Source organism: Haliotis rubra, unplaced genomic scaffold (assembly GCF_003918875.1).
Source record: "Haliotis rubra isolate DU_JTF1 unplaced genomic scaffold, ASM391887v1 Scf16, whole genome shotgun sequence".
NCBI lineage: Eukaryota > Metazoa > Mollusca > Gastropoda > Lepetellida > Haliotidae > Haliotis > Haliotis rubra.
Window position 1 is genome coordinate 303,664 of NW_025765558.1, and position 72,089 is coordinate 375,752.

General features: G+C 41.5%; 2 protein-coding genes and 1 long non-coding RNA gene across 3 annotated transcripts in view; 2 read left to right on the plus strand and 1 right to left on the minus strand.

Annotated features, from left to right (window-relative positions):
* The first annotated feature begins 10,666 nt into the window (after positions 1-10,666).
* On the plus strand, positions 10,667-57,679 carry LOC124271347 (proteinase-activated receptor 1-like). The gene is made up of 2 exons (XM_046706441.1): positions 10,667-10,747; positions 55,796-57,679. The coding sequence occupies exon 2, from the start codon at positions 56,123-56,125 to the stop codon at positions 57,377-57,379; it is 1,257 nt and encodes a 418-aa protein (XP_046562397.1). The 5' UTR covers positions 10,667-10,747; positions 55,796-56,122; the 3' UTR covers positions 57,380-57,679.
* Positions 31,576-53,909, minus strand: LOC124271349. The gene is made up of 3 exons (XR_006897015.1): positions 53,881-53,909; positions 47,370-47,375; positions 31,576-31,646 (listed from the first exon to the last, which is right to left on the minus strand). It is a non-coding gene; the product is annotated as an uncharacterized LOC124271349 (long non-coding RNA).
* A 13,183-nt stretch (positions 57,680-70,862) lies between the features above and the next one.
* Positions 70,863-72,089, plus strand: part of LOC124271350 (glyoxylate reductase/hydroxypyruvate reductase-like) — a 17,263-nt gene continuing 16,036 nt past the window's right edge. Inside the window, exon 1 of the mRNA XM_046706442.1 lies at positions 70,863-71,318. Coding sequence (XP_046562398.1) covers positions 71,286-71,318 — 33 coding nt within the window. The 5' untranslated portion in view covers positions 70,863-71,285. The remainder of the gene's footprint in view (positions 71,319-72,089) is intronic.

Sequence of the window (72,089 nt, forward strand, 5' to 3'; positions counted from 1 at the left end):
CCTTAACAAGATCGGGGTTAGAACTGGTTTCAGCAACCGATGCTTGTCGTAAGAGGAGGCTAACGGATCGGGTGGTCAGGCTCGTCATGTTGACACATGTCATCACTTCATTGTTTGGTCCAGACTCGATTATTTACAGACCGCCGCCATTTAGCTGGAATATTGCTGAGTGCAGCGTTAAACAACAACCAAACAAAACTTCCATAACAAGCACATGTGATAAAATACCTAACACCGATTGGTGAAAGAAATTGAGCGTAAAGACATAATTTATGGCACAGGTAGCTACCCATCCAGTACAGAGTGTCTGATTGGCTGCAGTCCAATAACATTCATATACATCATAGCGACTGATGATGCCAGATATTGATGCCACGTGTCAACACATATCTGCTTCATGTCATACAGGGTATATGACCTGAGACTGTCATCCACGAGATTTACGCACCACACATAGACTGGTGGGCCGTCCGAAGACTTCCGAACTTAATAGGGGCCAGGGCTATTTCATCCCATCAGCTTACCACCACCTAATCCAAAACTAATAAATCCAATCTCGCTCTCTTTGGCTTCTCTAACTAATCCCCTCCCATAATTAGTTACCCCCACCCTCACTGGTATCCTATTCATCATGCTTCTATCTTGCCTCGTCCTGCTCATGTTTAAAATCTTGTCGCTCTCAGGTATAGTGACCACCTCCGTGGTGTAGTGGTTAGAGCGTCCGCCCGCGGGTTCGATCCCCGACCGCGTCTTATCAAAAGACGTTAAAATATGGTACTTGTTGGTCCCTGCCTGGCGCTCGGCATTAATGGGTACAACAAGGACTGGTCGGCTCAGAGTCAGTATAATGTGTCTGAGTGGGGTATTCATGCTTCACTGGGGCATGGTATCCCAGTGGGCTAGCACTATAAAACCAGCTTAAGTCTGGGCTAGTACAAGCAGCCGCACATGCACATACACACGCATGCACGTCGTAATATGAGCGAAATATTCTCAAGCACGACGTAAAACCCAATTTCACCTCACCTCACCTCAGGTATAGTTATAGCTTTCATTGTTAATCATAACGTTTATCATCCATTGTCTTTGTTAGCCCTCATGTACCACACACACACGCACGCACGCGCACGCACGCGCGCGCGCACACACACACACACATCCTGCTCATGTTTGAAAACGGTATAAGTATATACCGAAACGTCGCTATTGCACAATGTATAAGTTGGTTATCCATAACGACTTGTCATTCCTTTCGAAGTCCTGTTACACTTTCCAAAACAGTCTGAGTTCCACCTTCCCGTTATCTTAATAAGGTGAGCTTCAGCGTTTACCATGGCTAACGTTGTTGTCGACCCAATCCGGGATGAAAGTCGTTAAAACCGGCTGGTGGGAGGACGCGACCCAGCCATGACAGAACACAGTCCTAGATGTAGGTTGACACTAACGATCGACAAACAACGGAGCCCTTTTTGCGGCACTGCACAGCACTGTATCCTTAGAGAGAGTGAGTGAGTTAAAATTTAACGTCACATCGGCAATATTTCAGCCATATCGTGACGAGAACAATTATCCTTAGAGAGAACATTCGAAACAAGCAGAATGAGGTCACGTCATGGTATCTGAGTGCAATAGCAACCCCACGCCGGACGGGTCCAGTCTTGAAAAATTAAGGTACCGGGAGAGTGAGTGAGTTGAGTTTTACGCCGCACTCAACAGTATGATCATCAGTCTCGCAATTGGAATGAGATTACATGTGTCAACCAAGTCAGCGAGCCTGACCACCTGATCCCGTTAGTCGCCTCTAACGACAAGCATGGGTTACTGAAGTCAGTTCTAACCCGGATCTTCACGGGTCCTTAAGAAAATGGTACATTTCTTCTTGTGATGATCAAAACTAATATCGTTCATAGTTATGTCACATCGGGATCAAAGTTTTTGCTGATCATATGAATTGTCCACGTCGTAGAATCCCAAAATCGCTGTACGACACATATACTACCTTCCATCACAAAATTATTGTATGGACCAAATAGACCAATTCTGAGCTGCTTGACAATGATTAGTACCATGTGACAAGTAGCGTGAAGTCTCTTTCTCTGCTCGGGTGTTTGGGCACGATTGTAGCCTCTTAATATCAATAATAACCACAACGCCTCCCTTTCCCGTAGTGTCGGCAATGTCCGGCGGTCGTCGTCGTCCATTGTATCTACATTCACTGATCATAATTTGGTGACCATAGATTATAATTATTATCTATCGTTGTAATCGCTTACCTTTATTAGGTTTTATATTTGATATTATAATATGTTACCTCATATATGTTTGCTACTTTGTTCATGTCTTGAAACAAAGCGCCTTATGGTTGAAGTAATACCGATGCAACGTAAAATCTCCACTCACTTACTCTTGTATTGTTTCTGTATCTTTGATTTTCAAGCATTAGAGGGATTATCTACTTATTGATATCTCTCTTGTATTCATGGTCATTTTTTTCACCTCTAGTTGTGAGATAGCTTATGTTCATCGCTTTATTAAGATACTTACATCTTCCCTATAATTAGTTTGCCATTCGGGTTTCCCTATGTTACGAAAGACACTCTGGCTTCTTAACCAGGCTAATAGCTACAGAAGCCTATTAGGGCCACGCTACGCTATTATTCAAGTATTTTTATCTTGAAAATGCAACTTGCTATCTTGAAAACTCAACTCAGTATCTTGGAAATTCAACTTAACATCTTGAAAATGCAACATCCTGTCTTGAATATTCAATTTATTATCTTAAAAATTCAACTTACTATCCTAAAAATTCTAAGCCCTAATAGGCTTCCGTAAATAGCATTACCCCAGCTAACCACTACAGGCTGTCTCCTCCGAGGTCCGCGCGCGCGGATTAAAAGCCTTGACGCAGGTTTACCATCAATACAATTGGGCGATCCTAGAAATAGACGTTAAACTATAAAGAACAATATTTATTGTGCAGCTTTCTCCAAGGTACTGACTTACTCTGGCTGTACTGAACTAAACCTTTAGCTAGGGTTTTATCATCCTCTTTTCTAGTTGTCGATGGATAACCAAACCTCCGGTTATTCTCTAGTTTTGGTCAAGAACCTATTTGCTATTCGGAGTAAATTTACTCTTTCGGTCTAGTACACTTCATAAGGTTTATGAATATAAATATTCCACAGATCAAATACCATGTACTATTGGGAAGTTTAATATTTCCTCACCCAGTCCAAGTCTTTAGTCCATAAGACTAGTTTTTCTATGGAAAGAGAGACCGACTCAAGCTTCCGTTTCTCGATGCCCAGGTCAAGAAAGACAGGCTCCACACAGACGTCTACAGGAAACCAACACATAGGACCAATATCTTCACTTCACATCTCACCAATCCTTACAACTTAAGAGAGCAATAACCTACATTCTAGCCAGAAGAGCCAAGAACATCAGCTCCATATTCCAAGTCCCTGAAGCCTAGTTAGAAGCCTTACGTCACGTCCTCATTCAGTATCCAGTCAACCTTGTCAACAATGTCCTCAAGACCATCCTCAACCCAAGAGACAAGCCACGACGTCAGCAATCTGTGCACCATTCATCACCGTACATCGATACAACCAGCCAACACACCCGCACTACTATAGAAGAAAAGCATAGATAGACATAGATGTTGTGTCCAGAGAGAAAAATCAATTCAGAACATCGTACCGGTAAGCCAACTTCAGCCAACAATGAAGATCCTTCAGGCGTTTTCCAAAACATGTATCGTGAATGTGGTGACACGTACGGAGGTGAAACGTCTCGGACCCTTTCCATGAGAATCAATGAAATCAAATGAATCAATAAATCAGCCATTTCCGACAACACCCAAGCCTACCTTAAGCATACCGTCCTTTGGAACAAGTTCAACATCCTTGAAGCCAGTCGGTTTGTCAAACACCCTGCAAAGAGAATATATTACGTGCTCAAACATGTTATAGAGCCGGGGTTTGGGGGAATAGTCGTGTCTAATTTCTTCTGAAAGAGTATTGTGCGACCTTTGCTTTGGTTTGCGACCTTTCGTGAGTGAGTGAGTGTGGATTTACTCCGCTTTTAGCAATATTCTAGCATTATCACGGCGGGGGACAACAGAAATGAGCTTCACACATTGTACCCCAGGAATTTGGCGTGACGAGCGAACGCTTCAACCACTAGGCTACCCCGCCGCCCCGACCTTTCGTGGTTTGGTAGACTGTTTTATCTGAAGCTATGGCTATGCCTACGAGAGAAATGATCCTCAAAACGTATGATCTTTGCAGAACTATAGAGAAGCGTCTCCTGGGTCCAGCAGGCTAAAAATAGTTAATAGATGCAGCGAGAAGGAGTTACTTTCTTTAGTTTTATACATTCAAACACATGGAAACAGTTTCCAATAACGGCAGGTTTGAAACATTATTATGGTTACCACTACTACAATTTGGGATGGTCCTCTGTTGCTGTACACAATTGGATTAGGAGTGTTTACAAATGTAGGAGTTATTAACAACATTTTTCTTTCAGATAGACAATAAAGTTAATACACGTCTATGCTCATGGGAACTAATGTTTAACAAATATTTTTCACAATTAAGCAAAGACTTATGAGAATTATAAAATGCGAGAGAATCACTCTGAAGAGAATAGTGCCAGTTCTGATAAGCACATTCTTTAACACGTTGACTAAAGATATAAATGAAATGATCTGGATCCCCAACCTCTTGGCTTATCCAAACAAAACAGACAATATGGTGTGATACAACAAAAACGTCTCATGCATTGCATGATCGTAATCATGGATCCTCATGTAGGTTACAGTCGCCGGGTACAGACCTCTTTCATAGGCCTTTCATTGGCATCAATGGGAGGCCGTTTATCATGGTGAATCTTTCACTTGCGTTGCATTTAAAATTGCTATCCATTAGATAATTTTTGAAGATTTTATTCTGTTCTATTTTTCATTTGTACTTTCTGTCGAAACCTTTGATTTTTGCCATGTGGAGGAATACGTTTTCCTTCCTTGTCTTGTATTTCAGTATATATTTTCTCTAAATGGACTTTTGCTTTCTTGACATCAGATTCCCAGATGATGATGATGGTGATGATGATGATGATGATGATGAGGAGGAGGAGGAGGAGGAGGAGGAGGAGAAGGATTAGTAGTAGTAGTTTAGGCGACAGACATCATAGGGATTTTATTGCGACTTTGGTCGCAGTACAGTTTGATCTATCGTTGGGAAAATAGTCAGTTTATAGCAGAACACTACAAGGACTCATCGTCTCCGGCAGTATAGATAACTCCGAGACAGGACAATATCTCTTATATCACTGATCTAATTACAACAGACATCATACATTATGAATGATACCGCTTGTCATAACCTATATTCCGTCAACACACTGCGGCACATTACGCATTATTGTGTCATCGTGATGAAAAGCTGGAATCATATATAATTTAACCAGGTTGGCATATTCATGTGAATAATTCATACCAATAGTATGTGTCGTATTCATGTTAGAAATGTTTGCCGTGAAGGAGAGAGAGGGGAGAGGGGAGAAGAGATAGAGAGAGAGAGAGATAGATAGAGAGAGGGAGAGAGAGAGGGAGAGAGAGAGAGAGAGAGGAGAGAGGGAGAGAGATAGAGAGGAGGGGAGAGGGAGAGAGAGGGAGAGGAGTGAGAGATAGAGAGAGAGAGAGAGAGAGAGAGAGAGAGAGATAGAGAGGGAGAGAGAGAGGGAGAGAGAGAGAGGGAGGAGAGATAGAGAGGAGAGAGATAGAGAGGGAGGAGAGAGAGAGAGGGAGAGAGAGAGAGATACGAGAGAGGGAGAGAGAGGGAGGGATGGAGGAGAGAGGGAGTGAGATAGAGAGGGAGAGAGATAGAGAGGGAGAGAGATAGAGGGAGAGAGAGATAGAGGGAGAGAGAAATAGAGAGAGGGAGGGAGATAGAGAGAGAGGGGGAGGATAGAGAGGGAAGAGATAAATAGAGAAAGACGGAGAGAGAGAGAGAGAGAGGAGAGAAGTAGAGAGGGAGAGAGATACAGAGGGGGAGAGAGAAAGAGAGAGAGGGAGAGAGAGAGAGAGACCCTTTATGCTGAGCTCCAGGCAGGGTAACGAAATGAACCATCTTGTACCACCTTGGTACGAGGCGGCCTAGTTTGATTTGCGGACATTCCACTCTCAGAACAAACTCCACAGCAACAGCAGCAGTTGTTGAATAAACCTGACACATATAACACATAAATATAAAATATCACAACATATACAAGACTGAATGACCCTTACAGAAATGTCACAGATGCCAAAGCATGTCAAACATTCAGTTGGATTAATATGTATTTTCAAATAAAGTTTGACACTTTAAGTCTTGCACTTAACGAAGAAAAAAGAAACATCGTATTTTCAACGGATCATCGGCTTTGAAAAGAAGGCAAGTAAGCCGACCGTGTAAACATGTTATTAGAAGATAATAACACGACTAACTATAGAATGTATTCAATGCATTGCTTGCCGAATGTAACATAGAAAAACATGATAACGAGATGTCGTGTACTGAACGATATACGTGTGTTGTGTCATAGGTTACGTATGGAAGCGTTGAAGGGACATTGTCGCGTTGTCGCCTTTGAATTAAAGACAAACATATATTAAAAGCGGTACAATGCGAAAGCGAGACGATTGGTCAAAATGTGGAGATGTCGCTATTTTAGACATTTGTCACTTTTCTTCCGGACATATATTATTCTAAATATATAGTCCATATTATATATTCCACTTTCACAAGTTTGAAAGAGCGACATGGCGACAGTGTTCCTTCTGAAATTCCACAGTTATCTGATATATTCAGAGCTGACAGGAATGCGAAACTGTCATCAATGCCAAATGTATACCAATGAGTGGATGTTGTTTTACGCCAGAGTGAGAAATATTACATAAATATCAACCACTGAATAGTATCAAATCTGAGCCAGACAAACTACGACCAGAAAATACACTGTGATATTCTGTAATACTGAAATTTCTAATTTTCATCACTATTCAGAAGGGTTAAGCCGCAAGATCACGGCAGGGGACACCAGAAATGGGCTTCACGCACTGTACACTGTACACATACCTGTGGCTCCTTTCACGTAGCAGCCTTTACTAGGGTTAACCTTAACTCCCATACTTTAACACTGCACTATGGTTACCTTTGTGACTTACACCTTAGTGCTTTGTGAAAGGAGGCCCTTGTCTTCGGCGTGACGAGCGAAGGTTTAGCCGCAAGAGAGTCTCAAACCCTTAGCAGTCCATATTGCTGACCTTTGTCCTCCTCGTGCGCGAGGGTCGAGTTGACCTCTGCAGTTTGTTTTGTTTCATTGATGTTTAATGCCGCAATCAGATATATTCCAGCAACAAGACCGCGCTCTGGAATTTTCGAGTCTGGAACAAACAATCCAGTGTTTGACACCATAAGCAACCTTCCAGATTGGGGCACGATGACCTGTGGCAATCAACTCAGTGACCCTGACCACCCGATCACCTTAGTCGCATCGTACGACAAGCATGGGTTGCTGAAGACCAATTCTAACCCAGATCACCAGGGGTCCTGCGGCTTGCATAGTCACGCGACCTAATAATTTTACGTCACTGAAAACGACAGATGTCTTTCCTATGTATACATTACCATTATGTCAATCTGACAAGCTGCATGTATAGTGTTAAAGGGAATACATATTATATAAGAGTAATAGGCATCATATTCAAAATGTATTGTTTATTTTGAAATATATATTTGTGTAACAATTTCTAAATATTGGTTGGTCACGTATGACATAGGTTTTTAGGAATGTGTATTGATGTCAAGAACCATGACACCATCTTATTCATCATTCGGGGCGGTGGGGTAGCCTAATGGTTAAAGCGTCTGCTCGTCACACTGAAGATCCGGGTTCGATTCCCCACATGGGTACAATGTGTGCAGCCCATTCCTGGTGTTACCCGCCGTGATATTGCTGGAATATTGCTAAAAGCGGCGTAAAACCATACTCACTCACTCTTCACCATTCTTGACATCAACAACACAGCGGTGCACCCAAGTTGACAATCCCCATAATTTCTTTTTGACAGAAACCCGGAAATATGCTTGTAAACACTCCTAACCATGAAAAGCTGTCTGAAAGGTGCGTTTTCCGGGCAAACAGGGTTTTTCACCGTAAACAAATGCATGCCCATTGTATCTTTTTTTCTATTAAAAAAATAGATTTTCTGCAATTAACTGATCAAGAAATAGAAAAAAAATCGATAGATTAACAATGATAAACTGAAGTGTCTTTGCGTCTTTCTGTTTTTTGTGTGTATGTGTCTGTGTGTGTGAAAATATGTACGTTGTACACAAATATCAGTATGATCGTAAGCGGATGAATCTGAAAGTCGTATTCGTGACAGAGTAATCTTTAAATTGATTTTTACTATTGTTAGCATTACCGTGAACAAATATGGCATGCGACAATACGTCTGATGAACTAAATGCATGTATTGAAACTGAAATCATTGAAGAGGAGAAAATGTTGTGAGAATATTAGCTTCTCCCATTATCATAACGCTATTTAACAAACTCTACGACTGAGTAAATCCATACTTTGGACTATAGATTTTGTTAATTCCGGGCATACCATATTAACGTGCAAGTGAATGAAAGTGGCAAAACCTATTCCATGATCACGAGAAAAGACTGCAAGAAACATCACACATAGGTGAATACTTTCATTTGCCCGTCGCTCTTGTGTTTCCCATGCTTGAAAATAACAAGGAAAAGCATGTTTTTTTAACAAAGAAAGCGACAAAGCCTTCAACATAGTATAAGGAAATTCCTTCTTAAAGCTTGAGAAATGCCGATTATATGATCACGAGTATGCGTTTACTAATAACTTTCAGAGAGTGATGATACCGACTGTTTGGTATACATATCGTGACACTGGTCACAAATACACGCAAAGACAGGTCAATGTTCCTCGTAAAAGGCACGGGAACATATGGTGGAAGTTAAAACAGGGAATTACATCATTATCAAGACGCATCGGGTAGACTGCTCCATGAGTCACCCACACTTAAGGTGATCCTCGAGGTTGATCTTTCACCCGGATCTCGTAGCCTACTTTGACCATCTCCCGCCCGGATAACCTTCTACCATACCATCTCTCTCCAGGACCATCGCTGTTACGGACCATCTCTACTCGGACATCTCTCTCTTGGACCATTGTTGATATAGACCATCTCTACCTGGACCATCTCTCTCCAGGACCATCGCTGAGACGGACCATCTCTACTCGGACATCTCTCTCTTGGACCATTGTTGATATAGACCATCTCTACCTGGACCATCTCTCTCCAGGACCATCGCTGAGACGGACCATCTCTACTCGGACATCTCTCTCTTGGACCATTGTTGATATAGACCATCTCTACCTGGACCATATCTCTCTCCAGGACCATCGCTGATACGGATCATCTCTACCTGGACCATCTCTCTCCAGGACCATCGCTGAGACGGACCATCTCTACTCGGACATCTCTCTCTTGGACCATTGTTGATATAGACCATCTCTACCTGGACCATATCTCTCGCCAGGACCATCGCTGATACGGATCATCTCTACCTGGACCATCTCTCTCCAGGACCATCGTTGATCGAAACCATCTCTACTCGGACATCTCTCTCTTGGACCATTGTTGATATAGACCATCTCTACCTGGACCATATCTCTCTCCAGGACCATCGCTGATACGGATCATCTCTACCTGGACCATCTCTATCCAGGACCATCGTTGATCGAAACCATCTCTACTCGGACATCTCCCTCCAGGGCCATCACTCATATTCACATGCACACGCACGCACACATACACACAGAGACACACGTACACTCACGAACGCATGCATGCATACATACAAACACTCACGAACGCACGTACGCTCGCGTACACACACACACACACACACACACACGCACGCACACTCATGTGAATGCATGTCACAACATACACTAATCCTCAACGTGACGTCGAACCCCCTTTCACTCAACCCAAATATTAACTTTCAACAAGAAGTATATCTGTCAGTTTATTATGCTAGATAATAGTATATTCAATAATTTACACTACGTTATGAGTCTCATACATCCCGAGAACGTCTGATGGTGGTTCACCGCTTATAACTTAATATTTTCACAAACCATTTGCGACATGTCGTTGTTCCTAATAAATTAGATTAAACCTGACACTCTGTATATACCTGTTATACTGTCACGTGACTCAGATTCTTATATCACCAAGCACTTTGGTTGCAACATAGATTTAGCCCTTGCAACGCTTAAAAAAACCTTCATGTCAAGTAGCACTTGTTTGCTGGGATATAAAATAAGACACCTCGTGGTCACGTGACTCGAACGACTCCCTACAGACTTCTTGGCTCCCACGACAAACACATAATGAAGTACAACCCATTTGTTTCGCCAACTACAGAAATTCCCTGAGCATACATGCAGACTTTTGTAAACTTGATAATAAAGGGTTTCACCTATCGTGTCAATGCACCCTGGTACAATATTTACCATTCACGATGGTTGTACACGCGCTGGCGAGAGTATTGATCGAGGTTGAGTGGGTGTACGCTGCGCGGCTATCGGTAGAGCTCCACACAGGCTTACCGACAGCGAACATCAGTCAATATATTTCAACTCTCCATACGAACGACGGGTAAGTCAAACAAGCTTATATTTCTGTCTAAAAACACTTATATCTAATTAGTCTGCTTTTCAGGTGTTACTTTTTACCTGAATGCATAGTTTGAGTTTGAGGCGGTTATGTTTACATATCTCTCAAACAAAACCTGACATATTCAATCTCAACACAACGATGATATTCGTGTGGACGCAAAAGTGAAATTGTCGGGGATTATGTCAACATTTGGTTTCTATTACCGCATGAATTTCACGATGCTACATATTCTTCGACACGTCAGCCATTAGTAATGGCTAATATATATTTCATTTATTTCCCGATAATTTTTTATGTGTTATGTTCTACTCACGGGAGATTCTCATTCAGCTGCTGTGGAATTGTACGCTCTGGTGGGTATTGCTCGGGACGGGGACAAAAAATGCAGACATACCTTTAATACGGTTGTCTCGAATGTTCCAATATGTCGAACTTTTTGTTCTGACTCGAGTCACTGTTCACAAACTGATTTTTAAGATAGCCCTCTGTATCGAGTGTACAGGTATGACGGGCCCACGTTCTCATTCTAACTGTTGTTATCTTATCGATGGAGACGACCCTCAATTCCAAAAGTCATCTATATCGAATACTAGTACATGTATATGCTCTCAATCAACTGATGGTATGTATTTTCTAACAGGTTGTACTTTTTAATGGTGTTTCATGATACATATGTATACAACACCCTTTTAGATGACTGCAACGTAATAACATAGTATACATTGTGTTTACGACTTCTGTTACATTACAACACAATGCATCTCATGGTATGTTATATCATCTGTAGTATTCAACCCTGTTACTACTTTTGGTTGGTTACCATACTATGTAATATCATCTAGTATTCAACCCTGTTACTACTTTTGGTTGGTTACATTACAACATTACAACACAATGTATTCCATGGTATGTAATATCATCTAGTATTCAACCCTGTTACTACTTTTTGTTGGTTACATTACAACATTACAACACAATGTATTCCATGGTATGTAATATCATCTAGTATTCAACCCTGTTACCAATTGTGGTTGGTTACATTACAACATTACAACACAACGTATTCCACGGTAAGTAATATCATCTAGTATTCAATCCTGTTACTACTTTTGGTAGGTTACATTACAACATTACAACACAATGTATCCCATGGTATGTAATAAATCTGCAGTATTCAACCCTGTTACCAATTGTGGTTGGTTACATTACAACATTACAACACAATATATTCCACGGTATGTAATATCATCTAGTATTCAACCCTGTTACTACTTTCGGTAGGTTACATTACAACATAACACAATGTATTCCATATTCAACCCTGTTCCTAATTTTGGCTTCACGACAGCATTACAATACAATGTAGTCCATGGTATGTTATAACATCTTCAGTGTTCAACCCTTTGACTAGCTGCGCTATCACATTGTGAACGTTTTGTTGTTTTCGATGGTTATATATGATATCTGTAGTATCCGACCCAGATACTGATCGGCTACACCGAAACCTTGTACACTCTGGGGGTATTCCATGGTAACCATATTACCGTTGGCTACATCAAACAAATATAGCATCATTTATGATAAATAATGTATTTATCGGGAAATATGTAATCAATATTTCACTAAAGTGAATAAATACTGAATTCCCGAACCACTTTGGAATGAAGCGAGAAACCATTGAGAAAATACGAAATTCATGATGTAAGAGAACTTTGCTCTACTTGTCAGATAACTTGTTTTACCTCATTGCATAGTCTGAAAATGTTGACAGTTTCACACATGGCTGTGCCATTCATGTAATATTGATCACCCAGGTTACTCAATGAGACAGAGACCTGATGTGAAGTCAAATATATGCTGTTATGCAAGCAGCACTCTAACGGGTTCTGATTTTCCCATCACAACATACTTGTGGGGCACACGACATAGCGATATTGAATGTCAACTGTATCTATCACTTTCATCTTGCCTGGCGACGGGTTAGCCTAGAGGTTAAAGCTCATCACGTCATAGAGACCCGGGTTCGATTCCCCACATGGGTACAATGTGTGAAGTCAATTTCTGGTGTCCCCCGCCGTGATTTTGCTGGAATATTGCTTAAAGCGGCGTAAAACCATACTCACTCACTCATCACGCTGTAGATATGGGTTCGATTCCCCACATGGGTACAATGTGTGAAGTCCATTTCTGGTGTCCCCCGCCGTGATATTGCTGGAATATTGCTAAGGCTGGATTTACACTACGTCCGATTTTCTCTGCGTTGCGTCATGCGTTGCGTCCGAAAAAACGCAAGCAGTACATTTGCCATGTAGACAGTACACTAGGTGCGAATTTTGCATGCGTTGCGATCCGAAGCGATTTAGATAGGTAGGGCTCCTATTTTTTGACGCAGCGCAAATGAACTTGCATGAGGAATTCCCTGATGACGTCATTCCAATAAGGTATTTCCCCAACACGTTGACAATCAGGTAAGGTTATTTCCTCATCTTTCGATAAAAATACGCGATTCCAATTGCAGACAGGCTGTGTTTTTTATGAGATATTATTTATGTGTTTCTGCGCCTGTCTGTGTATAACATATATAATAATATGACAAACCTTTGATAAATTTCATTCTCAGAACAAGCTACCTCGTGATGCTTCTAAAAGTCTTATACAAAATATAATTGCCCAAATATTTCATGAGGCTGAATTTGGTTCACGTCAACAGAACCCTCAGAACTATGTTCCCCAGGGAAGTCAGTACTGCTCAAATTCTATAAAAAGTATATATATTTAATTCCCTAATAATTCCCATATAAGACGATTTTAGGCTCCTTCAAGTAATCTGTGTTGGTTTAAGGGATGTACCCACCATCTCCGGTTCTGTTCTCTTCCTCATGCACAGAAACTGCTAGGATTTTTCCTCCATCTGATATTCATCCGTCTTATATCGCAGATGATCGCACCTAGTGTATTGGAAAAAACACACTCGGTAACGCATGCGTCAAAAATGCGGACGTAGTGTAAATCCAGCCTAAAGCGGCGTAAAACCAAACTCACTCACTCACAACCATGCCTAATGGAACCTGGAGATTGCCCCGATTCCGATCACGATGAATCTGACAGGTTATAACGTTTAGCATTTTACATTTTATAACGGTTCAGATTTGTTATCTGGTTTGTGTTTCCTGTGGAGATATCAGTGATAACGGTACTTCTACAATCACTGGTGTGCATGTCACTACTGTGATCAATTATGTAAATAATCCACAACAACTAACCCGTCTCCTTAAGTGGTCGTGTTCTAACTATCTGTAACTTGCCCTATTGTTATCGAATGTTCAGCATCTGAGCTAGTTATAGCGTGCACGCTCACTACATGCACGCGATGTTTGTGTAGGTAGCGTTGCAGTGTGCGTTAAACATTTATTTGGGACATTACATCATTGGAATGTGGGTTACATGGGTATTGATTGAAGGAAGTGGTGGACATAGAGTATTTAGGGAAGCGTAAGGTCACAATTCTTCAGTTTTCAGGACCCACGGGTATCAAACCCGGGTATCTAACTCAGTTGTGTAAAACACATGTATCAAATCACCTGGGTATCTTAGTGACACAATGGTATCTAAGCCGGGTATCTAATTCTGTTATGTGACATACGGGTATCAAGCCGGGTATTTAACTCAGTTGTGTAAAACACAGGTATCAAATCACCTGGGTATCTTGACACAATGGTATCTAAGCCGGGTATCTAATTCTGTTATGTGACATCAATGGTATCTAGTTGTGTAAAACCGGGTATCTCAATTCTGTTATGTGACATGGTATCTAAGGGTATCAACTCTGTTATGCCCGGTATTTAACTCAGTTGTGTAAAACACAGGTATCAAATCACCTGGGTATCTTAGTCGGTTATGTGACACAATGGTATCTAAGCCGGGTATCTAACTCTGTTATGTGACATACGGGTATCAAGCCCGGGTATTTAACTCAGTTGTGTAAAACACAGGTATCAATCACCTGGGTATCTTAGTCGATTATGTGACACAAAGGTATCTAAGCTGTGTATCAAAGTCTGGTATATGACGGACGGGTATCAACGCCGGGTTTTTAACTCATCTAAGGGGTACGGTATCAAAGCGGGGTCAATCAATCAATCAATCAATCAATCAATCAATCAATCAATCAATCAGTTTATTTCGTGAAAAGGCCTTAGGCCCACGTACAAAAACATGATAATAGTATTTTAATCGTAAGTTTGTATAACATATATGATTTACGTAATGCAAGCGCATCTTTTACATAATTTGCACAATTGGTAGCAAGCTGAAAATTATCACCAAGGAGTCTATTAAAGAAATAATGCCTATTGATGTACACTGGCATACCTATAAAACATTTTTGTCGAAGATCATGATATATTTGGCACTCAAACATAAAGTGAAATTCATATTCAATATTAACACTATTACAAAATGTACAAGTGCAATAGGGCACACGAGCACCAAACTCGGGTATCAAACTCCCATATGTAAACCACAGGTATCAAATCACCTGGGTATCTGAGTCGGTTATGGGACACAAGGGCATCAAAACCGAGTATGCAACTCTTTTAAGTGACAGATAGGTATCAAAGCCGGTTATTTAAACTCATCTTTGGGACATACGGGTATCAAAGCGGAGTATATAACTCAGCTACGGGGCCCGGGTATCTAAGTCAGTTGTATAAAACACAGGCTTCCCATGGGTATATAAGTCGGATTTGGGACACACGGCTTCCATACTCAGTAATGTGACTCTCAGGTATCAAATCCAGGTATCACACACGGGGTGTGACTCACAGGTATCATATCCAGGGATATAATTAGGCACATGCCACACGGACCTAGGTATCCATTCCAGGTATCTGACTCGGGCATTTGTCTATGCGATTGGTAGGATCCAATGTTTTGAAAACTAATTCATAGCTAAGATCACAGTGCCGATCCGTCGAATGCATTTTACTACTCTGAAATCAGAAATTCGACAGATCGGTACGCGACCGTCTATGCGACACAATTATCAAACCTTGGCAACCAACTTGAGTATCAAACCCTAGCCCAGGTAAAACATCCACGTATCAATCCCAACGATCAACGCGCGGTATCAAATCCAGGTATCAAACTTCAGCCAGAATGCAAATGTGTTTGATATAATCTGTCGGATGTGTGAAGTATCGAACTATCCAAATAGACACACCGTGTTTCCCCCTCGCCGTTATTTACTCAACATTAAATATGTATTATGTTCACACACGTACAACAGTCTATGAAATTAAAAAAAATTGCCCTAAGAATTGCCGCCGTGTAAGGTGACTCGCTGGTGATTGGATTCCTTTCAGGTTTATCACCAGTTGCCATGACAACAGCCAATTCGTTTACCAAATATGTTCATGTAAATTATTTCACTTCAGCGTCGACAAATGAATGACTTGGAGATGTCGTTTTTATTATTTCGCTACTTCAAACAACTGTTTTTGAGTTCACGTGCGCTGTATAAACTCTCACGTGTATTTGTTTCATAACTACAATTCAATCATTCAGGGAACATGCGATGCACGGTATAGGTTCATTGGACACTCCAAAAGATAATGGCACCTCAACGATTTGATCTGACACATGAGACTGACCAATCAGAGTTGTCAATATAAGAATGATAAACTAGTTATGTGCTTCCACTGAATGATAAACTAGTTATGTACTTCCACTGAATGATAAACTAGTTATGTACTTCCCCTGAATGATAAACTAGTTATGTACTTCCCCTGAATGATAAACTAGTTATGTACTTCCACTGAATGATAAACTAGTTATGTACTTCCCTGAATGATAAACTAGTTATGTACTTCCACTGAATGATAAACTAGTTATGTACTTCCCATGAATGATAAACTAGTTATGTACTTCCACTGAATGATAAACTAGTTATGTACTTCCACTGAATGATAAACTAGTTATGTACTTCCACTGAATGATAAACTAGTTATGTAACTGAATGATAAACTAGTTATGTACTTCCACTGAATGATAAACTAGTTATGTGCTTCCACTGAATGATAAACTAGTTATGTACTTCCCCTGAATGATAAACTAGTTATGTACTTCCACTGAATGATAAACTAGTTATGTACTTCCACTGAATGATAAACTAGTTATGTACTTCCACTGAATGATAAACTAGTTATGTACTTCCACTGAATGATAAACTAGTTATGTGCTTCCACTGAATGATAAACTAGTTATGTACTTCCACTGAATGATAAACTAGTAATGTACTTCCACTGAATGATAAACTAGTTATGTACTTCCCCTGAATGATAAACTAGTTATGTACTTCCACTGAATGATAAACTAGTTATGTACTTCCACTGAATGATAAACTAGTTATGTATTTCCCTGAATGATAAACTAGTTATGTACTTCCACTGAATGATAAACTAGTTATGTGCTTCCACTGAATGATAAACTAGTTATGTGCTTCCACTGAATGATAAACTAGTTATGTACTTCCACTGAATGATAAACTAGTTATGTACTTCCACTGAATGATAAACTAGTTATGTACTTCCCCTTTGGTTGTCAGAAAGGCAGACCTCCAGAAACAGTATACTATATGATACACTCACAAGTCTTTTCCGATTGGCAGTTGGATAGCCTACTAGTTGAAGCGTTCGCACGTCACATGGAAGACCCGGGAGGGCTGGTAGGGCAGCCTAGTCGTTAAAAGCGTTCGCTCGTCACGCCGAAAACCCGGGTTCGATGCCCCACATGGGTGCAATGTGTGAAGCCCATTTCTGGTGTCCCCCGCCGTGATATTGCTGGAATGTTCACAACTTGCTAAAAGCGGCGTAAACTAACTCACTCACTTTAATAGTATTCCTTCATATGAACAATGTTTGAATCCTTTATCTGATGTCTCTTTCCATGGCGTTCTTGGAATAATGCTAAAAGCGGTGTGAAACTATATTCACTCACTCACACACTGTCCTTGGACGTTGAAGTGCCAAAAGCTACGGACTGCTTGGTTACAATGTCGGACCTGTTTGTCATTGTGTACTCGATAATGTACAGAACCCTGTAATTCAGCTGGACTATAGATGGCTGTGTTGTAAGATGATTCTATCAATTCAAATAATTCAATCACAAAATTGTTCAATGTTTTCTTTGCAGTCAAGTTTGTGAAATGAATAATTACGTCTGTCACGTGACAAGGATTCAAGGCATCAAGTTCGCATCGCATTGAATCTTTGTGGGGGTCTTTCAAAAAACGGGCAATCAAACGCTTAAACAAGCCGGTTACATATTGCCTAGCAGGCAAGGCTGTTTAACTACACGTTGCACATGTAACAAATGAGTTTTAAGACCCGCAGTCAATGATGTGCTAAATCACTGTCTTCGGGAGGAGACAGTGCTTTCCGCGAAGTAATTATCTGTACAGCTTTATTAGTAGACACTTGAAACCTGTTTAGTGATATCACAAGGTACTCATTCATACACTCAATCATTACCAATGGTTTTTGTTAAACAATATGTCAGTTTATCATTGACTGTGCTTGTTGTCACGTGTGCATCTGACGCCTGACATATCCTTGTTCTGATAATACGGGTGAACTGGTGCCCATGCTGTTGTCTAGCTAAGTCGCCTCAAATCGCTGTTCAGAGTTGCGCCGGTTAAAGGTGTATCGTATTCGTATGATGTGGGTTCGAATCTCAGATTCGACTTAAAATAATGTTTGATTTGTCGGCACCACTCTGATAAACGTCAAAGACATGTATTTTCTTCCTGTCACATTGAGGTGGCATGGTTTTTGTTAATTCAACTAGTGTTCTTTGCGGTGTAAACCAAAATAATACAATATTCGCTGTAAAAAAACCTTGTATGGGTGTTTGTAGTCGTGCTGCATGTTTTCACCCTACATTGAGATTGTACGAATCTTAAAATCAGTTCTGCGTGCTTGCTACCGCTGAACAAAAATCTGATTTAAACGAGATTGTTTTTGTACGACGGTTTAAAGACCTTTAGTCCAAGTCTGTTGTCCTTTGGGGAAGCCCAGTGGCTAAAGCGTTCGGTCGTCACAACGACGGACAGGGTTCGTTTCTCATCATGGTACTATACGTAAAACACATGTCCGGTAAACACCGTCGTGGCATAATATAGGTCTTTTTGTTTTCTGTTTGTTGTTTAACGCCGCACTCAGCCATGAACCAGCTATATGACGGCGGTCTGTAAATAATCGAGTCTGGACCAGACAGTCCAGTGATTGACATCATAAGCATCGATCTTCGCAACTGGGATACGATGCATCAACCAAGTCAGCGAGTCTGGCCACCCAGCCATGATGATTCGAGTTCAGTAACCCATGCTTGTCGTAAGAGGCGACTAACGGGATCGGGTGGTCAGGCTCGCTGACTGGGTTAACACATGTCATCGTATCCCAGTTGCATAGATCGATGCTCATGCTGTTGATCACTGGATTGTCTGGTCCAAACTCGATTATTTACAGACTGCCCCATATAGCTGGAATATTGCTGAGTGCGGCGTTAAGCAAGAAACCAACCAACCAAGCCTGGCCACCCGATCCCGTTAGTCGCCTCTTATGACAAGCATGGGTTGCTGAAGAACCCGGATCTTCTCGGGTGATAAAATAGTTAACGCCCTGTAAGAGTCATGTACGTAACTGAGACACTGTATGTTTATAGTAAAGATAGTAAAATATTATCTTGATATTATACTACCCGTGAAGATCCGGGGTTGAATAGGTCTTCAGCAACCCATGCTTGCCACAAAATGGCGACTATGCTTGTCGTAAGAGGGCCGATTAACAGGATCGGGTGGTCAGGCTCGCTGACTTGGTTGACGCATGTCATCGGTTCCCATTTGCGCAGATCGATGCTCATGCTGTTGATCACTGGAGGGTCTGGTCCAGACTCGATTATTTACAAACCGCCGCCATATAGCTGTAATATTGCTGAGTGCGGCGTAAAACTAAACTCACTCACTCACTTGATATTATACAGTTTCATTTAGTCTTGTATCAAACGTGTGGGGCTGCCTCCAAGCCAGAGCAGTATACCCCTTTAAGGGAGTACAGTTATAAAGTGCATTTGCCCTCCCCAACCTAATGTACTCTCGCAACTCCTGCCGACAAAAACACTACCGCAACAACGTCAGCGGCAAAACAGGATGTGCTTCTTGAGCAATTCCTGAAGACCACGCATGTGGTCATGCTTATCTTTATTGATAGCTGTCATGCGAACTTCAAGTATATATGTATATAACCGCGGATACGACACGATACGTGACTGTTAGTAAGTCACACCCCAAAGCTAGCTGTAGGATTTCGTCAGCATATCTCTTCAAAATGCAGATTAACAGTTGAACCAATAATTTGTTTGTTTGGTTTCTATACGCCAGGAAGCAAATATGATGTATTTGAGAAAGGCCGGAATGCATTTTATAGCGAAAACCAGGCATGTTTTTCAACACATTCACCATACTAGGATTCAAACTCAGGTTTTCATCATGTCGTGCAGACACTTTGACTATTGTCTTACCTCAGCACCCATGGTCCTATAACAGGCGATCCTCTTGAATTATTTGCAGAACTGCAAAATGTCTGAACTGAGCAACCACTACTTACTGTTTCCCGCATTCTTGAAAAATGCAGTTATAATCTTATTTTAACCATTAAAAAGTCGAAAAAACAAAATTCAACATTTTGAACATTCTTTGGCACCAAATATCATCTATTTGATACGCATTCATACACACACGCTCATGGTATGATCAAAATTCTAATTTTGAGGAAAAGGTTTTTGTCGCTTTTACTAGGGTATTTTAACACTTTCGGAACACACAAGGGACGAAGCGAGAAGTGTAGATCGGCCTTTTTCTAATAAACTAAGTTAGTGAATGAGTTTAGTTTTACGCCGCACTCAGCAATATTCCAGCTATATGGCGGCAGTCTGTAAATAATCGAGTCTGGACCAGACAATCCAGTGATCAACAGCATGAGCATCGATCTGCGTAATTGGGAACCAATGACATGTGCCAACCAAGTCAGCGAGCCTGACCACCCGATCCCGTTAGTCGCCTCTTACGACAAGCATGGGTTACCGAAGGTTCTCCAGTGAATGAGTGAGTGAATAAACTAAGTACAAAAAGAAAGCATTTGATGGTGGCCTAAATATAGAACAAACAAGAAATGGGCATCAGTGGTACATTATTTCTACAGGTAGAATGGTTTTGTTTTAGAACCTTCCAGTTATCCATCTCAACTCTGAAGGGAATAGACAGCAGGGTTTTGACGTAAATAATATATGATCTTTCCTTTGTAGTGAGGGTGATCATCAATAGCAAAACTGATGGGGAGGGTGATTGAAAAATATGACAAGCAGGAGTGGAAGGTAATTATTTTCAGTACGTCAGTGCATCGGAAACCTCTGAGCTCCTTTGCTTTTTAACGACGCCATGACGACGTGCTTCGGTTTTCAAATCTCCCGGGATTACCCTCCATGAATGCAAGGACGTGAATATTTTGTCTGTCACAACTGATCCTCGTTTACAAACTTTGGTGATCGCGCACAAAGTTTTGATATAGCACACATATCCACGCAACTAGTACATGCTCAAGGCGCTGGGTTTTCCCCTCGATCATTGGATGTCAATCTCAACGACACATCGTATTATCAATCTCAACTCCCTGGGAATCATACAACTCGTGCAGCCACTAGGCGCACCAAGTTAATGTGGTTTTCCCATCCTTACAAGGTACCCATTCACAGCTGGGTGGACTGGGTCACATATTCACAGGACTTTGTCCAAGTTTTACTGCACGTTGCTGTACCCGCAACTAGGTGTTTGCACGTATTCATGTGGCTACCATCTGGTCATATACCAACGGATTCGTGGGTTCTTTTACGTGCCCAGGGTTGTGTAATGTACACTAGGGGTTGTGACAACACTGAAAGAGTCTGCACACAAAGTTTACTCCCAAGGTTTTACACCCGATCACAGGTGGGCTCGATCCCGGCACCTCTAGCTCACTGGATCACTAGCCTGGCGCCTTAGACAGCTCGCCCACCACGCCCCACCGCGTTCGAAGCCCAGATCAACTGTGATTGTAATCCTTGGTTTGACTGAACCATACTAATGTCCACGTGTGAGCCTATTCATTTGATTTCCACCCGCAATGTGACTGAAACAATAAACTAAATCGACGTTAAACCCTTATCAGCAAAGTTTGTGATGACCTTGGATCATGTCAGAGCGAGAGGTGACCTTGACATCTAACAAGGTAACAGCCGACCCGATCATGACCTCTAACATGTGTTAACTTCATGACCTCTAATAGCGTAGGCACTAACCTACATCAGAGAAAGGTCTGATCTTGACCTTGACCTCTAACAAGGTATGTGTAAAAGGGATAGAATTTATTCCGAAACGGGACATTCGACACTAATTAAAAACAGTCAAACAAACTGTAAATCACAACACATATTAACTAACACTAGAAACTAGAAACATTATTTCTGCTAGATTTCACGCCGGCCTGGTTCTGTCCACGGCTGATTACGTTACAATCGAGGCTTATTATATTGGTAATAATGTGTTTAATGAAGATGTAATATCTAATAATTCCTTGCCAACAACAGTTCATAGTTTTCTCGTGATGTCTGAAGGAATATCAATAACTGGAGTCTCCAAGCCCAGCGACGAAATCAATACCCACGTCGCCCTTCATAACGGTCAATAAATGAATGGTCACCCCCTACGGGGCGAGGACGTGCAGTTGAAGTCGATACTTCCCCTTACCGAGAATCAATGCTGTGTCATGGCTCGTGTATTGTGTGGCCCTTTAGTTCTTTGACATGATGACGTGGCCATGCAATTCCCTTGTTGATCAAGGATCAAATTGGTTTTGTATTGGTACGTGGACTGGGTAGAATCATGGTTTGTAACATCCTACCGTACCACAACGAGAGGGTTGGGAGGTTGGTCAACTTACAGTTGTATTGTTGCTGTGGAATCTCTATAGTCACATTATTGCTATCAAGGTACAGCAATTAATGGTCATGGTGGTCTGAATGGTGAGGATGATGATGACGTTGTTGTGCTGCTGCTGATTGCGTGAATGGTGGCGATGATGATAACGGTGATGATTGTGGACTGAATGGTGGTGGTGGTGGTGGTGGTGCTGCTGCTGATGATGATGATGGTGATGACAATGATGATGACGGTGATGGTGACGATTGTGGACTAAATGGTGCTGCTGCTGAAGATCATGGTGATGACGATGACGATGACGATGATGATGATGATGATGACGATGACGATAATGATGGTGATGGTCATGATTGTGGACTGAATGACGACGATGATGATAATGATGACGACGAGTGCGATGTTGGTGATGGTGATAATTGTGGCGTGAATGATGATGATGATGATGTTGTTGATGGTGACGACGACGAAGACGATGTTGGTGATGGTGAAGGCCTGAACGTGGATGATGATGATGATGATGACGACGACGACAACGACGAAGACGATGATGCTGGTAATGATGATGGCCTGAATGTGGACGATGATAATGATGATGATTGCCAGTATATCTTATATGAAATCCTATTTGTGGCGTAGGATTCTATTCATCATTACATAGTGTCAGCGGTAGCTTATTGCATTTTTTAAAAAGCTATTTCAGGTCTTGACAGCAGGGATAATTACACTTGATAATGAAACCCGAGCGTCTATATCTTCATTTCAAAGTTAGATTCAGTGGCGACAGCTGGGGCTATGTTTGTATTAGTTTCGACAGCGATGATGCACAGTGTTGGAAGTCTGACGTCAAGACATCACATTCACCTAGTTTTAAAACGTGAAAAATGCCTTCATACCACGACAGACCTTTTATATATCCAGCTCGGGTTCTGGGTCTTTTATATTTTAATTAAAGTATATGGGGGTCTTTTGCCATTAACACGTGCTAACATATCTTTTGCAGACAACAGCATATATGCCTTAAACAAATATACAGTTTATCTATCATTGACTGTTTATTCATTTTGGGGTTTTAACGCCATACTCAGCAATATTCCATCTAAATGGCGACTATCTGTATATAATCGACCAGACAATCCAGTGATCAAAAGCATGAGCATCGATTTACGCATTTGGGATACGATGACATGTGTCAACCAAGTCAGCGAGCCTGACCATTGATTCCGGTAGAGTAATTATTCAGTGTCCTTAATAATTGTAATATGTATAAGACCAGCATGATGCGTCGAAAACCTAAATCGGCTTACCCTAGAAGTCTAAGAATATCTGTACAATGCTATTATCTGCTGGCCTGAACATGTCTGGCCTGGACTGTTATAATTTACTAGTCCTGGAATATAATGTCCGGAATGGATTAATTCATCAACCCACAATTCCTCGAATGTCTCATCTGCTAGTCCAAGAATCTCGGGAATGTTGTAATCTGGTAGTCCAAGAATCTCGGGAATGTTGTAATCCACTAGTCCAAGAATCTCGGGAATGTTGTAATCTGCTAGTCCAAGAATCTCGGGAATGTTGTAATCCACTAGTCCAAGAATCTCGGGAATGTTTGTAATCTGGTAGTCCAAGAATCTCGGGAACATTAATCCACTAGTCCAAGAATCCCGGGAATGTTTTAATCCACTTAGTCCAAGAATCTCGGGAATGTTTTAATCTGGTAGTCCAAGAATCTCGGGAATGTTTTAATCTGCTTGTCCAAGAATCTCGGGAATGTTTTAATCTGGTAGTCCAAGAATCTCTGGAATATTTTAATCTACTGGTCCAGGAATGTCTGGAACTGATTTCTCCACAGGTCCAGAAATGTCTGGAATGTCTTAATTTACTTGTCCAGGAATATCTGGAATGTGCTAATCTTCTACAATAAAACTGTCAAGAATGTTTTGATGCTGACTTGTCCAAGTATATCCAGTATACCTGATATACCTAAAGTGCTTCAGTCTGATTGAACCTTGATATCTGGTGCGTCTAAATCCGCTTATACATAAATGTCTTCGATATCTAATCTCCTGACCCAAGAATAACTAGTCACATAATTCCAAGAACGAGAAAGTCAGAAATAATATCATTCCGCCCACAGGTCCAGATTGATTTTACTCATCAAGAACATATTAGACAATGTTCAAAATAAAAACCTCTTAGCATATTTAGAAGAAATTTCTAATAAAAGTGGAATCTACTGTATCATGAGCACGTATTTATGAATCAATATTAAAAAGTGGCGAAACAACGTGTCTGTAAAAAAATGGTAGCTTATCCTTCCTTCAATGTTATCCGTCCCAAACACATGCAAGGGCAAGTCAGTTGTTTAAAGAACAACACTACAACTTCAACTTAAGGGAAAAGAATCGTGATATTTGAACAGGTTTGAAAATGTCCGGAATAATCTCTCATGATATATTTATTGGCCCTTACATGACAGACAAATTATAAGTCTGCCTAATTTCGTCCATATCAAATAACGGACTATCTTGACTCATAAGTATTAAAGAAAGATTCCACTGTCCATGACGTTAAGTGCACATGATGGATAGCGTATTGTGTTTAATTATAATCGGCAAGGCAAAGGTGGATTATATGGTCCTCATGCATTGGGCTCCTCTTATCCTGTCACGTGATGGCCGCCGGGGGACTAGAATCACGCAATATCTCACAACGCTAACAGGCTTTCCGCCTGTCTCACTTATGTTGCTAAAACATTTTAAAGTTTTCCGTGTCAGTTTGCTATTGTCTGTCCTCTGTGTGTCTTCGGAAACACGCGTGGACAATGACCTGAGGTGCTGCACGTCATGGTGAGTTGCTCTCCTCAACTTTGTCCTGATGTCCCTACGTGAGAGAGACACCCTTGCATGAGAGAAGAGACATATCCCTGCTTGAGAGAAGAGAGACATTCTTGCATGAGAGAAGAGACATATCCCTGCTTGAGAGAAGAGAGACACCCTTGCGTGAGAGAAGAGACATATCCCTGCTTGAGAGAAGAGAGACATTTTTGCGTGAGAGAAGAGACATATCCCTGCTTGAGAGAAGAGAGACATCCTTGCATGAGAGAAGAGCATCCCTGCTTGAGAGAAGAGATACATTCCTGCATGAGAGAAAGACGATATCCTGCTTGAGAGAAGAGACATATCCCTGCTTGAGAGAAGAGAGACACCCTTGTATGAGAGAAGAGATATATCCCTGTATGATAGAAGAACGATATCCCTGCTTGAGAGAAGACATCCTTGCGTGAGAGAAGAGATATATCCCTGTTTGAAAGAACAGACAGAGCCCTGCTTGAAAGAAGAGAGATATCCCTGCTTGAAAGAAGAGATATATCCCTGTATGATAGAAGAGCGATATCCCTGCTTGAGAGAAGAGAGACATCCTTGCGTGAGAGAAGAGATATATCCCTGTATGATAGAAGACATCCCCTTGACATCCTTGAGAGAAGAGATATATCCCTGTATGATAGAAGAGCGATATCCCTGCTTGAGAGAAGAGAGACATCCTTGCGTGAGAGAAGAGATATATCCCTGTATGATAGAAGAGCGATATCCCTGCTTGAGAGAAGAGAGACATCCTTGCGTGAGAGAAGAGATATATCCCTGTATGATAGAAGAGCGATATCCCTGCTTGAGAGAAGAGAGACATCCTTGCGTGAGAGAAGAGATATATCCCTGTATGATAGAAGAGCGATATCCCTGCTTGAGAGAAGAAACATATCCCTGTTTTAAAGAGAAGAGAGACATCCCTGCTTGAAGGATGAAAGACATCTCTGTTTGAAAGAAGAGACACATCCCTGCTTGGAATATCCTTGCGTGAGAGAAGAGATATCCCTGCTTGAGAGAAGAGAGATATCCCTGCTTGAGAGAAGAGAGATATCCCTGCTTGAGAGAAGAGAGATATCCCTGCTTGAGAGAAGAGAGACATCCCTGCTTGAGAGAAGAGATATATCCCTGTATGATGAGAAGAGCGATATCCTGCTTGAGAAGAGAGACATCCCTGCGTGAAGAAGAGATATCCCTGCTTGAGAGAAGAGAGAAGATATCCCTTGAGAAGAGATATCCCTTGAGAGAAGAGATATATCCCTGTATTGAGAGAAGAGATATCCCTGCTTGAGAGAAGAGAGACATCCTTGCGTGAGAGAAGAGATATATCCCTGTATGATAGAAGAGAGATATCCTGCTTGAAAGAGAGAAGAGATATATCCCTGTATGAGAGAAGAGAGAGCCCTATCCCTGCTTGAGAGAAGAGAGACATCCCTGCGTGAGAGAAGAGATATATCCCTGTATGAGAGAAGAGAGATATCCCTGCTTGAGAGAGAGAGACATCCCTGCTTGAGAGAAGAGAGCGATATGAGAAGAGACATCCTGACAGATATATCCCTGATTGAGAAGAGAGATATCCCTGCTTGAGAGAGAGAGATGTCCCTGCTTGAGAGAAGAGAGATATCCCTGCTTGAGAGAAGAGAGACATCCCTGCGTGAGAGAAGAGATCCCTGCATGAGAGAGTCCCTGATATCCCTGCTTGAGAGAAGAGAGACATCCCTGCTTGAGAGAAGAGAGATATCCCTGCTTGAGAGAGAAGAAAGATATCCCTGTTTTGAAGAGAAGAAGAGAGAGCCACGATATCCCTGCTTTGAGACGTGCAGCATCTTTGAAGAAGAGATATCCCTGCTTGAGAGAAGAGAGACATCCCTGCTTGAAAGAAGAGATATATCCCTGCTTGATCCCTGAGAGAGATATCCCTGCTTGAGAGAAGAGAGACATCCCTGCTTGAAAGAAGAGACACATCCTGCTTGAGAGAAGAGAGATGTCCCTGCTTGAGAGAAGAGAGAGTATCTTTGTTTTGAAGAAGAGCGATATCCTGCTTGAGAGGATGAAAGACATCCCTGTTTGATGAAGAGCGATAGAAGAGAGACACACCCTGCTTGGAGAAGAGAGATATCCCTGCTTGAGAGAAGAGAGACATCCCTGCTTGCTTGAGAGAAGAGAGATATCCCTGCTTGAGAGAAGAGACACATCCCTGCTTGAGAGAAGAGAGATATCCCTGCTTGAGAAGAGAGACATCCCTGATATCCCTGAGAGAAGAGAGATATCCCTGCTTGAGAGAAGAGAGACATCCCTGCTTGAAGGATGAAAGACATCTCTGTTTGAAAGAAGAGACACAGCCCTGCTTGAAAGAAGAGACACACCCCTGCTTGAAAGAAGAGAGATATCCCTGCTTGAGAGACGGTGTTTGTGTTGCTCCGATTAGGATCCTTGGTGTGCTGGGTCCGTGATATTTCCTGTTTTTTTTGTGGTGGTAAACATTGGGAACTTCGTCCTATATTGTTTGTTTGTTGTTTAACGCCACAGTCAGCAATATGAACCAGTGGTTGATATAATGAGTAACGTTCGTCGCGGAAGGTAAATAAATCATTTTATGTAGTATATATACTGAGTGAAACAAATAAAGGAACACATCAAAATTCAGGTGTTCCTTTAACATTTTCATCACCAGTTTTGAATAGAGCTGTGGGGGGAAATCTGAGAAAAAATAAAGAAACACTGCCATGAAGTGGTGTTCCGTTATCTGTTTCCCTCAGTATATTTCGTTTCACGTAAATGTCGTTGGGTAAGCGATGTTTCGGTATAAGGGTCCTGATAAGCAGGAATTGGGCGGTGGGGTAGCCTAGTGGTTAAAGCGTTGGCTCGTCACGCCGAAGACCCGGGTTCGAATCCCCACATGTGTACAATGTGTGAAGCCCATTTCTGGTGTTCCCCGCCGTGATGTTGCTTGAATATTGCTAAAAGCGGCGTAAAACCAAACTCAGTCAGTGATAAGCAGGGTTTCACTGTGTATGCAATATACAAAGTCACCGATCACCATATAATTTAGACCGCCTCTTGAGACAAGTAAAAAACGCTCCAGGCTATCTTTAAACGTAAGTAAAGCTTACATACTCACTCACACACTCACTCACTCCAAAATTCGAATGAGCAATTCGAAAACCGTGGCACATTGAAACAACGTGACAACCCTTGTGCTACTCAGACAATAAGAGACCTAGCTATTATAGAACCCAACTTATAATTCGTAAAGCAATAGCGATGTGTTGGGTCGTTACAGTCACTTCCAAGGCCTGTAATCACGTTATCACGAGCACAGACGGACGCATGACGGCATAATATGGCGACAGTGTTCCTCTTCCGGCTGACAGTCACGTCAATGGTTTGAGAAACCGGAATAATACCGGATAATCAGTTGAACTTCCTTGTTGAGGGGCCAGTGAGTGCAATGGTGGTTTCCAGTGCCAGTTTGCGGACCTTAACTGCAAGAATCCGGTGATTGTGGGTTCGAATCCTATGTTAACCTAGTTCATGATATATTTGTCTGAGTGAGTGAGTGAGTTTAGTATTGTGGCAAGCATTGGTTGCTGAAGACCTATTCTACCCCGGATCATATTTGTCTGAATAATTGTTTGATTCGAAGCCGTGTTCGAAGTCATAGACAAATTCTGTATATATTTTCATTTTTTTGCTTCAATTAATGTGGTACATTAATTACATTTCATATTTTCATTCCATAAAAAAGGTAAAGTGGCATATTAATTACTTTTAATTCCATAAAAAGTTAAAGCGTGATTTTAATTACATTTCATCATATCATTCCATAAAAAAGTATAGTGGCATATTAATTACATTCCATTCTTTCATTACATTAAAGCCATACCGACATTGCGGGTTTCACAAAAGTAGGACTACGAGGTATAGAAGGACTTTTCCCACAATAAGCTGTCACGGCACAGTGTAGATGGCGACCGTTCAAGACAGTCAAACCAAAACTCAAACTTATGTAATAACAATGTTGTCAACATTTTTTATTCCGTCCGGAATTATCCTTCCCTGTTTTATCAGTCCGAAGGCTTCGATCCATACGCATTATCCCAGTCGGGTATTTAGTTCTACTAAAACTACCTATTGCTACTGCCAGGCTCTCCACAACAAACTGCCAAGAGACCGTTGCTAATAGCAACCTTCTACTAGAACACTATCCCAACCAAGGACATTAAAACGTCGATTACCTCACACAAGAAGGTCCCAATGACGTCATCCATTCTGCTGCTATATGTAGGTCAGTCTAACTATATAGTCCTGACAGGGGTTTGATGAAACTTAATTCTAGTTGGCCGATGTTACAATGGCTCCCTGGAAGCATCGCTGTGCCACCCTCTCATACATACTGATGTCTGTCTTTGAGGTTCCTCTCTGATTACTGGCCTTCCTTTGGCTCCATCATGATTAAAGCGCCTCAATGGGGATTACTCGCATCCTTTCAGTCTCCAGGAATAGTCCATGCAAATCACGCCTGGTCGACATCTGTTGTCTCAATTGTCAGTGATCCATTCATATATTTTTCACAGCATCCCACCAAAGCTTTCTGAGGAAAGTCAAGACCGGGTATTCTTTTTCTCTGACATTCTATATTAATGTGAAACGTGGACGTTATCCTAGGTTTATATGTTAGAAGGCATAAAAGTATTGTACCCTCGTTTCAATACATGTCTTATATAAGAGTTGATCACATATAAATAAGAAATATGTTTTTCTTGTTATTGTGCTTTACGTGATTGTGAGCGAGTATGGTTTTACGCCGCATTTAGCAATATTCCATTAATATCACGTGGGACACCAGAAATGGGGTTCACACATTGCACCCATGTGGGGAATCGAACCCGTGTCTTCGGCGTGACGAGTGAACGCTTTAACCACTGGGCTACCACACTGCCCATTACGTTTGTGTGACCCTCTGGGGATTCTGTATGAGAATAGGTCCTTAGAACCCAGTGCATGTAGTGTTAACGGTTCGAGTGTGCAAGAACCGGAATCATTGGATTATCTGGTCAGATGTACTGGACCCGCCATACAGCGTGAATATTGCAGAATATACCACAAAAAAAACCAGGCAAACGAACAATATCACAACCTGGCCTCATTGTCAACCGAACAGCGAGTTTCCATTACCGGGAAGAACTCTCAATACAGTATCACCAGGCCCTTGTGTCCAGCTCACTGACAAAAGTCGCGTCAGTCTGCAAATAAAACCAACCTGCTATGATCCAGATTGATTGAAATGCTCAGGTAATGTGACTGGTGGACCTGTTGGGGAGCTGCTGTGCTTGTTGTGTACACAACGGTTGGCGCATCATGTGTACCAACTGCCCCTTGCCACCGGAACACAACTGTAGTATTGATGGCCAAGTAGGGGATATCCGACACAGGCTAGGTCGTTATGAGTTACAGCAAACCCAATTTCCCTGCCATTGTCTGAGACGGATCGGCTTGGGATTATATGAATACTGTCGGGTTGGCTGGAGGTGGGGAATCAAACAGCGATAGAAATAATGTTGTACTTGACCGTATTCGAAGTGGACGCTGTTCGGGGCTTTATTCTCTTTATCTCGTGTCTGTTTGTATATTGTACTGTTTTCCTTCATAGAACACCCTCATCCGTCGTTTACATAACCCAGGACTAGGTAATGAAAGTGCAAAGCTGATGCTGTTGGATGTCTAATGCCAGATTGTGCGTTTGTGGTCTTTGAAATTAGCGAGATTTCGACAATGGCACCGAGGTGGTGCCAAATGTTGTGGTGTATCTGTTGCACAGCACGAATTCCATCAATTTGACTCACTCATGTGTCGGAATGAATGTTGTTTTACGTCGCGCTCAGAAATATTCCAACTGAACTGCCGGATTGAGCAATAGTCCAGCGGTATATAAATAATAGAGTGTGGGCAAGACAATCCAGTGATCAAAAGCACGAGCATCGATCTACTGCAAAAGGAAGCACACAATCATGTTTGATGATGGCGTAGATCTAAAACAAGAACTTCGCGATGAAGTATTTCATGCTAGGGTATCATTAACTTCGTAACCGAGCCTGACCACCCAATCCATTTAGTCGCCTGTTAAGACCAGCAGAGGTTTATGCGGAGAAATTCTTACCCAAATCCCCCCTGATATCACTTTCTGAACGCGAATCTTTAAGCACAGTGAAACCCCGTTACTCCGGATTCTCTTAATGCGGGCAGTTACTGCTGGGAACGGTCAAAAAGAATGTATCTTTGAATGAGTTGATCAGATGAGATCCTACAAATTGAAGCCTTGTTCAAACCCTACATCAATATTCCTACTAATATTATATCGAGAGAAAAAATCGTTAGCCACACGGACTGCCAAGATAGCTGCAAAATTTCAAGATGTCCGCCATTTGTTCCAATCATTACCGGGGCGGTGGGGTAGTCCAGTGGTTAAATTGTTCACTCGTCACGCCGAAGACCCGGGTTCGATTCCCAACATGGGTACAATATGTGAAGCCCATTTCTCGTGTCCCCCATCGTTAAAGTAATGGAATATTGCTAAATGCCGCGTAAAACTAAACTCACTCACTCATGATACTATCATTAATTACCTACTTGAGACTTTGAAATGCTTATAAATATCCGATGTGATGTTGTTTTTCAGATTTTACACCCTCTTAGATTATTCTTATCAAGACCGCAATCACTTGCAATGTATCGGTGCTCAGTTACCTGTCTTTTCAGCGGTAAGACCCGTGAAGGTCCGGGTTAGAATATTGATCTTCAGTAACTCATGCTTGTCCTAAGAGGCGACTAACGGGATCGCGTAGTCAGGCTCGCTGACTTGGTTGACACTTGGCATCGGTTCCCAATTGTGCAGATCGATGCTCATTCTGTTGATCACTGGATTGCCTGGTCCAGACTCGAATATTTACAGACCGCCGCCATATTGCTGGAATATTGCTGAGTGCGGCGTAAAACTAAACTCACTCACTCACTTTTGAGCGGTAAAGTATCGAATGTCATTTGTGATGTTCCAATTATATGACGTCTCTTCTGCTAAGCTAAGCGAGGAATGCGTGAAATAATATGTTAATATAATATGTTAAATAATATGCTTAATCGATGAACTATAAAAGGGTCTTCAGAAAACAAACATTAAAATGTCATTTACTCTGTGCTATTATATTTACTTCATACATAAAAATATGATTTATGCTACAAATATATATATTCATTCCGTATGCAGTGCCGCGTTAAATGGAATTCCCGGTCTGACCGCTTGATTTCGGTGAGGGGCGGTGGGGTAGCCTAGTGGTTAAAGCGTTCGCTCGTCACGCCGAAGACCCGGGTTCGATCCGTCACATGGGTACAATATGTGAAGCCCATTTCTGGTGTCGCCCGCATACCCACTCAATGATGTGGATTAAACGTAAAAATATAGAGATCGTATACGTTTGCCAGGTTGAGATAAAATGACGACCGAGTCACCATGCCCCCGATTCGCAGTAGTTTACAGGGTGGGGGTAAACCTCTTCCAAAATAAACATTGTCCATTATCTAGCAGTATGTATAATAGTCAGTGCTATTTTAACCGAGACAAATTTGAAAAATATTGTTTTGGCTTAGCATCTCTCCTTTGGTGACGCACAGCATCTCATTTACCGGCAAGTATTTGTGTATGGAGCTTTCAGATATCACATCGGAAGATAAAAGTCGTTCATCAAGATCACAGATTCCCATCGCTAACGGTACATCATTTAAACCAAGACTAATCGCGAAGGTAACATGAGATAGTCAAAACGTTGATGTACTGTATTATCTTTCGCAATGCCACAGATTGCTTTGTAAGCTTGGCAATAAAGCCGCCCACAGACTTTTGTTCGAGAGCCGCTTCACGAGAAGAATAAAAATATTCCCCTGGTTCACGAAGACTAGTGCAATTGTTAGTATATATTCAACAAAGGCCGCTCTCCTTTCTGACTAAAAGCACGTATATACAAGTAGCCTATGGAAATCACGTAATGCACAGCTAATACTGGGGCTCGGTAGAGATTGCAACTTCCAGTTCTCCCAATGTGGGACGGCACCCTTTGTTACCATTCCGTGGTGATTAGCTCAACTGTTCAACGTATTATACGCAGATAAAAGTCATATGTCAGACTCTAAGCAAAGTTTATATGGAAACAGTTTCCGATTGTCCTTAGAAAATTAATAATCGTAAATGTCATTGTGTTTACCGAGAATCTGATGCAGAATCTGAGAGTGCAAGAAGAGATATTCTCACTGAGTGGGTGGAAGGGAGGGAATGAGGGGGGTGGAGGAGCTGAGTTATAAAGGGGAGGGGGCATTAGGGAAAGGAGAGGTGGTTGTGGTGGTGGTGGGGAGTTGGGGGTTGTTGTTGTTGTTGTTGTTGTTGCATGTTGTTGGTGGTGGTGGTGGTGTTGGTGTGAGTGTGTGTGTGTGTTGGGGGGGGGGGGTGTGTCGAGGAATAACTAGTGTATGACGCAGCAAGACATTGGAACTAAATTACGGCCACCTATAAATTTGAGTTGGGTTTTACGCTGCTTTCAGCAATATTCCAGCAATATCACGGCGAGGGATACCAGAAATGGGCTTCACGCGTTGTACCCATGTATGGAATCCATACCGGGGCTTCGGCGTGACGAACGAATGCTTTAACCACTAGGCTACCCCAACGCCCAACGAGCGGGAATAGATTGCCCACCTTCTAGGAGAATGACCTACAACTATCCGATTAACAGAAAACCAAGGTTTCCACGTAAAAAACACAAAAATTATCCTGTCTGTAGTTACTGGAGGTTTTCATGTAACTGGTCTCGATGTCGAGTGAGATGTTGACATTAACCTCTAAATAACTCATTACATCCAAGTGAAATAACTCACATGACATTACATCAAAGGGAAATAACTCACAATGGTATAACAGTAAAGGGACATAACTCTGATGACATTCCGTCAAAGGGAAATAACTCTGATGAAATGATCATCGAGTCGACGGACATGCTGACTTATGGATCGGGCTATGGAAAAAAATCTCTAAATGCAAACAAATCGACGGTAATATCCATTTTTGAGACTTTGGCAAATATATCAATATGGGTCCTTTATTAGGCGAGTTACATATTTGTTCCCAAAGCGATTTACCGATACAATTATGTCTATTCTTGAATCGACGCTCAATAACTCCCACATACATCAACACAAGTGCTCATTTCAACGGCAGTTCCACGAAACGGAGGGGTTTATGTCGCAGATATTGCGTGCGAGTCGGCAGTATGCGTGTTGGTTCTCATAGTGAGAACAAATTATTAACCACAGCATCTGGTCAGATATTATGTTTTTCTGTTATTCCGTACACGTAACCCAAAAAATATCAATATAAATCCATAAAAGAGCAGGCAAAGTGAAATGGGGTTCAAGGTCATGGTCAAGGTCATGGTCAAGATTATTGTACTTTTACAGCGACCTGTTGTACATGTGTTGCGTGTCAGCTTATACTTGTACTCCGGGCTCGTTCCGGCTTTATTGTACATGCAATACCCTGCTGTATATGGATACACTACTTATACACATGGGGCGGTGGAGTAGCCTAGTGGTTAAACCGTTGGCTCGTCACGCCGAAGACCCGGGTTCGATTCCCCACATGGGTACAATGTGTGAAGCTCATTTGTGGTGTCCCCCGCCGTGATATTGCTGGATTATTGCTAAAATCGGCGTAAAACTACACCCACTCACTTACTCATTGCACTGACTCAGAGCAGATCAGTCATAGGGTGAGTGAGTGAGTGAGTTTAGTTTTACGCCGCACTCAGCAATATTCCAGCTATATGGCGGCGGTTTGTAAATAATCGAGTCTGGACCAGACAATCCAGCGATCAACAGCATGAGCATCGTTCTGCGCAATTGGGAACCGATGATATGTGTCAACCAAGCCAGCGATCCTGACCACCCGATCCCGTTAGTCGCCTCTTACGACAAGCATGGGTTACTGAAGGTGTATTCTAACCTTCCATATAGCTGGAATATTGCTGAGTGCGGCGTAATACTTAACTCACTCACTCATTCATAACTACTGCACTGAATATTTCAATTCTTATATGCGTTGTGAAATCATCGTCATTAAATTGAAATTTATGGGTTTGTTTAGAGATACTTCAATGAAATCAAATTGATTGTGAAATGTTTATTGAACAATAACTATTGTTCACCATAAATATGTATTCACGTGAAGTATTGGTAATGTTACTATATATATGGAGGAATGTAGTGTTCACAAACACGTGAAGTATTGGCAATGTTGCTGTATGCGACGTGCTACTTACAAGGGAGGTAACTGGGGATTCAGTGGTATTGGCGACGACACAAAAGTTAATGGACACACAAATTTGAAAGGAAATTCGTAATAGGAAATATGACACGGCCTCCAAGAGAACCCATGTCATCAGGAACCAATTCTATACATGTCTTCGACTGTCATGAATTATTCACTTAAATATGCAAATCTGGTTCTATATTATTTCAGCTTTGAGTCACAGCGCCAATGAAACACTAAGACTAATTTGCTGCAGGAATACAAGTAACGACATTTTTTTAATATAATGTATGAAGTCTGGATGGTTGTAATGAAATCAGTGATATTGGATATGTTGTCTTGTCGGGGGAGTTCAAAGCGTAGATTGCTTGAAGCGAAGAGTCTGTGTAGTGCTATGTTACAAATTAATTCTAATGATAATGATGATTATGACGGTAATGATGACGACGACAAAAATACCGTAAAGCAAGTCAATGCGTTGTTTTATTACCCCGGCCACTGGATCAATGTCGTAAATCTATGATAAACTTTGAGAGTCACGATCATCTTAACGTTACGAACGCGCTGTGGAGTTACGTACAATGCTACATCTCTTGAGCGACATGAGGAGTTGAAGGGTTTCGGTTTAACGAAGTTTCGCTACACTGGTGCTGTACGATTGTCAATATCTAGAGATGAAAAACTGTTATTAACTTAAAATATAAAATTGATATGTCACACGATTGAAACAAAACGTTTTGCCAGAACTGCTTTTAGTCTGCCTAAAAGGGACTCTTGTTTCCAAAATCGGTCGCGAACAGCAGTAAACACAGTTAAATACAACTATGCTGCGGTTAGAGGGAGTGAGTGAGTTTAGTTCTACGCCGCACTCAACAAGATTGTAGCTATATGGCGGCGGTCTGTAAATAATCGAGTCTGGACGAGACAATCCAGTGATCAATAGCATGAGCATCGATCTACACGATTGGTGCGGTTAGGGGGACATGCGTAAATACTTCGAGTTATCCGAGATTCGACACAGCCATAGAAAACGTATAAAGAAAGATTACGAAGGGGCCAAGCTTTTATTTTGAGACAGCCGTAACTTAGACATAACAGTGTTTGTCTGTACATGTACCGAGAACATAGAGTTTCTGGGGCGGTGGAGTAGCCTGATGGTTTAAGCGTTCGCTCGTCACGCTGAAGACCCGGGTTCGATTCCCCACATGGGTACAATGTGTGAAGCCCATTTCTGGTGTCCCCCGCCGGGATATTACTGGAATATTGCTAAACGCGCATTAAACTAAATTCACTCACTCACATAAATGTTCACGTTTGATGGTTAAACAACATGAACATATCAGATTCTTCAGATCATGGGATTGGATAAACAAACATGTTATATGGCCGGCCAGAAAATACAAATAGCCACTTCATGTATGTAAAAAGGAGATTATATTGAATGGACTCAAGTGTATCAAATGACCATTATTGTAATAAATCGTGTAATATAGACCTCACCCTGATGGCTGCCACGTTTATTGGGCCTTCCCACAGGTTATCTGGGCATGCTCTATGTCAATACGGCACGGCAAGGCACATGTACTACAGGTAGATCATAAATATTTAGTCGTAACTTGGATTCAGGTTTCACATAACGGTATCTTCGCTGTATGGGGGATTTGCTAGGAACTTTCCAACATACTTGCTCATTTTGAGACCGGCACTCTCGGGCACTTGTTTTTAAATTTACAGTGTACTTGTTAGAGCTCGGATTTGTCATGATCTAGCACTTGCTATGTGGGAATATGATAATTGTTTTTCATTTTACGATGCACCGTGCGTCGAAATATTCTTGTTAATCACAGTACAATCAAAATCGTTTGTATGTGTCAGTAGCACCAGAATGTATTTGTGATATTGAAGCCCGGATTGTCATGATCTAGCACTTGTTATATGGGAAGGGGATCATTGTTTTTCATTTTACGACGCACTGTGCGTCGAAATATTCTTGTTAATCACAGTATAATCAAAATCCCTTGTGTGTGTCAGAAGTTTCAAAACGTGTTTGTGATATTGGAGAACGGATTTGTCATGAAGAAGCGCTAGTTATATGGAACTGGGTCATTGTTTTTCATTTTACGACGCACCGTGCGTCGAAATATTTCTCATAATCACGGTACCATCAAAATCGTTTGTGTGGGTCTGTAGTTTCAGAATGAAACTTACTCGTATCATACATGAGCCTCATACTAAAGTAAAGCAGCAATCCCCGTGTTCTTTAAATGTTTAAAGGGACGCCCGGTACTCGCGTTTTTTTAATTGGTTGTTTTAGATGCAATATACGATAGTTTACGAAATAATATAATAAAACGACTTTCCTTGTTTTGATGCGAAATTCATAACTTGCTTGGAATTTTGTTTTAACGGGTGAGCCCATGTTTCATCATCACAGCACTATTTGCAAACAAACGAAAGAACAAGCTTAACTTAAATCTAAATACATGGTGTTGAGTAATAAATGTCTTCAATCATAGTGTCATGCGGGAAATCGAACCCGAGACCGTGTCATGATGAACCAACGCTTTACAATCAGGGCCAACGTGATATGGGATATTCAATACAACATCTGGATTAGAACTGGCCTTCAGTAACCCTTTCTGTTGTCATATATGTCATCGTATTAAAATAGCGTAGACCAATGTTCATGATGTCAATCACTGGATTCTGTGGTAGACTTTTGATTATATTCAGGTCGCAGTCATGTAGTTGGAATATTTATCAGTGTTAAACAACAAACAAGCCTCAATACAGGAAAGACCCGTGAAGATCCGGGTTGGAATTGATCTTCAGTAACATTATACTTGTCGTAAGAGGCGACTAACGGGATCGGGTGGTCAGGCTCGCTGACTTGGTTGACACATGTCATCGTATCCCAATTGCGTACATCGATGCTCATGCTGTTGATCACTGGATTGTCTGATCCAGATTATATACAGACTCGATTATTTACAGACCGCCGCCATATAGCTGGAATATTGTTGAGTGCGGCGTAATACTAAACTCAGTCATTCACTCAATACAGGAAAGGTACGACACGCTAATGGCAGTGCATGTGCTAAAGGCACTAAATGCCACGGAAGTACTAACAGCATTAAAAGGTCCAAAAGGTACCAATTACACTTACGACTAAAGCACACTGACATGCATGCATTAATGCACTACATTATTAAACCAACATTCGGATTAAAACGCACGAAATGTGCTAATGCACTAAAAATCCGAACGATGAACCAGATAAAGCCACACAATGTGATAGTATGTAATTACGATTAGAATACTACTCTAACTGGTACGTACTGGTTCTCATCTCCATGACAACAGCACCCCCATCATTATTTTAGCAATGATGTTGTATTCATCAGTTGTTGGTTTGTACTTAAGGGCGATGTTTGATGACAAAGCCACCTCTTGGCACGCCAGCATCCAATCGGTTGTACCGAGTCTCTACAGATTAGTGTTGAGAGAAGTCACTTTGACAGTGATAAGTAACGCGACACTTGTCATAGGTGGATCCAGAGGGGTGGGGGGGTGTGTGTGCGCAACCAACCCCCCCCCCCCCCTATTGTGCTGAAAGTTTGTTAAATTATCATTGAAATTTGGGTGAAAATGAAGTGTGCACCCCTCCTTTTCTCAATAGTGTGCACCCCCCATATCTCAAAAAGCTGTATCCGTCCCTGATTGTAATGGATACTTATCCTTAACGCAGACTCGTAGCTTTTCAATTAATGACAGATAAATTCCGACGTTTGTTTAAATTATCAACAATCTGTGATATTGATCCATGGTAGGGTTACACGAGGAAGATTGTCGAAAGATTATTTGCATGCTGTATGCTGTAATCAAGCACTGCATCTAAATGCAGGAGAATCGGAAGCGTTGCAGCTGGAAACGCGTTCATCAGTAGACGTGTTTCCTAAAGTGACATCCTGTGTTTTCTACAGTGATATGCTGTGTTTCTACAGTTACATGCTGTGTTTCCTACAGTGACATGCTGTGTTTCCTACAGTGATATGCTGTGTTTCACTCAGTGACATGCTGTGTTTCTACAGTGACATGCTGTGTTTCCTACAGTGACATGCTGTGTTTCCTACAGTGACATGCTGTGTTTCCTACAGTGACATGCTGTGTTTCTACAGTGACATGCTGTGTTTCCTACAGTGACATGCTGTGTTTCCTACAGTGACATGCTGTGTTTCCTACAGTGACATGCTGTGTTTCTACAGTGACATGCTGTGTTTTCTACAGTGACATGCTGTGTTTCCTACAGTGACATGCTGTGTTTCCTACAGTGACATGCTGTGTTTCCTACAGTGATATTCTACAGTGACATGCTCATGCTGTGTTTCCTACAGTGATATGCTGTGTTTCTACAGTGACATGCTGTGTTTCCTACAGTGACATGCTGTGTTTCCTACAGTGACATGCTGTGTTTCCTACAGTGACATGCTGTGTTTCTACAGTGACATGCTGTGTTTCCTACAGTGACATGCTGTGTTTCTACAGTGACATGCTGTGTTTCCTACAGTGACATGCTGTGTTTCCTACAGTGACATGCTGTGTTTCCTACAGTGACATGCTGTGTTTCCTACAGTGACATGACATGCTCTGTGTTTCCTACAGTGACATGCTGTGTTTCCTACAGTGACATGCTGTGTTTCACTCAGTGACATGCTGTGTTTCCTACAGTGACATGCTGTGTTTCACTCAGTGACATGCTTGTGTAAAAGTAGACGCGTCTCCTACTTACGTATGAGTAGATGTGTATATTCCTTATTGTTACGGTTAATAAAATGCCGTGACAAAAGGTTTAAGAATCCCCTTTGAACCAGCAAAATATAATACAGACAAGTCTAAAATATTCAATAATATATTGAGCAAACAATGAGCAAGCTACAATGAATCACAATACAGATTTCTAGTACAATGCAATTGAGTCACAAATCTAAAGTAATGGGTCACATATAAAATATTAACTCACCAGAGTCGTGGTAACCATAGTGAGATCAGATATTCTAAATGGAGCTTGTTTACAAATGAAAGCAGTCAGGCACGAAGTGTCAGGGTCAGACGATGGCGTTGTGACGAAGGCAAACAACGATGGGCAACTCCAGTGATATCGAAAGTCCCGTGTGATTCAGTGTGTTAGTCCGTGTGTCAGTCCTTGCGTCGCACCACACAACAGCCAGCCTTTATATATACTGACACAGATTCTCGAACTTTCCAGCAAAGCATGGCTGTATCAATACTATCATTAAACACTTAGATCTTTCTCGAAACATGTTGAACATACGACACGACGATGTCAACACATAAACATCCGGTCAAGGGAGGTAACTCTGGAGCGCTATCATAAAGGCGTGCCGCTAATTACTGTTGCCACTGAACATATATGACTCGAAATGTGACCCACAACCAACACTCAAAACTTTAAACATTGTGACTCATAATTATTATCACCTAACCAATGTTATTACAAATTACAAAATACACACTCTCATAACACTTATAAAGACATTTATCTTACAGCAATTCGAATCTACTCATATGAGAATAATGTAAAACGTCAAGGCCAGAAAATAAACAGTCTCGATTATTTGCCAAATTGATTCCATTGCTCGTAAAATGCAAAATAGGAATGGAAGTTATATGAATGGATTGTGTAAGATCAGCAATGACAGCCGGTTGCAGTTGTACAAAACAACCCTTACGCTACGACTGCCGTAAGTCTATGTTAAGGTCTGGGACCGGAGCTACATTCACCTGGGCGCTAAGCTCGCTTTCTAAAACGGCACCTCCTGGTTACGAAAAGGAACAGCATACCACAGATCCTCGTGTCTTTGCGAGGATTAAAGATTTAAAAATATATATATTAAAATTTGAGATGACCCCCGACTCGAAAGGCTTCACAATACATCATGTATTGTACTGTGGAGCATTTTGATTCGGGGGTCATCTCAAAAACGATATCTTTTTAATCTTTAATCCTCGCAAAGACACGAGGGCCTGTGCAGCATATCCCGCTACCCACACAGTCTGCATGAAAATGTAAGCGTTCATGACGTTGTCGCTAAAAGCAGCACTCCGACCAAAACCTGCCCACACATGCCTACTCGCACGTTTCTGGCTCATATTATTTTGATATTTGTGAAATAGGACTTCTTATACGTTGCGCTGACATGTGTCTCCTATATCATTTGCTTGTCTGAGTACCGCCTTGCAGTTACAATTTATGGTCTCCTGTGTACTAGCGTCAAATGCATATATGTTACAATTTACCACCTCCTGTCTTGGACGTTTTTTGGACGATGTTTAAAGCTTGGAATATGGAGGTTGTTCACGAACATGTTAGTGTGAGTGAGTTGGGATTTACAACGCTTTTAGCAATATTCCAGCAATATCACGACGGGGGACACCAGAATGGGCTTCACACATTGTACCCATGTTGGGAATCGAACCCGGGTCTTCAGCGTGACGAGCGAACGCTTTAACCACTAGGCTAAACCACCCAGCGTAAGACACGTTTTGTTTGTTTGTTTGTTTCTCACCCTGACAACGTTGTAGAACATGACGAAGATTGTGGGTATTTTTGTTAGATTGTAAATCTTCAGGTTTCGGAAACATTCCAACCCTACTAGCATACAGTAAACAACACCTTGTTAGAGGCCAACAACATGGTGCCTCGAGTGCTGGAACCCGAAAACCAATGTTTGATCACTGTCGATCATACCCCTAGACTACCTGTCTTCATTAAGCCTGTTTGACCATGTTCTCTGAGGCTTTGTATATGTACAGAGCTGGGGATAACACGCAATATGACAGTACAGTTACCCGGATTAGGTTTCTGGTAAATCTCAAGTAGGCGGCCATTGCTATCATGGACATCAAGATATCTAGTTGTTGGTGACGTGTGTTGGAACTGTGAATCTTTAGCTGTGAATCTTACACTGTGAATCTTTAGCTGTGAATCTTACACTGTGAATCTTACACTGTGAATCTTTAGCTGTGAATCTTACACTGTGAATCTTACACTGTGAATCTTTAGCTGTGAATCTTACACTGTGAATCTTTAGCTGTGAATCTTACACTGTGAATCTTTAGCTGTGAATCTTTAGCTGTGAATCTTACACTGTGAATCTTTAGCTGTGAATCTTACACTGTGAATCTTTAGCTGTGAATCTTACACTGTGAATCTTACAATGTGAATCTTCAGCTGTGAATCTTACACTGTGAATCTTTAGCTGTGAATCTTACACTGTGAATCTTTAGCTGTGAATCTTACACTGTGAATCTTTAGCTGCGAATCTTTAGTTGTGAATCCTACACTGTGAATCTTTAGCTGTGAATCTTAAGCTGTGAATCTTACACTGTGAATCTTTAGCTGTGAATCTTACACTGTGAATCTTTAGCTGTGAATCTTACACTGTGAATCTTTAGCTGTGAATCTTACACTGTGAATCTTTAGCTGTGAATCTTACAATGTGAATCTTTAGCTGTGAATCTTACACTGTGAATCTTTAGCTGTGAATCTTACACTGTGAATCTTTAGCTGTGAATCTTACACTGTGAATCTTTAGCTGTGAATCTTACACTGTGAATCTTTAGCTGTGAATCTTACACTGTGAATCTTTAGCTGTGAATCTTACACTGTGAATCTTTAGCTGTGAATCTTACACTGTGAATCTTTAGCTGTGAATCTTACACTGTGAATCTTTAGCTGCGAATCTTTAGTTGTGAATCCTACACTGTGAATCTTTAGCTGTGAATCTTAAGCTGTGAATCTTACACTGTGAATCTTTAGCTGTGAATCTTACACTGTGAATCTTTAGCTGTGAATCTTACACTGTGAATCTTTAGCTGTGAATCTTACACTGTGAATCTTTAGCTGTGAATCTTACAATGTGAATCTTTAGCTGTGAATCTTACACTGTGAATCTTTAGCTGTGAATCTTACACTGTGAATCATACACTGTGAATCTTTAGCTGTTAATCTTACACTGTGAATCCTACACTGTGAATCTTTAGCTGTGAATCTTATACTGTGGATCTTAGACTGTTAATCGTATACTGTGAGATCAAGAGGCGTGTCCGAGAGTAAGAAGTACCGGAGAGGGTGTACCAACTCCCTGAGCGGGATTCCCTGAGCGGGATGTCATGACCAAAGGGTAATGCTTAAATATAATCTCCTTGTGTCAGAAACAGGTCACTGAGATACATCTATCGCAGCTGCTACACTTTATGAAAGGGTTGTGTGTGAGTGAGTTGGGTTTTACACCGCATTTCGCAATATTCCAGCAATATCACGGCGCGAGATACCAGAAATAGGCTTCACACATTGTACCCATGTGGGGAATCAAACCCGGGTGTTCGGCGTGACGAGCGAACGCTTCAACCACTAGGCTACCCCACCGCCCCTATGAAAGGGTTGTGGTACACGTAGGGTAAGTTTGCTCTTTGCAAATGGAACCAAGGTCGCGTTCTATCTCAACGCTGAGACGGTTTCAAGTTCCTATACTTTAATGTTGGATAACTAACTGCTAAGATCGGTTTGAGGGACCGGGCACTGGGTCCACCTGCACAAAGCTATTGTAAATCTCATACTTGTGCACGGCTTACAATAGTCATAGCTGGCCCTCAGCCTATTTCAACAGCCTATTTCGAAGCACTTTGACTACCGTAACTCAAACCTCTCCATGGACATACAATAGTTGTTGGGTTAAATTCGGTGGAACGTAGACCGCGTGTTGAAACAACGGGTAAGAAAATACAGACAAATGAAATTGGTTAAACATCAAGTCATTGTAAACATTTACACCAATTAATTTCTTTATATTTTTGCGCAAATTGCATTCAAGTTATTTTTAGCTGTCCATCGGTCCCGAAAGAGGGGCGATAACCTGGCGGTGAAAGCGCTCTTTCGTCGTCGAAGGCTCGGATCCACAAGCGCTATTGATACAATGTGTGAAGCTAATGTTGGTGTCCTATTCTGTGGTATTGGTGGAAGAGTGCTATTTGACTATTTGTTACCCCATTTGATGAAACGTTTTCAACACAATTACACGATCAATAAACACACGTCGATAAATACTAAATTCACCTCTCATTTTCGAAATAGCTGTAACCGGGCTTGTCGAGTTAACTTGTGAAATATTTATGTTTATATTCTATTTAAGAGCTGATGACTAAAACAGCCTCATGCCAAAACAGCCAAGGAGATAATCATGCCTATCTATACTTAGCCGTTGTTTTAAATCATACTTACAAGGCTCGGGACATTAAAAATATAACATTAATTTTAAACTCCTTCATTCCTCGAAGCTTATAAGTTATTCTCGAGCCATAACGCCAACCGTGCCTGTTATTTACTTACTAAACTATAAGTGAGTTAGTGAGTTGAGTTTTACGCCGCACTCAGTAATATTCCAGCTATATGGCGGCGGTCTGTAAATAATCGAGTCTGCACCAGACAACCCAGTGATCAACACCATGAGCATCGATCTGCGCAATTGGGAACCGATGACATGTGTCAGCCAAGTCAGCGAGCCTGACCGACCAATCCCGTTAGTCGCCTCTTACGACAAGCATGGGTTACTGAAGACCAATTCTAACCCGGATCTTCACGGGTCAGAGCAGGAAGTCTACATGTCTACCTCTAGTGACCTATATCCCTAGACCTGAAGATCAATTCTAACCCGGATCTTCACGTGTGTATGTACTAGTCCTAGGTATAAAGAGACTATAGCTCCTGGCTTACCTGTAATTGCTACCCTTACATGTGTCAACGAAAACACTCGAAAACACAACGAAATTGTTAAGGATGGTACTCTAACTGACAAATGCAGTATGTTTCCACTTCATACGTACTATGTGCATGACTAAACACGTGGTCTTTGTTTTCAATCGGATTTATGACCTGATCGTGACGTCCGGTCTGTTTTGGAATGGGCAAAAAGAAATCTTTTCTATACAGTTAACACATAATGCAAGTATGGTATATAAAGGACCACTCATATATTTCGGTATAACCGTAGTTCATTCGACACATTCCGATTAAAACGTACAATGGCCGGGACTAAACAAAATCCGGTTCTCCCGGTGCTACGTTATAGACGTTACTTATTTTAACATGGTATTTTGAGGGCAGGATATGGACCTAATAATGATATACAATGTATATGAATTGGCCTTCTCTCACCTGAAACTTGTCAATAACGAAGTTTATACGCAGGCATAAATATTCACGCACAAGTTGCTTTATAAAAAATATACTCTCCCAAAAAAGAAACGCATATAGCAATTTCAACTGTATTTTTATGTTTATTTTGAAACATCTTGTAGGCTTTATGAGTCAATGAAATATAGCGAAATTGCACACTGGGAATGCAGACTTATCCGTCTTTGGCACCAACTCGAGGGAAGTCAGTTTGAGTGCCACATGGAGACGTGTGGTGGCGCTGAAGTCAATACCTCGTGTGACCACCTTGGGCATCCAGAACTGCACGGCATCGCCTCGGCATCGAACGAATGTCTCAGAATCTCGTGTTGCCCAATCGCAGCCCACTCTGCCTGTAGTGCCTGTGCGAGTTGCTGAAGTGTCTGGGGCTGAGGGTTACGGCGTCGCACCCGTCTGTCCAGGGCATCCCACATATGTTCGATCGGGTTTAAGTCCGGTGATCTTGAGGGCCAGGGGAGCACATTGATGTTGTGGTTCTGGAGGAAGTCTCAAGTGTGACGTGCTGTGTGGGGCTTGGTATTGTCCTGTTGAAACAACTCCCTCTGGCGATCAATGATTGGAAGGAGGTGTGGGCGTAGGATTTCGACACAGTACCGTTGAGCTGTCAGGTTGCCCTGGATCATCACCAAATCCCTTCTCCTACGACAGGTGATCGCTCCCAACATCATAACACTTCCCCGGCCGAATCTGTCCACCTGGGGAACGCAAGCGTCGGCGAAACGTTTACGTCGACGTCTATACACCCGCATTCTTCCATCGCGTCGTTCCAATAGAAATCGTGATTCATCACTGAACCAGATTCTACGCCAATTCGGTAGGTTCCAGGCCTGAACGTTGGTGCACCATTGAACTCGATGTCGACGATGTTATTGTCGAAGCACAGGGCCAAAATAAGGTCTTCTGGCACGTCAACCAGCCTCTCTCAACCTGTTCCTGACGGTATGTGCAGAAAGGCTCCTCAATCCGGGTATCTGTCGAGCGGTATTGGTCGCCGGAGCTGTTCGATGACGCAGGTGATGTACCTGGATGTAGCCATCCTGCGCCGCAGTGGTCGCTCGAGGTCGCCCACTACGAGGGGCATCTGCTACCGAATTCTGCCGGCGATATCTCTCCCAGAGCCGTGAAATGGTGCTTTGGTGAACAGTCATGCGTCGGGCAACTGCAAGTTGAGACTGGCCAGCTTCAAGCAAACCAATGGCGATATGACGGTTGGCTTCACTTAGACGTGGCATTTTGCGTTCGTCAACAATATTCCAAATACAGTGAATAGTCGACAGACAGCGATCAACCTTTTATACCCATCATTGAGACTATCTGATCCCCAACTTTCACGTGCATTGCATGTGAATTGTGTATTCTGTGACACTACACGCCGAAATTGAAAATCATGCTGTTAAATACGGGTATTTTACGGATGGTGCGTTTTGTTGTGATGTTTCAAAACATAAACACCATAGGACTCATAAACAGAGCAAAACCTTTTGTAAAATGATTCACGTTTTAATTCATTGCTACATGAAATTGCTATGTTCATGATGCGTTTCTTTTTTGGGAGAGTATATATACAGAATGCGTCTATCAATGATACATAAAGATATAATAAGTCTAGCCAGCTTTAGTTCGGATCAATTTCCGAACCAGCGTAAACTGAAACTAATAAATATTTCATCGTTCTTTTATTATATATTTACTTGGAGCATAAATAGATCGCTTTGGTGATTATAGACAAGAGTTTGCAACTTAATTCCTATATCAATTATAATCAGCAATACGACTGGACGACAGTAAACAATGCATTCATTGGTCCTTGGTATCGAATGAAAACAAATGACGGAGGCTGAAGCTGATCAGGTAGCCTTGCTCCAAAGCTAAGGCCATGGATGTATAGTAATTCTATCCTTCACAGAGGCAAGTTTAGATAATCGGGTAGTACGCCAGTCTGTTATTTATATTCTTTAAGAAATTTTCATTTAAACTATTAATTATTATTTGTTTGAGTGGCCTTCTAGAAGTTGGTGGTATTGAGATGACAAGACTTTATGGATGAGCATATGCTTGAAAACTGTATAAGAATCTATACCGAAACGTCGCCATTGTCAAAATAAAGAAGTTGATCATCCATAAAGTCTTGTAATCTCTATTAATTATTACTTTAAAGACTTGTGCAAGTCTATTGGTCAGTGTACAGCTGCTTTCGTCAAAGTGAACATTAGTGTAGGCGTTTGACATGGTGATGTATCCAAGTTTATTTGTTTATTACACCTCGTTTGGGGCATTTAAGACGCATGTGACATAGGTGACAGGTTGCACATTGGCTGATTACTTGCACCCGTTAAACAATTGTACATGTGCGCCATAACACTTGACCAGTTTGACACAAATATATCACATCATTTGTGAGTTGTAAGAAAACAATAAGATGCGATCATTGTCCTCTTATTCATCAGGCTCGCTCATTGCAATACTTATTCATAATTCTTATTGCTTCTAAACAACAACAACTCTACTTTAAAACATATCGTCAAGTCACACAAGTTCGATCGACATGTAACTTCTATCGCCCATTTTGAATGGTAATTGTCGCGATACGTAGCGATAACTTACGGTATCTGCAGCTTTGATCTTCTGGTGACACCGCTTTCATTCGTTTGGATCGGAAAATGTTTCGTGTCAAGTTACCAAACGTAAGTTATAGCTCATATTCAGTAAACAACTGCTTTTTAACCCTAGATCAATAATGTAACTTTATCAGCTCAAATAAAATGCAAACAGTATTTATTTCACACGTTGTAAATTGACAGCACACCTGTCTTCTGTTTGTTTTAAAGTTGCTGGTCTAATTGTGACATGTCCAGACACGTGATATCCTTGTCAAAATTTAAAACTTTGGAAACAAGTAAGGGCCATTTCTTATAGAAAACTTAATGCTCCTTTGAGATTTTCCGTCAATTTGTACCTGATGAGGTTCGGGTATTGCCTCATTGATAAATACAACCTGGGCACAATGTACCCACCCTACATGTCAGCACAGAACACATTTACGATTCTGCAAGCCAGTTCGTGGTGTTTGTCGACATTCTGAGGTTTGGTGCCCGTCACGATGAGCCTGAAGAATAACTCCCTGCATAATACTTGTATATAAGCTGAATATTTGTGACTTTTCGTCGTTTTTAGAAGTATATAAACATAAAATGAACGTTTCATGGACATAAATACCATTAAATTACTTGGGACTGCTTTAACTCTGAATTTGACACAAGAGGTCATCCATACACGTCATCCTGTTTACGCGACAAGCCAGCCAATCATATGATCGAACTTGTGTGACGTAGCTTTCTGGGTCACCTGTGTTTGACAGTGAGAGGGCGGCCATGCCGCGATTGTGAAAAGCAGTAAAAATACCTGGATTTCGGAAATGTTTGACATAAATAAACAAGTTTAGAGGTAAGAGATTTGAAAATAAGATTATATGAATATTACTTTGAAAATTCAGCGACAGTTCTTAGGTGATCGAACTTACATGGCACGAGGGTATATGAATCAGATTAAGTGTGAATTCAGTGTAAATTAAATGTCATTGGCATGAAGGCCAAATATTGTATGCATCAAGCTTTGTTTTACTGTTTAGTCGTGACATCATATGAATAATCATCATTACCGCCACCACCATCATCATCATGATAATCACCATCATCATGCCATCACGTGCTCCTACAACAATGTCCTGTACACACTGCTATCTGCCACATGATATTGCCATACACACACAGTTACCTACGTATATTCATGACGCTTGGCGACCGCCTCCGTGGTGTAGTGGTTAGAGCGTCCGCCCGGAGAGCGGAAGGTCGCGGGTTCGATCCCCGACCGCGTCATACCAAAAGACGTTAAAATATGGTACTTGTTGGTCCCTGCCTGGCGCTCGGCATTAATGGGTACAACAAGGACTGGTCGGCTCGGAGTCAGTACAGTGTGTCTGAGTGGGGTATTCCTGCTTCACTGCGACATGGTATCTCAGTGGGCTAGCACTATAAAACCAGCTTCAGTCTGGGCTAGTACAAGCAGCCGCACATACACATACACACGCATACACGTCGTCATATGAGCGAAATATTCCCAAGCACGACGTTAAACCCAATTTCACCTTACCTCACCATGAAGTTTGGCAATTCCGACCTTTGTAAGTGTAGCTTACACCGCGTCTTGTTCATGCAAATTCCCCCATATCGTATACGCTGTAATGTGGAATATGTCTATATCCCACATAACTTATTGAATTAAATATTTCACATTCCAATGATAAATTCACTGCCACCCTTCTGTCCGGAACACTGTCGAGTCAGCATAAATTCTGACCACGTTACCGCATTGATGTAAACTGACAGTTACTATGTAAAGCCTGGCATGGCATTCATATGTAACAATTTTCTCAAGAAGTACAGACTGTTCCTGGTATTTGGAAGACGTCGATTACATGCCATAATGGCAATCTGTGGAATCGAATGTGTGTCGGAATGGGCACAATCATTGCAACTGGATCTCTGATACTAACGCATAATAACATCCAATATCACAATGGAAAAATGATGATTCAGCGAGTTACCATTGCTCCAACAATAGGCTGCATGTTTAGACTGTATCAACCTGTAAACCAAAATGCAAACAGAGAGTGAAGAGAAGAAATAAAGTTGTACAATCGTTTTATGATATCGAATGATAGAACATGTGGCACAAATGAGTCCCAAGTGATAGAATACATGTCATTATAAAGGGGTCGGGTGATAGATCTTGTGGTATTTTGATGAGACTCCATAGGACGTATGACATTAGAACGGGGTTCAGTGATACATCACTGTATGATAATGGGGCTCAGTGATATGACGTATGACATTATAACGGGGTTCAGTGATACATCACTGTATGATAATGGGGCTCAGTGATAGGGCGTATGGCATTATAACGGGTTCAGTGACACATCACTGTATGATAATGGGGCTCAGTGATAGGACGTATGACATTATAACGGGGACCAGTGATACATCACTGTATGATAATGGGGCTCAGTGATATGACGTATGACATTATAACGGGGTTCAGTGATACATCACTGTATGATAATGGGGCTCAGTGATATGACGTATGGCATTATAACGGGGTTCAGTGATACATCACTGTATGATAATGGGGCTCAGTGATCGGACGTTCATGGCATTATAACGGGGTTCAGTGATACATCACTGTATGATAATGGGGCTCAGTGATAGGACGTATGACATTATAACGGGTTCAGTGATACATCACTGTATGATAATGGGGCTCAGTGATAGGACGTATGACATTATAACGGGGACCAGTGATACATCACTGTATGATAATGGGGCTCAGTGATATGACGTATGGCATTATAACGGGTTCAGTGATACATCACTGTATGATAATGGGGCTCAGTGATAGGACGTATGGCATTATAACGGGTTCAGTGATACATCACTGTATGATAATGGGGCTCAGTGATAGGACGTATGGCATTATAACGGGTTCAGTGACACATCACTGTATGATAATGGGGCTCAGTGATATGACGTATGACATTATAACGGGGTTCAGTGATACATCACTGTATGATAATGGGGCTCAGTGATATGACGTATGACATTATAACGGGGTTCAGTGATACATCACTGTATGATAATGGGGCTCAGTGATATGACGTATGGCATTATAACGGGTTCAGTGACACATCACTGTATGATAATGGGGCTCAGTGATAGGACGTATGGCATTATAACGGGTTCAGTGACACATCACTGTATGATAATGGGGCTCAGTGATATGACGTATGGCATTATAACGGGTTCAGTGACACATCACTGTATGAAAATGGGGCTCAGTGATAGGACGTATGGCATTATAACGGGTTCAGTGATACATCACTGTATGATAATGGGGCTCAGTGATATGACGTATGGCATTATAACGGGTTCAGTGACACATCACTGTATGATAATGGGGCTCAGTGATAGGACGTATGGCATTATAACGGGTTCAGTGACACATCACTGTATGATAATGGGGCTCAGTGATATGATGTATGGCATTATTATACTGTATGACAATGGGGGTATCAGTGATACATCACTGTAGTGACGACAATGGGGGAACGGTGGGTTCAGTGATGACGTACTGGCATTGCCCAAATCAGAATAGACGCATAACAGAGTACACCAGAATAATCAGTGATATAAAATAATCTGCTCAGTATAGCCTTTAACACACCGCACCGTCCAAATCCAGAATAGACGCAGATGAGTACTAGAATAATCTGCTCAGTATAGGGGTGCCTTTAACACACCGCTCCAAATCCAGAATAGACGCAGATGAGTACTAGAATAATCTGCTCAGTATAGGGGTGCCTTTAACACACCGCCCCAAATCCAGAATAGACGCAGATGCCCCAAATCCAGAATAGACGCAGATGAGTACTAGAATAATCTGCTCAGTATAGGGGTGCCTTTAACACACCGCTCCAAATCCAGAATAGACGCAGATGAGTACTAGAATAATCTGCTCAGTATAGGGGTGCCTTTAACACACCGCTCCAAATCCAGAATAGACGCAGATGAGTACTAGAATAATCTGCTCAGTATAGGGGTGCCTTTAACACACCGCCCCAGAATAGACGCAGATGACACACCGCTCCAAATCCAGAATAGACGCAGATGAGTAATAATCTGCTAGATAGGGGTGCCTTTAACACACTGCCAAATCAGAATAGACGCAGATGTACTAGAATAATCTGCTCAGTATAGGGGTGCCTTTAACACACCGCTCCAAATCCAGAATAGACGCAGATGAGTACTAGAATAATCTGCTCAGTATAGGGGTGCCTTTAACACACCGCCCCAAATCCAGAATAGACGCAGATGAGTACTAGAATAATCTGCTCAGTATAGGGGTGCCTTTAACACACCGCTCCAAATCCAGAATACACAGATGAGTACTAGAATAATCTGCTCAATAGGGGTGCCTTTAACATAGACGCAGATGAGAGTATAATCTGAGTAAGGGGTGCCTTTAACACACCGCTCAGTATAGACGCAGTGCCTTTAACACACCGCTCCAAATCCAGAATAGACGCAGATGAGTACTAGAATAATCTGCTCAGTATAGGGGTGCCTTTAACGCAGTGTGTTTGAAGCAACATGTCGGGGGCATGACCTCACGAGCATGAAGGGAGAGCCCAATCGACTTCATGTCCGCTACACAGGTAATATATTGCCCGTCCGTGCATTACGAAACACGATAAATATGTACAGGTTTCAACGTGTCCAACATCAAACCTTTAAAAACTGACAACTTGAAGTATTACACATGCCACTAGAATTGAAAGAATATGTTTTTCAGAGACATCACCCAGTATTCCAAAACGTGGAGCAGGGGCTCCCTTCACGAAGCCACCTTTAACATTGCACTAAGGTTACCTAAGTGACTTACGATGACCTTAGTGCTTTGTGAAAGGAGGAAAATGGTTTGTTGTAAATAATCGAGTCTGAACCAAACAATCCAGTGACCAAGAGCATGAGTATCGATCTATGCAACTGGGATACGATGACATGTGTCAACCAAGTCAGCGAGCTTGACCACCCGATCCAGTTAGTTGCCTCCTACGACAAGCATGGGTTACTGAAGACCAATTCTAACCCGGATCTTCACGGGTCGGAGCAGGAAGTCTACATGCTTACCTCTAGTGACCTATATACCTAGCCCAGTACACGTACGAACGCTGTATATAGACCTCACGTTATCACCGTTATCGGGGGACTGTTTTATCGAACTCAATTAATATATCACAAAGGAAGTTTCCTTGTGGAACACGAGCTCCTTCGTACGAGATAAACAGTGTGTTCATATACCAGAGCTCCAGATAAGATTTAGCTCATGTGGGTACTGTACCCACTGTATTTTTGGAGTGGGTATTATGAATGTTGAGTGGGTATTTCATTTTCCGTTACCCACTGCTTTCAAATATGTGCGTATTTCAGTCATTTTACTCACCTAAGTATTATGTCATTGAGTAAGTTTACTAAGCAGGTATGTTCTGTCTTATGTCATACCTAATCAAAACCAACTTAAATATAATGGAAATGATTTCATAAAAAATCACTCATCCTATACTGACAGAACAACACTTGTCCTATACTAACAGTACAACTTGATAGCAATCGATGTCTTTTTCATAACGCAAGCGATTTTTATAAATATATTCCGTACGCATTTGTTTTACACTTTTTGCGTATCTAACATTTTAAATGCGTAATTGGTATGCAAGAATTATTTTTCAATGCGTAATTGGAAATTTTCTATGCGTATTTTACCCGGATACGCAGCTTATCTGGGCCTCTGCTGTTCCTCAACTAAAGGACTGTTCATAATTTATGGCTAGGGGGGCTGCTGCTGATTTTTGATGGAGAAGCATGTACAATGTGAGTGACACCCCCCCCCTAAAAATAAATTTATGTACAAAGAAGCTGACCCCCTGCATGTCATGTACAAAATCAATGACCCCCTCCCCTTCCCATATTTTTTAGCATAATTTTTTAATAATGTTGTGTACAAAATTGATGACACCCCATCCCCCCCCTCCTAGTACTTGTGTACAAAATATTGATGACCCCCTACCTCACCAGAACAAAATGGGTGAAACACCCCCACCCCCCTTTAAAATCATCATCATCCCCTAGCCATAAATTATGAAAGGTCCCTAAGCAGAAAGTTATCAATGAGATAAGGTACCCTGAACTTTCAAAAGAAATTATCTCGTCTTGATATGACGTTTGAAAAGTATTATTAATATTTTAGTACATTATTATAATTAGGTTTTCATAGATGCCCTTTATGGGACATGTATTACAAATAAGGGGCCGTACATAATTTATGGGTAGGGGGGCGGATGATAATGATTTTGACACCCATTAAAGTTTATGTAAAATCAAGGTCCCTCACAGTTCATGTGTACAAAATTGATGACAAACCCACCCCCACCCTTACCTCTCCAGAACAAATCGGTCACCCCCCGTAGGATCATCATCACCCGAACGGTGTCCTGAAAACACGTATTCCATCACAAACAACGAAAGAGTATGGGCGACTAACGGGTTCGGGTGGTCAGGTTCGCTGACTTGGTTGACACATGTCATTATATCCCAATTGTGTAGATCGATGCTCATGCTGTTGATCACCGGATTGTCTGGTCCAGACTCAGTTATTTACAGACCGCCGCCATATAGCTGGAATATTGCTGAGTGCAGCGTTAAACAACAAACAAACAACGAATGACGTCATTGCCAATAACACGCCAATAGCATGATGTTACCATGGGATACAATACGGAACAATGAAACAGGAAGTGCTTATAAGCAAATCAGCAGGCAGTCATTCCTCCCCGATATCAATCTTCAGCTACGTGTGGAAAGTTTTGCAGTTCCTGCTAGCAATATGTTCTTGTTTGTTTTAGGTCCCCATGAGTATGACATCACACGTGTATGCGGCCGTGAAGCCAGGGAAAGAGGGACGTCGCGCCTGCGTCTGATAAGGAAACACATATACCCGTGTATGCCTCAGATTGTCTTCTCCAGTGATATACTTTCCTGCATGGGTCCGTATCTGATCAACGTAGCCGTTTACCTCCATATGGACCCGGTGTTAAAGAATCTTCCATGACTGATGAAGCTGTGTAAAAGAATGATGCCTGCTTGTAACACATCTAGAATCATATGGCGTACATGTATGTGGAATATGTTTGGACTATTTTGAAAACTGTGTGCGATATTTCCAAACTGCTATGATGACTCACCATTCTTACACATCTAATCATGCAGTGCCTGTGCTCAACTCCTCCCTCAAGCCCGATACCAACGATACGTCTGTCTTTGACGTCTGCAGAGCAAGCAACGTCAACTCCACCAACGATCTCCAACCAGACACCCTCGACGAAGTCATAGTGTTTGTCAATTTGTACATACCCCCGGTACTCATTATATTTGGCAATGTTTTCAATGTGCTCGCCATTATGGTCATGCGCCACAAGTACTTCCGGAATCTGTCCACTTCCGTTTACATGATGGCTGGGGCTGTCAACGATGCTTCAAGTCTTCTTATCTCCTTAATTCCTCATTGGTTGTCAGTAAACTTCCCAGAAACCATTGCGAGGAACAGTGCTATGAATTTTATGTGCAAGTTCTTCAACTTCTATGGCTGGGGAAACTGTGACTTTAGTATTATGGTGACAGCCGCCATGACGGCTGATCGAGCCTACGCAATAAAATATCCTTTAAAAAATTCTTCAGCAAACAGTATAAAGCGGGCTAAGATTGTGATCACGGTGTTAGCAGTGGTCGTCGTGCTGAAGGAGTTCCATTTCTGGTTTACGTCTATCATCGTGCCTGCAGACAGGAAAGACAGAATGTGTGACGTTGACCTTTCCTCCCTGTCGTACTGTTATTTCTATCACCAGGTCTGGCCGTGGATTCATATAGCATTTTTGTCCCTGTGTTTTCTTGTCATCATCTCCAGCAACTGTATTATAATTAAAAGTGTCAAAAACGCTGGTGGGAAAAGTTTCCGAAAAACTATGAAAAACAACAATTCGGAAGTTTCGGCGAGAAGAAATACAAGGTCACGTTTAAAATGGCGGCAAATAACGGCCATGTTGTTGGCTGATTCGTTTGCCTTGTTACTGTTGACGTTCCCATTCTCGGTGCATCTGGCCGTGACCTTGACAATGAAAGACGAAGGACCGGAAGTTCAAAAAATCAATGGATATATATTTTCAATGGTCCTATATCTTTTGTACTCCAACAAGTGTGTAAACTTCTGCCTGTATTGTATGACGGGATCGCGATTCAGAATGGCGCTTCGCGAGGTCATCACGTGCAAAAGGTTACGGTGCCAAGGGGGAAAATTCTTTACAGTTCTCGCCAAATCTGCATATCAAGGAAGCACGTTCACTGGTAACAACACAAGCACGCCCAACTCATCCTCCCCTGGCAGCTCTCTGAAGAGAGAACACTCAGAATTAGAAAAGACGGACAAATTCTAAATCTGTCTCATTCGTCGGTATTAAATTGATCCTCATAAATCTTTAACTGAAATCAGTCCCCTCTTTCTTCAAAATATTGATTCAAACAAACCTGAAATATATTTTATCAGTGATGTGTCCCAAACTCATTTTTTATGGATTTTTATTACGTAACATTTATTACGATTTATTACAATCTGACATGTACCGTTCCAGTCTAAAGAAGAAGGTGGTTGAATGTAAAATGGAGAATGTACTTAATACATACTTGCTAAAACTGTCGTCATTTGATTAATAAGGTCTTCAAGGAATCGAGGTATATAAAATTACGATATCTTGTTCTTGGAAAGTCATTTAATTAATATGTTGGAAGGAATATGGAAGGCTTGGTATATTTTTAAAATTACGATATCTTGTTCTTGGAATATGATACATAGGTTAAATAATGGGATATCTTGTTCTTGGAATATGATACATATTCATAATGGGAGTGGCATTGTCACCACTCGCCTTTTTCCGCTCGGCTTGTCCTGGAATGGCGAGTGTGGTCACAAAGTGGTGTACCAAATGTCCGCTCAATATTCACAACAGATAAATGTTTTAAAAAATGGATAGAAGGAGGATTTTAGAGGCGCAGCTCCTGATAATGCTCCTGAGACCTCTCCACAGAACACCTGCAGCAAGCGTACGGTTCCTCCCGATCAATTTTGGCAGGATTGGCTGAATCTACAATGGAACTAGTTTCTTTTATGAGACAATCACATGACGCAACACACCAAGACAACCCCGACACCCTGTTTAAATTGTTTTGTTCGTTTTTTGCTCCAAATCAAAGTATACCTACTCCTTCAAGAATTACAAAAAGCTGTTTCCCAAACCGCCCGCCGTGTTATACCAGTTTTATACACCAGAATGTGCTCGTTAACGGAAACTGTAGGGTTGTGCCATGTCACTGCGTCGGTATTGTGGTGGTATGTAGAGAAATCGCCCCTAGTCCATCGGAATGTTTCCGTGCTGCGTATTAACGAAGTATTGCTGAAGCTGGAGTAAAATGATCCCTACAGTATGACATATGAACAACATGACTTTTCTGATGATAGTTCCTTTGATATTCCAAATATTCAAGACTCAAGCATTAATATTTAAAACAGTCTAAGGAATATTGAAGAAATGAATAATGAACACGATTATTATGTACATGAATTTCAGGTAGCAAATTTGAATAAATTAGACAAAAGACAACCAACAAAACAAAATAGTTGAGTCTTGCACGGAAGATTATTATGGTCATATGTTTGTTTTTCTTTAATTTTCCAAGAGGACTTCAAATTTGGAATCTTTACAGGCCACAATGTAGACTAAGGTTTAGTCTCTGAATATATATAATTTTGATAGTAACAAACAAGCCCCTTTATATTGAAAAGGAGCCCTAGGGAGACCAGAGATTCAGAACCTGAGGAAATCTAGACTTGCTTTATTTAGGGCTTTAGCACTGCAGAGAGGGCTTGGCAGTAGGGAAATTAATGTGGTTCAGGGACTGTGAGACAGACTAGCCACAATGCTATTATGACCCTTATGGGTTTCCGTAGTTTCCGTTCTCAACATTCCAAACATCTGTTTCGACAGTCGAGATTAACGCCACTGTTCACTGGGGCGGATGTTTTATATTACATGGATATGTACATATTGTCAGTGTTTTATTGAAGTGTTTTATTGATGGAATGTACTTTTGGTGTGTTATCGTTAAAAACGACTCAGGTGTGATCAGGTGGGATTTACCGTGGGAGTTTACGTCCTGGAAACAGCAACAAACACATGTCTCATTTGAAGAATGGTCTGGTTTGTAGTTAACAGCTTTATATAAACTGGTTTATGTTGTGGGAAATTGTTACATCTGTTTTTATGTTGTTGTTTTTCTATTTTGTGAGTACAAAAAAATAAAATATTCGGTATACACACGATTCATAATTGTTTTCATTCTGAACTAATTGGATTGTGTGGACACAATGTTGCATTAGCAGCAATATTCCACCTTAATTTTTTCGGTTTAGGAAAGAATTAAGTTAATGACGGTGAAAGCGATATTTCAACAATATCAAGACAAGTTGCGTCAGGAATTGGCCTCCTATAATGTAGAAATGTGTGACGCTCATATTTTCATTACAGCAATCAATGAAATTACTTCAGTATCTGTCCGACACATCATCTAATGATCTTTGAATGATTGGCAAATAAATCAACGATCACTGACAGCTAATCGCCATAGGTTCAAAAACCACTTTGCAAATCTCCCCTGTAATGGTGAACGTGGCGGCCATTTTGACGTCCTGCTTAAAGTAAACATGTTACGACGCACTGTGTTGGCAGACATGTGTGTCCAATTACGCGATATTATTAAGATCTTATTGTTGTGACCAAACTACAAAAGCTGGGCATGCAATTACAGCATACATACAACCACGTCGCATCCAGTTCTGAAGGGGTATTGTTTCCGCGATACAGCTGGCGGTTGATGGCTGTCAGTGTTAGCAAGAAGTCAGGCGTACTAACAATCTTCAAGCTTGAAGATAATGATACACAGAATAATAATAGCTGACGTTCAATTTCTATGAGTTCAGTGGTGTGTTAGCCTCGTTTTACCACAGATAGTTAAGACGAAACACTGCTTAGGTAGTCTGTCTCAGTCCCGAGACCACATTATTTTCCCTACTGCCGAGCCCTAAATAAAGCAAGTCTAGATTTCCTCAGGTTCAAGCTGAATTTCACATCTTACCGGGGTTCCTTTTCAATTTAAGTGTTACTATCAAAATTATATATATTCAGAGGCTAAGCCTATTTCTGAAATGTATACATGTCATTTTAATAGAAACAATAACATATAAATTGAATAGGAGCCCAAGTGAAATCGGAGTTTCGGATCCTGTGGAAAATCTAGACTTGCTAGATTTTTGGCCGTAGCATTACTGTAAGATGTAGGCGGTGGGGAAGCTATTATGGTTCAGCGACTGTGAGATCAACTAGTTCCGGTGTTTATACTCCACCGACGTGAGAGTCTACTTAAATTCAATGACGCCAAGGCCTCCGGTGGGCCTCCGCGACATCCATTCGAATCCCAGTTCATCCTGATTGTGTTTTTGGATTGGGAAGATTCCATCTGAGTTCTTAAAAACACACACACACACACACACACACACACACACACACACACACACACACACACACACACACACACACACACACACACACACACACCAGTGAAATGTAAGTCTAAAGATGGTAGAGCCCCCAAAAACTCAAAAAAAGATTAAATAAAAAGAAGAAAGAAAAAACAAACAAGCAACAAAAAACCCCAAAACCCAACAAGAAACAACAACAAAAAACAAACACCACAAAAAAAACTAAAAGAAACCCAAACACACCACAAGAAGACAAGACAAAACGACGGCTTTTAAAAGCAAACACCCGCCATCAATTTCTCTGTACTACCTCTTCCCATCGTCGTGTTTACAAAGCTGTCTCAGTATCCACCAAATGCGACTTCTTCGTGTAACCTGATGTCTTTATTGGCATGGCAACCTTGTGGCTGACAATCTGAAGTTCGGTTCCTAACGTGGGCGCCGGACACTGAAGTCCTATCTGTCTTCCAGGCCCGAGAGAACGGATATAAACTGGAGCCCAACTTAATCCAGATTGCGTGTAAGTGAGTATTTAAGCCGCCTTTAGCAATGTTCCTGCAATACCTTGAAGTGGACACCAAAACAGGGCTTCACACATTGTGCACTTTGTGCGGACCCGAACCAGGGCCTAGATTTTCGAAGCTTTCTTAGCGCTGAGATAGTCGTAATTGCCATACATTAACGTTAACTTACGACTATCTTAGCGCTAAGAGAGCTTCGAAAATCTAGGCCCCAGGTCTTTGGCGTGACGAGCGAAGGCTTTAACCACAGGGCTACCCCACCACCCCTCAAGAACAGTCTAGATCTGCTCTGAATTTAGGAACTGTTCTCAGCACCTTTTGTATTTTACTTATTTTTTATTTCTGTACATATACATTTGTAAATAAGATTACTTTATTTCTGGTACTTATAATAATTTTGTGAGTTGTAGTGATCCGCGTCGTTGGAATTGCGTCAACCAAGGGAGGTAACTCTTGTGATCATATATCGTGCTGTCCTGTCTGTTTATTTATAGCAGAGATTTTACGCCTCTGCGATGTTCTAACAGCCTACCAGTCGCCAAGTCAACAAGATATGCACAGGTTTATAATATAGTCAGTCATATGTTAGCTCTCTCTTTAATGTCTGTACCACATCGAAAGATTGATCTCACCAAAAGAAAACCTATAAAGAACACAAAGGGTATGGAATTTCCATTGATACTACACACTTTAGGAGTACATGTTTGGGAGATAAGAGATTTTGTACATATAAAAATAATGAATTTTAAAAAATATAGAAGAACATATTTTCACAATATCTACGGCAAGCTACAAAGTTGAATGAGAGGCAAACTTAAATTATTAGCCTTGACTTAAAGCCATTGTCAGCCACACAGGTCTCCGTTCTTAAAACCTTTTTTGACTATTAACTATCCTTAAAACCAAGTTGGGCAGCCATTAACGACTAGTTGAGACCTCAGTTAGTAGGATATTCTAAAAATACAGAGGATTAGATCCAGTGAAGCATATTTCGCATCACCTACATATTCCCGCAAATGAAAACAGTGCTGATTTTGTTTTCAGTCGGAGAAAGTCCTAAATTCGTTGATCTTCGTTTTAGGACTTTCCCCTGCACAGCCGGCGCCTGTAGCTTTTTTGGTGAACTTTGACCAGCTATATCACGGTGTTTCATCTGAATGTGAGAGGAAAGCCTGCAGTAACCCAGGTCTCATGGGCACAGTCAGTGCTCCAGATAAAGTTACCTTTTTCTCATAAACAAAGCAGACCCCCAACATCGCCAGTGAAAGTGAGTGAGTGAGTATGGTTTTACGCCGCTTTTAGCAATATTCTAACAATATCACGGCGGGGGACACCAGAAATGGGCTTCACACATTGTACCCATGTGGGGAATCGAACCCGGGTCTTCGGCGTGACGAGCGAACGCTTTAATACTAGGCTACTCCACCGCCTCTCCTGTGAAGGTAAAACGTTGAGGAACAGTATTCCCACTCCGTCCGTACATAGTCCAGGATATAGGCCGAATACGGCTGAAAGTCCAAGTTTCTGTCACTATTCAAAACACAGCAAAACAACAGAACTACAAAAACTATAAGTGACGCGATTTTAGTAAACCGGATACACGGGCTCCCATTTCTCGAAACAAACTTTTACTCAAATTACAAACTGACTTTGAGATTTTGACCCAGCTGAGAAACCGGAGCCAGGTTAGAATGTGTCTTAAGCAATCCATGCTCCACGTAAGAGCCCACAAACAGGATCGGGTGTTCAGGCTCGCTGACTTGGTTGATACATGTCATCGTATCCCAATTGTGTAGATCGACGCTGATGATATCAGTCACTGGATTGTCTGGTCCAGACTCGATTATTTAGACTGACTGACTGACTGAGTTTGGTTTTACGCCGCTTTTAGCAATATTCCAGCAACATCACGGCGGGGGACACCAGAAATGGGCTTCACACATTGTGCCCATGTGGGGATTCGAACCCGAGTCTTCGGTGTGACGAGCCAACGCTTTAACCATTAGGCTACCCCACCGTCCCCGATTATTTAGAGACCGTGTCGCTGGAATATTGCTCAATGGGGCGTTAGACGACAAACAAAGTAAACCGGAGTTGAACCTCTTCAGCGCTGCGGTGTCATTGATAGGAACATGCATGTCATGGTTCATTTGGCCATGCGTGTTTGCGAAGAAACTCAGATTCGTAGAGTCGGACCAGGAAGTTGTATGTAACTCGTACAGCAGGACGCAGAATGTCGGTCATGACCAGGCAGCCGAATGAGTTCGAATTACCTGACACATTGAGTTAACAATGCCCCGCGCGTTGTTGATATCTTTCTAACACAGGCGCTGCAAATAAGAATCCTTTAGTGTAACATGTACCTATTCAATCCCAATACTTTCAGGTGAGTACAAAATCAAATTGAAGGTATAAATTAAATGTATTGAATGTGAATAAGAAACTTCTCACCGTCCGCACACGTGCGTGCGTGCGTGCGATATGAATAAAAAATGTGCATAAGATACTTCTCACCGTCGGCACACTTGCGTGTGCGTGCGTGCGTGCGTGATGAATAAAATGTGCTAAGATACTTCTCACCGTCGGGTTCAGTGTGCGTAGGTGCTGATCTTCCGTTGTGGCATATCTGATTCCTGTTATTTGCAAACATTAAACGGTCAGTTCCGTTTCGGAAGCTTTACCCATCATGTCGTTTTTAAGCGTCATGGCATCTCTTTATACAAAAGGGTGTACAAAAGAGGATGTCTTTAAATTACTACCTTAAAACGCCTGAACTGTTTCTCGCACAAGGATGAACATTGTGTGTGCGAGCGTGTGCGGTGTGGCCGGTGTGTCTATGAAGGGAGTGCACATTCGCTGATATTTATGGCACCATGCATGTCATAAATTAACTACACCTTCGAACAAGTCACTGCGTGAATCTGGCATGCATTATTTGCACTGAACGTCCCGGACCCGCCGCTCCCCCTATATCATAGCTACCGGGATGGTTGCGACAGGGCTTAACATGTGTCTTGATATAAATATGTTATGAATGGTTAGGACCTATAACAAATATAACAATAATAATGCCCTATTTTCTCCTCACTTGTTACGTCAGTTACGTAACAACATGGGTGAGTGAGTTACAATGTCATGCTGAATCAGCATTATTTCATCCATACAGCGACGAGGCCAAGTAACACATGTACACACAACAAAAAGCGACCTGTGAAGATCTGGGTTAGAATGATCTTCAGCAACCCATGGTTGTCATAAAAGGCGATTAACGGGATCGGTTGGTCAGACTCGCTGACTTGGTTGACACATGTCATCGTATCCCAGTTGTGAAGATCGATGCTCATGCTGTTGATCACTGGATTGTCTGGTCCAAACTCGATTATTTACAGACCGCCGCCATATAGCTGGAATATTGCTGAGTGCGACGTACAACAACCATCCAACCAACCAACAACAAGAAGCGGTAACGACGTTAAGTTATTATAAGTGATTTTGAATTTAATCAAACAACTGATACAAAACCCTATCGTGACAGTTGATTGAACAAATATAATATTATATGAATGACATTTGCTCTCAGGCTTTAATTACAAATTCATGTCAGTTGAAGTTATACGGATGATGATGATGATGATGATATATTGTATCCTTTATCAGCATTACATGCATACATGATTATAATTGACGACGCAGAAAACATAAATGACGATATGGATGCATACAGTAATTAAAATCCTCAGAACCCTTTACAGGGGTGGTGGGTAACCTAGTGGTTAAACCGTTCGCTCGTCACGTTGAAGACGTTGAAATAGGGGTTCGAATCCACGACCACAGGTTTATGCAGCTCTGTACATTGTGTTGCGGGGGCGGTGGGGTTGCCTAGTGGTTAAAACGTTCGTTCATCACACCACATGCCCGAGTTCGATTCCCCTCAAGGGCATAATGTGTGAAGCCCATTTCTGGTGTTCCCCGCCGTGATATTGCTGGAATATTGCTAAAAGCGGCGTAAAACTAAACTCACTCACTTACTCATACTTTACATCAAACAGTACCGTGCATCCTAATATATTTTTGAAGAGGGTTCCGGCGATTGGCTCAGTGTTATATTCATAAAATGCCTAAAACTTTAATTAGTTTATTTGCCACACCGATCGACCGTTCCATCTTGCTGAACTCGAAGGGCACACAAAGCATGTTATATAACTGCATTACTCAACAGGATCTTGGTATTTTGCAGTATACTTGTACCCGGACCTAGAATGTATACACCCACTCAACCTTATTAGCACCATTTAGCATGACGGTAATTAGAGGCATGGGAAACAGGAAATGCATTTTCGTGACATAACCATTGATCAATTCCATCCTGGCTTCGGGGCAGGTCCAGTGTAAGTTTTGTTTATTTGTTTATTATTGTTTATTGTTCAACGCCGCACTCATCATTATATTACAGCTATATGACTGCCACTTGTAAATAATCAATTACACGTCATGAACAAAGCCTGAGTGAGTAAGTTTAGGCTCAAACCGCTTTTAGCAATATTCCAGCAATATCACGGCGGGGGTCACCAGAAATGTACCATGACTGAGTGAGTGAATTTAGTTTTACGCTGCGTTTAGCAACATTCCAGCACTATCACGGCGGGGGACACCAAAAATACTTCACATATCTTCACATATTGTACCCATGTGGGGAATCGAACCCGGGTCTTCAGTGTGACGAACGAACGCTTTAACACTAGGCTACCCCACCGCCCTGACCGCTCCTCCATTTGGTGGCCTCTGATACGACCGGCGTTAATTGCTGGGGACCCTTCTGTCCCCGAATCCTCCCAGTGGCCCCAACTTTAAGACACGATAAAATCAGGAATTAGTGATGACTTGGTTCAGGGGCGGTGGGGTAACCCAGTAGTTAAGCTCGTCACGCCGAAGACCCGGGTTCGATTCCCTACATGGATACAATGTGTTAAGCTCATTTTTGGTGTCCACCGCCGGGATATTGCTGGAATATTGCTAACAGCGGCGTCAAACTAAACTCAGTCACTGGTGACTTGGTTCAGTCTAAACCATTCGGTCAGGTCTACGTGGATTGTGATTTGACCTGTCCACCATGCACTCATAGGTTCGTCTGCCCCTGACTTAAATATTTCACACAGGCTGTCCTGAAAATTGCTGACTTCAAAGTAAAGTGACATTCAATTGAATCCTTGGAGTGGAGTGGAGCGACGCGACGCGACGCGACGCCGCACTCGGCAATATGGCATCGGTCTGTAAATAATCGAGCCTGGACCAGACAATCCAGTGATCACCAGCATGAACATCGATCTACGCAATTAGGATACGATGACATGTGTCAACCAAGTCAGCGAGCCTGACCACCCGATCCCGTTAGTCGCCTCTTACGACAAGCATGGGTTACTGAAGACCAATAGTCTAACCCGGATCTTCAAGGGTGACTTAATTACAAATTCATGTTAGTTGATGAAACATTGATGACGAAAATAACGTTACGTTCTCACTAAAAACAAATTAATTTTAGGTCGCCAGTTTTATGAAAAACAATAAAGCTGTTACTGTGGCCTAACCTACAAACCAGTTTGTCGCAAAGACGACTCCACTGTCAATATCAAATTGAATACACGTGGATGATAAAGATACCCCTGTTTACCCGAGGGGGTGAAAGTACATGTTAATACGATATGTTGTAAATCCGTGAGTCAAACTCATTCTGCCATTCACCATGGTCACGATGACCTAGGCAGGTTAATGCACAAAGGGCAGTGCACTGGCAACTGTAAGCAGTGAAGCTATAGTGTTCTGCCATATAAGGATATGTTGGCCCCCGAATATCCGGGTGTGATTGTGTTTGTTGGGGAAGGGGCGGTGATTAAAGGAGTGTTTTCTTTGGGATATGCACTCATCCATGTGTGACGCTTCTTTTGGAGATACGGTTATGCGGCAAACTCCGGTTATAACGAACTCGAATAAACGTAAGTTTAGTTCGTTATAACCGGAGTTCGTATACCCTTTTAGATTCACATAAACAGCAAGTGTCAAGGACAACAACAACAACAACAACGACACACACGCACACACCAAAACAAAAGTATAAACAGACATACAAATAGATAGATAGAGAGGGAGCGCGAGAGAGTGAACCGGATGGACGGACGGGTCATAACTTAAGGCCCGTGCATACGTAAGATCTATTAACATAGTTATACACTCCTTTAATCATAACGTATATTTAGAGTAATGTACACAAGTATACGTATTCTGATCTTCAGTGGCCCATTCGGTGCTGACGGGAACGCGGTGTCGGCTCGGCTCTCTGTGGTAAGATACATGGTAAACACAGCGTTGTATTGACTTGGATCTTGGTTGGTCCAGTGGTTAAAGTGTTCGCTTGTCACACATCGACGGTTTGATTTCAGTTCGATTCCAAAAAATGTGCGACGCTTTTTCCTCTTCCCGTTGTTTGTATTTTTTTTCCAGTATTATCATCGATACTCATTAACAGTTTTATGTAGAAGACCCACAAACGGGACAGGGGTGGATTGGATTGGAGGGTTGGTCTGATTAGGAGAGAGATGGAATTCGGGAGGTGCATGGTTGGGCTGTAATGAGATACCTATTCACATATGACATAGGAAGCATTCATGAGATGACAGCTGTAACATTCCTGCATCTACACACACGCGCACGCACGCACGCACACACACACACACCACATCCAGCCTACACTCCGAGTTATTATAATAATTGTTAATTTTGAAATTCTGCTCGAAGAACCGTTAAACCAAACCCTCTATAATTGTCGGTTATGAATAGTTAAAAAAAACAATACAGAGGTAGGTTGGAATAGGGATTGGCTGAAATTAGGAAGAATAGGCAACGGGCTGGTGATAAGAATGAGTGAGTGTTATTTTGCGCCGCTTCCATCAGTATTCAGTACACAAGGAGTGAGTTAGTGAGTTTAGTTTCACGCCTCTTTAAGCAATATTCCACCAATATCACGGCGGGGGACATCAGAAATGGACTTCACACATTGTACCCATGTAGGGAATCGAACCCGGGCCTTCGGCGTAGCCGCGTATAGGTGCAAATCTGCTGATGCGGCGTTCAGCAACATTCACTCACTTCAACCACTAAGCTACCCAAACGGCCCACATCCAAAACAGAGTACGTCCGTGGGAATATTTGTAGGTTTCATTTGTACAAACAGAAATTTCCAAATGAAAGTGGCAAAGAAATGAAGCCCAACATCCTCCATCTGATTTTGATTGCACGGTCAAAGCCACGGCTCGTCTGACCTGAACGTGGATGTGTTGTCAGATGTTGCTCGCGATCTTCCGCAAGAAATGAGATCCTTTACATCGATACGACTCCTCTTTGCAAGAGACTGGCTGAACTGAACTTTAAGCGAACCTTATTTTCCACTCAAGGCTATGTTCAAAGCATACTATAAGGAGATAACAGAGAACAATATAGTATAACCATGGCGACACTATTTCTCGTTAATTTTACAAAGAATTGAGCGAAAAGTGGTTGACAATTCGATCAAAAGTGAAACATTCTTAGTTTTAAATACTTGATTGTCTTTGAGTATTATATTTTTGGAGTAATTCTTTCTTTAATTAGGAAAATACTGTCAGTTTGACAAATAATGGTTTTCATCCACGATATCATTTAACACACATAAAGTGCATTTGCTATCAAATAGCCTTAGATTATGCCATCTACCTGTCTATACCCACAGGAGGTGAAAAGAGATCATTCTGAACTGGGTCAAACTAAATTACGCATTTTTCAGGCAAATATTGCAAATAGAATTCTATATCAGTATTTTTAATTTATATTCTTATAATAATCTGTTTTATCAAAAAGGTAACATATTTGTATGCCATGTATAAAAAGAGATGTAGAAGAATATTCTTTTTATTATGCTTAATCCACTCTGCTCTTACAGAACTGATTTACCCATGTATCATTAGTCTGCGTTTTTACCAAACTGCCACTTATGCAAGAGATCCATTTATTTTAGTTCGATCTGTCTGATGCATTAAACAATGAATGACATAGAATACTATATATTTTGTATTCTTTTCCTGCAGTTAACCTAGCCCAGAAACATATCATCTGCGTATACCCATCAATACAAATAGGCTTACTTCCAGTCTCGACATTCAGCACATATATAGAGGAGTTTTCTCTTAACACGTGCAATTTTCTCAAGAAAGTAACATTAATGTTTTTTCATTTATGCTGCAGTTTCAAATTCCCATATTTCAGAGATTTACATACAAGATTGAATATACAGCTGCATCAAATTTTCAGCTGATAGGTAAAAAAACCCAATCTGGATTTGGATAAACTATTTCATTACTTTGAGACTCTTCTCAAACAATGCTCTTCTGTTAGGTGTATTGGAACATTTCCTACTTAATATGATACACAGGAATAAGTAACTTTTCATTTATATTCAATATGTAAATGATTGATATTTAGAATGTATAACTATATTCCTCTTTAATGCCATTAAATATGGTGACATTAGATTTGTCAACATTGTAATAAATTTCCATGACTTCAATATTCACTCACTGAATATATCCAACCAGTTGTGGAGATCATCTTCACATGTCGCTGATGTGACAGCACCACCTGCATATAATAATGCAAATCGCTTCCTATATATACACAACTCGTCGTCATTTACTATAACTCCTTCAGGTGTATCAGAAGTTCAAGATCATATTGCTTATTAAATCTGTGTTCGTTTCCTTGTTGAACGCCATTCTCAGTCATTATCCTGTCATATAATTGATGATCGGTAAATAATCCAGTGTAGACCAGGCAATCCAGTGATTGACATCATCGGCATCAATCTACGCTGTTAAGGTACGATATGACATGTATCAATCATGTCAGCGACCCTGACCGTCTGACCCCGTCAGCCGCTTCTTCCGCCAAGCTTGGGTTGCCGGAGCCCAGTTCTGTACCTCGCTACATGCACGTGACAGGAGTATACATTGTCCCTCAGGGCGACAGGATGGCCGGCCTTGGGTTACATAGCGCTATCAACAACAACAGGTCTCAATATCAATGCACTGGCGGGAATACCTTCGTGCACGATGTCTATCCGCATTTTAACTAGCTATAAAAAAACTCGGTGAACCTATGTGACTTAACAATTGTAGATGTGTCTATAAACGCAATATATCTCATGCTTACAGACTTAATTGTTTGCCTTTAAGCATCCGATTTTTAAATGATAATGCTAAATTTCATGTTAAAACAGAACATTGCAAGGTAAGTAAATGGTCATTTCCCCAGAAAATATTTCATTTCATGATTGAACAAAAGCTGTAAAGGGAAGTAATTATTGTTGGGTAAAATACATAGCACATGTAAACATACGCAACTTAGACTGGTGCCTGTCCTCATGCAGCTAGTTGCACAATGTCTTGTTTACCGTGCGCAAGCGAGGCAAGTGACCAGTCTAATAGGCAACCCCCAGCACCTCATGAAATGTGCGTCAATAAATGACCGATAACAGTCAACCTTGCATGACGTGCCGTTTTCCAGTTGCATAGCATAACATTATGCTGTGAGGTCGATGCAAATTAGTGTTTTGCAGTACACGCCGTTCCTTGCAATCTAACCATGCACAACAACATATTGCTGTGCTATATTTAAACAGAAGTCACTGCTACTTACGACAGCGCCGGGCTTTCGTGTTGTAAACCGTTTGTATGGAGCGAAGCCTTTTATGCGGTGTGAAGAGCTTTCTATTTAGGTCAAATTGACCGCATTTAACCGACCGTGACGCACAAGGTTCATCAGTGTTGTGGAGAGAGGTTTGATGTGTTGACGTGTTGAACGCTGACGCAATACAAGTCAATCGACTAAATTAGCTGTTACACAGTCAGGTACTGTCATCCTTATCTTATCTGATACAAGCTAGTCAATGAGAACACACGGGACAAACCAGACCACTAGGCGATTGATCGGGGAAACTGCTCGGACACCGAGCCAGCTGGAGAGCCTTGTTTACAGTGCGAATTCTCTCAGTTACGCGGCGTTTTCACTGCTTGAACTGCCGTGGACTGAAGATAGATAGTCGGAAGAGGCCAGGTTCACCAGAAGTTAATTTCATCAGAATTGTCAGTCCTCGTTCAAGGAACTGACAGACGAAAAGATCGAACCAAGACTGGTCGACTTCCAACAATGGCCGAAACGATACTTCAAACCCGAGCTAAGGTACGATTCGATGATTTATGTTGTTTGTTTCTAAAATGATTGTTCTGCATTACAGTTAATAAGGATTTGGATCCCAAATCTCCACCTTATTTTCACACTTACCTACAACGATGACGTGAAAATATATTTTTTCATTAAAATTTTAAAGTCGAGAATGACAGGAAAATTGATCTTGGCCGCTCAGCTGTGTGTTGAGACCAGTTGGTCGAAGATAACGTCACGCATTAGTGATGTTCGTCATAACTGATTGGAGATACGAATCTGCTATGTTGTTGCACAGAAAATCGATCGTTAAAATATGTTTACCTTGTGACAACCCTAAGGCAAACAGATAGATCTAAAAATATAATAATCGAATCGAATCCAGCGTTAAATATGCTACAGAATTTGATGTCCACGGCACTAACGGTATTCTTATCGCGTATTATCAAGGCAATGCAAATGTTAGCAATTATAGTGCCCTGTTGATGAATTCATAGGGAGAATACACAACATACATACGTGCAGTGTTTATCATATTGTGTATGATGGAGCTATATACCTACTTGTAATTTTGGCCATGTTGATATATGTAATAATGCATGGTGCCACAGGTTCCCCCACCTCTTACAGTGTTCGATTTCTACCGGTGTTATTATAATAAGACATATATCGATTTCCCATAAATAACAACTGTATATCGTATCTTTTGGTGTGGTATGTGTGTATACCGGCGGTCACCGAACTGGTATATCAGAAGAAACTCATACAGTCGTCGATGAGTATTTAGGT

Bases quoted from the DNA above. Each gene is read 5' to 3' on its own strand.
- LOC124271347 (XM_046706441.1), top strand. From the start codon at position 56,123: ATGATGACTCACCATTCTTACACATCTAATCATGCAGTGCCTGTGCTC.